This window comes from Carcharodon carcharias, chromosome 13 (genome assembly GCF_017639515.1).
Source record: "Carcharodon carcharias isolate sCarCar2 chromosome 13, sCarCar2.pri, whole genome shotgun sequence".
Lineage (NCBI taxonomy): Eukaryota > Metazoa > Chordata > Chondrichthyes > Lamniformes > Lamnidae > Carcharodon > Carcharodon carcharias.
Window position 1 is genome coordinate 1902539 of NC_054479.1, and position 60948 is coordinate 1963486.

Here is a 60948-nt window from a genome sequence, read left to right on the forward strand (position 1 = left end):
ACTGAAACATAATATGGAGGTGGTAGGTAGAATGGCCATGTTGTTTTGGAGATGTCCTTAGATGTATGTCCCTTTCTGAAGAAATCCTTTGCCTCCATTTGGTACTTTGCATTGATGGACAGGTTTAGATAGGAATAAATATCCTGTTTGACAATGTGATCCTAGAATTTGGCACATTTCTTTAGAACATGTATCCTTTGCCACTGTAATCCATATTTTATTACACCTTTCATTTCTTTAACAGAAAATTTTAACCCATGCTTCTTCACGAGTTGTACTGCGAGTGTTGGAGAGAGCAGCTGAAGCCAAGAAACGCTTCAGTGTTTATATCACAGAATCACAACCTGATTCATCAGGGTAAGTAAAACATGCTGTGTGGAGCGTATGCTTTTTAAAAGAGTCACTCGGAGAAACTCCTGGGTAGTATCTATTTTTCTGTTGTGCTATTCTATCTAAATTTTACAGCTGACCATCATCAGCTCTGCTCACAGTACCTGCCAAGACAGGAGTGTTATTAGGTGCACTGTTAGTTTTGTCTGGTACCCATACAAAGAATCAGTTTGGGACTCCTACATTTTACTAGACAATGATACTAGATACTGGATGCTTGCTGAGCTCCTTGGGCTTGTCAATGCCCTCTGAGTTACACTGTGTTGTACTGTAACCCAATGCACTTGATTGTGACACCTGTCCACCGTGTCACAGAGATCAACTAGCATGTTATTAAAAGTCCACCAGAGTGCGTGTACTTCCTATCTACTTGTCATGACTTTTGGTTTCACTTTTGCATCAAGTTTACAATTTGTGATAGTGACCTAACAAAACCAATGTAATTATAGGGCCTTGGCCGCTACTGGATTCTGTGGAGTGAGTTTATTAAGTTACTGCCAACACTTAACCATTTTGTTTATTAAAAATTTGCATTCATCAGCTTATTGGACAATTTAGTTGTAGAGAAATAATATTTTAGTGTTATGAGTTATATGGAGTGAATCAACTTTCCTATTTGTCTTCCAGACTTAAAAGCGCAGAATGTCTGCGAAAGCTGAACATTCCTGTAACAGTGATACTGGATGCTTCAGTTGGGTATGTTGAGAAACATTGTTCCTACTGGACAAAGTCAAAGAGTCCTGTTTATACCAGATGTGGAAATGTTATTTAGACAAATGAACTATTATAGTTAGTTTGGCTATGCTGATTAAATGATTGTGAGTGTGCTCACATTATTACTAGTGTTTCTCTCTTTTGCAGGTACATTATGGAGAAAGTGGATCTGCTGCTGGTTGGTGCTGAAGGGGTGGTGGAAAGTGGAGGAATCATTAACAAGGTAACAGTTTGTTCTTTTTCTTTCACTTGTTTAGAGTGGGAGTCTAATCATCCAACTCATCAGTGACAGAGAAATGAATGAATCATTGGAACATGAGGCCATTTAGTCCCTTGAGCTTGTACCACTGTTCAGTTAGATCACAGCTGTTCTGTACTTTAACTCCATTTACCTGCCGTGGTTCCAAAATCCTTAATATCCTTACCCAGTAAAAATCTGTTGATCTGTTTTGAAATTTCCAAATGACCCTCCCAAAAAGCTGTTGAGGCTGCAGTGTGAGGGTTGTTCCAGGTTTCAACTTCCCTTTGTGTGAAGAAGTGCTTCCTGACATCACCCTGAATACCTGGTTCTAAATTTAAGGTTATGCTCCTTCAAATGGCATTGCTGGATTTGGCTGAATGGTAGCACGTTTGCCTCTGGTCAGAAAGTCATGGGTTCGAGCCCCACTTCATTGGCTGAAGTGCTTTGGGACATTCTAAGATTATGAAATACAAATTATTTTGCTTTAGTTCAATTCCTTTAAGTTATTTCTCAATATTGTCAGATTTCTTTTGAACCATAAAATCCAATTTAAAAAAAAACAAAAGTCAGTTACATTCTTTGGCTTAGTTAGTGTTATAGGCAACAGAGGTTCTATATGCCTGTGTTTCCTAATAATTATGCAATAGGTACTACTGACCAGTATAGGTAACATTTGCAAATATAACCCCTTCCTATGGACCATTTTAGATGTGGCCACTGTTAGTGCCTCTCCAATCCGATGCAGGGCAAGAATTTTCCATCGTTTAGAATTTGCCTTCCCTTCGTTAATCAGCAGTTGAAACGAGAACTGTTCTTTTAAAAACTGAAGCTGTTTGGCTCACAATTCTGATCTGGATTCTCTGGGGCAGAGCTCAACTGCTCAAGAATAGGTTGGAGGTGAAGTGTGGGGTTGTTGTTCTTTACCTATCTTCATGCTTATCCCTCAGTAGTGTGAAGTGGTGAAAGGATTTTCAGGTTCATTAACAGCGTGACATGCTTTATGCTATCTGATAAGGAGTTTAGACCTGTACAGTGGGAGCAGAGGAGGAGTGGTACATGGGGCAGGGGTCACCAACAACCTCTGGATGATGGTATCTGTGGAGTGTCAACTCAGAATTCTAAGCCAGAGCTCCAGTCTGCACTTGCCCGGACTGTCTGCAACACAGTTTTAACCCAGTACCTCCTGATTCTGAGTCAGGAATGCTAGGAGCCAGGCTGTCTCTCCAATTGTGCAGTTTGTTGTGTTACTGTTAATTCCGTTAAGTGTTTGCTGGAGTTATACTGCTTGAAAGCACAGCATTACCAAAAAGAAAAGTTAAATATCAAATCAAGTATTTTTGAAATCCCGCCAGTCACTGCTTTATAACCACAACAGACTGTGTATCCACAGAGTTAATTTCTCATGGGTTTGATTCCTGCTTGATTCTCATTGCTACCACCTGAATGAATGAATGAACGAATGACATTTTTTTCCCCTTTCCTTGTAGATCGGAACTTACCAAATGGCTGTGTGCGCAAAATCGCACAATAAACCTTTCTACGTGGTGGCAGAGAGTTTCAAATTTGTCCGGCTTTATCCTCTCAATCAGCAAGATGTTCCAGATCGATTTAAGGTGAGAACTAAATTTGAAGTATTTGTATAAATTGAAGTTCGCTTTCTTTCAAGCGATTTAAATCTTGACGTGACTAGAACATGGTTAATTAAGAACCAACAAATCTTACAAATTTTGTGCATCTAGAATCCAATGCGTGTTTATTTTCTGTCATCAGCTGTAGACGAATTAGGGTTTTGATGAAGAGACTGTAGCATCTTTTAAAGGATAAATATTTGAAGCAAAGGAAAATACAGGGCACTGGAGTTTGCTAGAACAATTTAAAGCAGAGCTGAATGGCCTTCTGTGCTCTGTGGCTATGATTATAAAATATTAATTTCCTGTTTTTATTTCAAACAGTACAAAGCAGACACATTGAAATCAGTGAAGAATCTTGCAGACGAGCATCCAACAGTGGACTATACACCTCCGTCGTTCATTACACTTCTGTTTACAGATCTCGGGGTTCTCACTCCATCTGCTGTTAGTGATGAATTAATTAAATTATATTTGTAATAATCAATAATGTGGACTTTTTTTGAAAATGCACAATAATCAGTCACAAAAATCTTAACACTGAGGTAAGACAGCAGATAAAACTAGGTGGACAAATCACAAAGCTTTTAAATATGCTCCACAGATCAATTCTACTAAATAATATTCATACAAGGACATACAAGGACATTTCCAAAGTGTTACAAACAATAAGAGACAGGAAAAGACCCTCTGGTCCCATCCAGTCTCTACCACAACTATAAACATATGATCACAATATGCACTCCCTACCCCACTCACGTACAAAACTCCAGGCCAATTCAAGGGAAATTTTTAAAGTCAGTTACCTGTAACTATGAGATGATTATTTGAATAGAAACAAGGTGCCGGGGCAAGGGGAAAAGGCAGGGCAATGGCACTCGGTCATAATGCTCATTTGGAGAGCTGGTACAGACACGATGGGCCAAATGGCCTCCTTCTGTGCCGTTAAGATTCTGTGATATATTGATAAAGCAAATCAGGAAAACATTACCACCAAAAGTTGGTAAGTCAGTAACTTGGGGTCAGAATCTTAAGATCACCAAAAGAACAATGGTTAAGATGTTTTACCTTCTATACAGATGGAAGGAGCATCCAAATAGAAACAGCACTGGAACACATCCACAGTAATTTTTTTTACAAAAGGGAAGTGGATAAGTATTTGAAAAATAAAAATTCGAAAGGGTGCAATGAGAGGGACTGTTAGATGCCTCAGGCCTGATGGGCCAAATGTACATTCCATGATATTTCAGTTGATTATCTAAAGTGGTCAAACAAGATATATTAATGGAAAAATGAGCCCAGAGCAAGCAGGAGCATTAAATATTTGTATTATGCCCCACACCCCATGAGGTGAAGAGATAGCGGGGGTCCCTGGATTCTCATTACTGTAAAAGCAAACATCACCTTACACAACACAAAATACCTTTTCAGAAATAGTACTAACCAGTGGTTCAGGGAACAGATTCAACACAATTCCACATTGAATAAAACCTTTCCAGAGTCACTCTCAGGATATCAGGGACTGATGCTGCACGTGCACACAGCATTGCTTTGTTTGCTTTCCTTCACTTGGGGATTGACGACTTTTTTGGCTATTGGTTTATGGGGTTACATCAGCTACCACTGCTGTTATGTGCAGCACTGCCTGGCTAATAAATTAATAAAATCAAAATATAGCTAATTGTATAATGGTCACCTTTCCCCACATCTCCATTCCTGGTGTTTGGAAAATTGATGCAGCAAGTTTTACACCACACCCATTGGCACAGCTTTCTATTCTTTCATTGGAATAATTTTTCAAAAGCTGTTCTGGTCAGGTAGAACTTCAGTCAAGAGGCCCTAGATCCTAATGTCTGATCAATTACTCTCAAAGATCAGAGAAATAAAAGCAAAAATGGTGCTGATATGTCTGGACTTCCTGGAACCGCTTGTGGCACCAATGATGAGGCATGAAACATATAGGGTGAAATTTTACGTTCCCGCCGAAGCCAATGAGGTTTCGAATGTCTCGCTGCGTTTTACGGCCCCATCTCCACCAAAACGGTGGTAAAATTCTACCCATAGACGAGAGTTTTGTTAAATCCTTGGTTTGTACCATTAGCTAAATGCAACTGGAGTAACAGACAGGTTACTGAAATTAAAACTTGGATTTATACAGCATCTTTCATGATCTCAGGACATCCTAATGCATTTCACAACCAATTAAGTACTTTTGAAGTGTAGTCATTGTTGTAATGCAAGAAACAGCAGCCAATTTGCACAGAGCAATGTAATAATGACTAGATAATCTGCTTTTGAGAGTCTGGTTGAGGATTAATATTGCCCTGGTCACCAGGGATAACTCCCCCTGCTTTTCCTAGATTAATGTAATGGGATCATGTACATCTACCCAAATGGGTAGATAGAGCCTTGTTTTAATGTCTCATCTGAAAGACAGCACCTCTGACAGTGCAGTACTCCCTCAGTACTTAACTGGGGGTGTCAGGCTAGGTTAAAGGCCCAAGGCTTTCGAGTTACTCACTGAGCCACAGCTGATACTGACAGTGTTTTCTCATTTTCCAGAATAATTCTTTTAATTTTAGTACTTAATTAGCAATGGAGCCACAAATAGACAGATTTTGCTCCCAATCCGACAATACACACAAATACACACACACAAATACACACAGACAAGTACACACAAACAAGTCCGACAATACACACAAAAACACACAAATACAAACAAGTCCGACAATACACACAGACAAATACACACAAACAAGTCCGACAATACACATAGACAAATACACACAAGTCCGACAATACACACAGACAAATACACACAGACAAGTCCGAAAATACACACAGACAAATACATACAAACAAGTCCGAAAATACACACAGACAAATACACACAAACAAGTCCGAAAATACACACAGACAAATACACACAAACAAGTCCGAAAATACACACAGACAAATACACACAAACAAGTCCGAAAATACACACAGACAAATGCTCCCGTTAATAAGAAATTTATTTTACAAATTATTTTTCAAAGTAAAGCCCAGGAATAAAACAAAAGGAATTGCCTTCACAAAGTTACAAAGTCAGACATCTTCTAGTTCATCTGTCCCTTGCGTCCCCATCAGCTGCTTTTCAAATTCCTCCTCGTTGATCTTCCCCCTTTTCAGTTTCTTCAACAATCGGGTATCATTGAGAAGTTCATCGATATTCTCCTCCTCCATGTCAGATCCCTGCAAAATGGGAGCGTTAGTAACTTAGAGAGGAGAAGGCTAAGAGGAGATTTGATAGAGATGTTCAAAATCATGAGGGGGCTGGACAGATCAGATAGGGAGATGCTGTTCCCACTCGTAAAAGGATCAAGAACGAGAGGGCACAGATTTAAAGTGATTTGCAGAAGAAGCAAATGTGATGTGAGAAAAAACTTTTATCTCTCAGAGTGCTTCGGGTCTGGAATGCATATGCCTGGAAGTGGAATGGAGGCAAGTTCGATTGAGTCATTCAAGGGGGCATTAGATGATTATTTGAATAGAAACAATATGCAGGGGTACAGGGAAAAGGCAGGGCAATGGCACTAGGTCATAATGCACATTTGGAAAGCCGGTGCAGACAAGATGGGCCGAATGGTCTTCTGTGAATGTGAGGATTTGCTTTGAAGGTGAGCAAGTCAGAGTTAACCTACTTCTAATCAGCACACAGCACAGGGTGGTTTAAAAACTATATGAGTGGTGAAAAAAATAATAAACAAAACAGACCAAACATTCCATCTTAATCTGTTAAGGATTACGAAACGTTTGTTCAAGGGCGTGTAATACAGGGTAGAGGATGGAGACAAGTGATTTCACCATTAAACCAATCAATAGGGTCTCGTACCCAACATTGAGAGATTGTTTTGAGGGGGGTGGGGCATGTGGAAAAGCGCAGGGCTATCCAGGAATATTACCAAATGCAGGAACCTTGATTATCTGATCCCATCAGGATGGTCTGAGGGCTCTCTGCTTCTTCCTCGAACAGAGTCCTGAACAATCCCCATCCACCACTACTCTCCTCCGTCTGGCTGAAGTTGTTCTCACACTGAACAATTTCTCCTTCAACTCCTCTCACTTCCTCCAAATAAAAGGTGTGACTATGGATACCCGCATGGGCCCCAGCTATGTCTGTCTCTTTATGGGGTATGTGGAACATTCCTTGTTCCAGTCCTACTCCGGCCCCCTCCCACATCTCTTTGTCCGGTACATCGATGATTACTTCGGTGCTGCTTCATGCTCTCGTCGGGACCTGGAAAAATTTATTAATTTTGCTTCCAATCTCCACCCCTCCATCATTTTCACATGGTCCATCTCTGACACTTCCCTTCCCTTCCTTGACCTCTCTGTCTCAATCTCTGGTGACAGACTGTCCACCAATATCCATTACAAGCCTACCAACTCTCACAGCTACCTCAACTACAGCTCCTCACACCCTGCTTCCTGTAAGGCCTCCATCCCATTCTCTCAGTTCCTTCGCCTCCGTCGCATCTGTTCTGATGATGCTACATTCAAAAACAGTTCCTCTGACATGTCCTCCTTCTTCCTTAACTGAGGTTTTCCACCCATGGTGGTTGACAGGGCCCTCAACCGTGTCCGGCCCATCTCCCGTGCATCCCCCCTCATGCCTTCTCCTCCCTCCCAGAAACATGATAGGGTCCCCCTTGTCCTCACTTATCACCCCACCAGCCTCCGCATTCAAAGGATCATCCTCCGCCATTTCCGCCAACTCCAGCATGATGCCACCACCAAACATATCTTCCCTTCACACCCCCCCGGCAGCATTCCATAGGGATTGTTCCCTCCATGACACCCTGGTCCACTCCTCCATCACCCCCTACTCCTCAACCCCCTCCCAAGGCACCTACCTATGCAACCGCAGAAGATGCCCCTTCACTTCCTCTCTCCTCACTGTCAAAGGGCCCAAACACTCCTTTCAAGTGAAGCAGCTTTTCACTTGCACTTGCCTCAACTTAGTCTACTGCATTCGTTGCTCCCAATGCGGTTTACTCTACATTGGAGAGACCAAACGCAGTGACCGCTTTGCAGAACACCTTCGGTCTGTCCGCAAGCATGACCCAGACCTCCCTGTCGCTTGCCATTTTAACACTCCACCCTGCTCTCTTGCCCACATCTATCCTTGGCTTGCTGCATTGTTCCAGTGAAGCTCAACGCAAACTGGAGGAACAACACCTCATCTTCCGACTAGGCACTTTACAGCCTTCCGGACTGAATATTGAGTTCAACAACTTTAGATCTTGAACTGTCTCCTCCATCCCCACCCCCTTTCTGTTTCTTCCCCCTTCCTTTTGTTTTTTCCAATAATTTATATAGATTTTTCTTTTCCCACCTATTTCCATTATTTTTAAATGTATTTCCACCCATTGTTTATTTCTACCTTTTAGTAGCCCCACTAGAGCTATCTGTACCTTATCTGTCCTGCTTTCTACTTTTAATTAGCACATTCCTTTAGATAATATCACCACCTTTAACACCTCTTGGTTCTTTTGTCTGTGACAGCTTTTGGTTATCTCCACCTATCACTGGCTGCTTGTCCCAACAACCACCCCCCCCCCACCCTTAAACCAGCTTATATTTCACTCCTTTCCTATTTTTACTTAGTACTGTTGAAGGGTCATGAGGACTCAAAACGTCAACTGTGCTCTTCTCCGCCGATGCTGCCAGACCTGCTGAGTTTTTCCAGGTATTTCTGTTTCTGTTTTTGTTTTGGATTTCCAACATCCGCAGTTTTTTGCTTTTATCTGACGCTGATATTTTAATAATACATTTAATCTGAACTGGATAGAGATATCTCAGCTAGAGATATCTGGGCTCTAATGTTTAGAAGGCAATCTTTTAGCCACATTTTTCTACAATATTCTGCTACTTCTGACTTTCAGTGGCCAGAATATATCACAGGTTAAAGGAGATTTAGAGAAACCTTTCAGCATCAGGTTAGAAAACCCTTGACACTGTGCTAGCCTTTCAATCATTTGAGTCAAGAGATTAGAACTTAACAACATTTCAGTTACCAGAAGCTCCATCACTTAAAGAAACATGCAAAACGTGAGACACCCCCCCCACTCATTCCCCTCCTCCCCATTTCAGCACACCTCATCGCGCCTCCTTTTGTCTGTTTGTTTTTTCCTCTTGTCTCGCTTTGTTTTCTGCTTTGACCAGGGCTTATTTTTCACAAATGTCCTTTTCCCTTCCTTTTGATGCCCCTCTTGCTGCTGCTGCTCTGTTAACTTCTTCTGTCTCTGTTTCTCTCTGTTTTTGTCTTTGTATCGGATGGAGTTTGTGTCTATGTTCTCGGGAATGAAACCAGGAAAACTTTTCCCTCTCAACTCTGGCATCTTGGGCAGTTTAAGTAGACCAAAGCCCCTAGCAACGGCTGCAAAATCCAGATCTGGAAGATAAATCAATGTGCAAATAATTACTGGAGGCTCCCTTATTATACAGCAAGAGCAGCAAGTTACAAAGTGACAAAGACAAACTAAGTGACTGGGCAAGACTGGCAGATGGAGTTCATTGGGGGCAAGTGTGAGGTCATCCACACTGGATCCAAAGAAAAACAAACTGAAATATTTTCCCAATGATGAAACACCAGGATCTGCAGAAAAACAAAGGGATTTGGGTGACCAAATACAAAAATTACTAAAAACAAGTGCATAGGTATAAAACATAATCAAGATTAATGGGATGTTGGCCATTATCTCCAGAGGGCTGGAATACATAGCAAGTTACGCATCAGTTGTACAGAGCCTGGTTAGATCCAATCTGGAGTAACAGTATTCAGTTCTGGACACCGTGCCTCAGGTAGGACGTATTGGCCTTGTAGGGGGTGCAGTGCAGATTCACCACAATGATACTGGGGCTAAAAGGGTCAAATTAAGTGGATATGTTGCATAGACTCGACTTGTAATCATTTGACTACAGAAGATAAAGGGGGTGTGACAATCGAGGTGTTGCAAATTATGAAAGGATCCTATAGGGTGGATAGAAACTATTTCCTCTGTTGGGGTAAGTCCAGAATAAAAGGGGGAGAACCTTGAAGTTAGAAGCTGACCATTCAGAAGTGAAATCAGGAAGCACATTTTCAGGCAAAGGGTAGTGGAAATTCAGAATTCTCTTCTGCTGGGCAACAGAAATTTTCAAAACTAATATCAGGAAATGGCATAAAACAATACTTTAAAAAAAACACTGAAGTGGCTTCCTCTAACAGAATGTCAGGTTTCTTTGCATTGGCCTGGTCTCATTTATTTTGTAAAAAGTGAGCTGGATATTTCTATCATTTGCACCATGTGCCCGACGAAACTGATCCTGACCTTTCCATCCTTACCTTTTATTCGGAATATCAAACTGCACTCGTGTTTTGCATAGGACTGAATGAAAGACACAAATGCCTTCATCCCTTTTTCAAAGACGGCTCGGTCAGACACAGCCAACTTCTTCAGCTTTGGCAGGACATCAGCAGAATCTTTCAGCAGTTTCATCTCTTCTATTGGACACTGACAGAGGGAAAAACTCAATTAAACAAATTAAAAGAGAGACAGAGGCTTACGACTGTAACAGGAACTCTTTGCTTTACCGCTTAATTGAGGTGCAGCAAGTTGATCACTGCCTTGGCAATAAAACAGCAACTTGCACTTATACACAGTAAAACAACCCAAAACGCTTTACAGGAGACACTAGATGTCTGATTTTGGAATATCAAAGGCTTAGATTATATTAAAACTGGTTTTAATATAGTATCTCAATTTCAAACATTAACTTTTTCTCAGGCACAAATTTCCACCAGTTCCTACTTTTATGAAGGTGTCCCGTTGCCAGAACCACAAACTCAGGTGTTAAGTTTTCACAGAACAAGTCACTGATATAAATATTGGTGATGCTTCCTGAACAAACCTCCAGCAGACAATGTACAGAAGCCTTAGAAATCCCCAGAAGGTCCCTCAAATTGTGCATTAAATGTCAGATCACAGATTAAGAAATGTGAGATCCAAGAGAAGGAAGTCACATGGTTAGGTTTTAAAACACTTGGGGGAAAAACAAACAATCATACTTTCTGATTAATGGAAAGGAAGTTGACATAAGCCATCTCCATAGGAAGCAGGAACACAAGGGCATTGCCATGGTGACCAATGCGAGCTGTCCGCCCACAGCGATGGACAAAGGCACTAAAAATAAACAAAAAAAATCCATCAAGTATCTACTCAACTCCAACACCACCCACTTGAGACCAACAACCCACAAGGTACCAGACGCAGACATCTACAAAAAAATAACAGCTGAAATATCTAACAGTTGAATGAATATCGCCATCTGTGTGTTATTTACAATATAACTACAATCACAACTGTCGTCACTCGCATTCCTGTCCTCTCAAAGCCCCCAAGCCGCACTCCATTCACAAACTCCTTTTAATTCTCGTTTCCGTCAACTAACGTACTGGTTTTAAGACTGCAGAATGGTTTCACTTCTGTGTATAGCTCTGTTTTCCATTCAACAAGATTTATTCTGCCCCTTAGGCCCAATAAAGTGACTGAGTAAAAGTACCTGGCACTGCTGGGAGGGTCATACTGCAGAACCCAGTCAACCTCAGGGATGTCTATACCACGGGCCATAACATCGGTGCAAACCAAAATACCACTGGGACAGAAAAGAAAGATTGTTCAGTGCAACATTTAAGCAATGCATAGCAGGGTGTAAAGCACTCAATAATAGTGCAGTGTCCTACACTGCCAGTAGAGCTGATATTTACAGTGTTCAGCAGGTCATGAATTGATGGATTTAGGATAAGGGGTGAAAACTTTCCTGTCCCATAAATCAGGAGCAGCAATACCTGTCACTGCTCCAACTGAAATGAGCTATCTCAGCACCAGCCATAAACCAAAGCTGGAGGCTTACTGCTCCATGTGCTTCAGGTACTCTCTGGCTGAGCTTTCTGGATGAGCTATGAGTTGTGTCCTTAAATAAAACCCTTACCTTTGAAGCTGCCGAAACTCAGTGAAAATCTTGTTCCGTTTGTGCTTCATTTTTCCATGAATGCACATTATTCGTACATTTTTTACAAAGGCGTCCAGTGCAGTCCCATAATATTCCACACACGCACAGGTACTGAAACAAAGAGGGACTTCAATCAAACTCTGAAATAAGTAACTGAATGAAGAGATGGGAAGCTTTTCTCAACCTATCCAGATTGAGGGAGCCCAGGACTTCAAAGAGAGGTCTGATTAGCAAATAAATAATGAATAACAGACACTATCATTGGGCTTGTGATCTCAATACTTAAAGTCACACACTATAAACGTTAGTTAAATGGTAAGATATCACAGAATCTCAGAAACTTTATAGTGCAGAAAGAGGTTCTGAAAGAGCATCTTCAAGCAGAGTGCATGACCATTTGACTTCCTTGATTACTGAATGGGAGATGTTTCTTCAGTAAATATGTGTGTGTGAAATACCTTCACCTCTATTGTGTGCGAGGTGTTTTCAACGAGATTATTGGAAAGACAGAGGCCATTGTTTCCAGTTTCACCACAAACTCTATTCCCTAGTCATTATATCCCACTCCCTGGCAACTTTTTAAAAAAATTATTAGTCATTCACGGGATGTGGGCTTTGCTGGCTGGGCCAGCATTTATTGCCCATCCTTAGTTACCCTTGAGAAGGTGGTGCTGAGCTGCCTTCTCGAACCGCTGCAGTCCATGTGGTGTAGGTACACCCACAGTGCTGTTAGGGAGGGACTTCCAGGATTTTGACCCAGCAACAGTGAAGGAACAGCAATATATTTCCAAGTCAGGATGGTGAGTGGTTTGGAGGGGAATTTCCAGGTGGTGGTGTTCCCATCTATCTGCTGCCCTTGTACTTCTAGATGGTAGTGGTCGTGGGTTTGGAAGGTGCTGTCTAAGGAGCCTTGGTGAATTCCTGCAGTGCATCTTGTAGATGGTACACACTGCTGCTACTGTGCGTTGGTGGTGGAAGGAGTGAAGTGGGCTGCTTTGCCCTGGATCGTTTCAAGCTCCTTCAGTGTTGTAGGAGCTGGACTCGTCCAGGCAAGTGGGGAGTATTCCATCACACTCCTGACTTGTGACTTGTAGATGGTGGACAGGCTTTGGGGAGTCAGGAGGTGAGTTACTCATTGCAGGATTCCCAGCCTTTGACCTTCTCTTGTAGCCACAGTATTTATATGGCTAGTCCAGTTCAGTTTCTGGTCAATGGTAACCCCAGGATGTTGATAGTGGGGGATTCAGTGATAGTAATACCATTGAACGTCAAGGGGCGATGGTTAGTCTCTTTTTGGAGATGGTCATTACCTAGTATTTGTGTGGTGAGAATGTTACTTGCCACTTGTCATCCCAAGCCTGGATACTGTCCAGGTCTTGCTGCATTTGGACATGGACTGCTTCAGTATCTGTGAGGTCGCCAATGGTGAACATTGTGCAATCATCAGTGAACATCCCCACTTCTGACCTTATGATGGAAGGAAGGTCATTGATGAAGCAGCTGAAGATGGTTGGGCCAAGGACACTACCCTGAGGAACTCCTGCAGTGATGTCCTGGAGCTGAGATGATTGACCTCCAACAACCACAACCATCTTTCTTTGTGCTAGGTATCTCCATCCATCAGTGGGGAGTTTTCCCTGATTCCCACTGAATTCAGTTTTGCTAGGGCTCCTTGATGCCACACTCGGTCAAATGCTGCCTTGATGTCAAGGGCAGTCACTCTCACCTCACCTTGGGAGTTCAGCTCTTTTGTCCATGTTTGAACAAAGGCTGTACTGAGGTCAGGAGCTGAGTGGCCCTGGCGGAACCCAAACTGGGCATCAGTGAGCAGGTTATTGCTAAGCAAGTGCCGCTTGATAGCACTGTTGATGACCTCTTCCATTACTTTACTGATGATCGAGTGTAGACTAATGGGACGGTAATTGGCTGGGATGGATTTGACCTGCTTTTTGAGTACAGGACATACCTGGGCAATTTTCCATATAGCTGGGTAGATGCCAGTGTTGTAGCTGTACTGGAACAGCTCGGCTAGGGACGCGGCAAGTTCTGGTGCACAAGTCTTCAGTACTGTTACCGAATATTGTCAGGACCCATAGCCTTTGCAGTATCCAGTGCCTTCAGGTGTTTCTTGATATCACATGGAGTGAATCGAATTGGCTGAAGACTGGTATCTATGTTGCTGGGGACCTCCGGAGGAGGCCGAGATGGATCATCCACTCGGCACTTATGGCTGAAGATTAAAGCAAATGTTCAGCCTTATCTTTTGCACTGATGTACTGGGCTCCTCCATCATTGAGGATGGGGATATTTGTGGAGCCTCCTCCTCCAGTGAGTTGTTTAATTGTCACCACCATTCACAACTGGGTGTGGCAGGACTGCAGAGCTTAGATCTGATTCCCTGCTTGTGGGATCGCTTAGCTCTGTCTATCACTTGCTGCTTATGCTGTTTGGCACAAGTAGTCCTGTGTTATAGCTTCACCAGATTAACACCTGATTTTTAGGTATGCCTGGTGCTGCTCCTGGCATGCCCTCCTGCACTCTTCATTGAACCAGGTTTGATCCCCTGGTTTGATGGTAATGGTAGAGTGGGGGATATGCTGGGCTATGAGGTTACAGATTGTGTTTGAGTACAATTCTGCTGCTGCTGATGGACCACAGCGCCTCATGGGTGCCCAGTCTCGAGTTGCTAGATCTGATCGAAATCTATCCCATTTAGTATGATGGTAAGTGCTAAACAACACAATGGAGGGTATCCGCAATGTGAAGGTGGGACTTTGTATCCACAAGGACTGTGTGGTGGTCACTCCTACCGGTACTGTCTTGGACAGATGCACTTGCGCAGGCAGGTTGGTGTGGATGAGGTGAAGTTTTTCCCTCACCACCTTCCACAGATCCCAGTCCAGCTGCTACGTCCTTTCGGTCAAATCACTATAACTTTATGATTTTTCTTTCACAACACCATGTTGACTCTGCCTGATTGCCTTGAATTTTTCGAGGTGCCCTGCTATATATAACTTTAATAATAGCTTCTAACATTTTCCTATGACAGATGTCAGGCTAACTGGCTTGTAGCTTCCTGCTTTCTGTCTCCCTCCCTTTCTGAATAAAGGAATTACATTTGCTATTTTCCAACCTAATGGAACCTTCCCCAAATCTAAGGAATTTAAAAAATTAAAACTAATGCATCAACTATCGCACGAGCCACTTCTTTTAAGACCTTAGGGTGAAGTCCATCCAGACCTGGGGATTTGTCAACCCACAGCGCCAAAAATTTGCTCAATTCCACTTCCCTAGTGATTGTAATTTTCCTGAGTTTCTCACTCCCTTGCATTTCCTGAGTTACAGCTATTTCTGGGACATTATTTGTGTCATCTATAGGGAAGACCAAAGCAAATTACCTGTTTAATTCATCCACCATCTCCCTACTTTCCATTATCATTCCCCAGATGCACTTTCTATTGAACCAACGCTCACTTTGTTAACACTTGTCTTATTTATCTATAGGAGCTCTTACTATCCATCTTTACATTGCTAGCTAGCTTTCTCTCGTACTCTAACTTTCCCTCCTTATTAATCTTTATGTCTCTCCTTTAAGATGCTCCTTAAAACCTTTGACCAAGCTTTTGGTCACCTGTACTAACATTTTCTTACATGACTTGACGTCAAATTTTGTCTGTTAATTCTCCTGTGAAGCAACCTGGTACGATTTACCAAATTAAAAGGTGGTACATAAATACAAGTCGTTTTTTTGTAGTAAAGTTAGTGCATGCACTGAAACAGTGCCTCTGCAGCCACGCCTATGGTTAGTCAGTGATTCTAGACTGGTGTAATCAGCATTGATGGTGGTGTGCTCAGCCCAGTAGGAGAACCATCGTGAAAGAATGGGAGCTTCACTTCACTAACATAGCTGTTTCTCACCCAAGTCTGAAGGGCATTGGTTTGAGTCCCAATGCAGAACTTGGACACCTCATCTAGGCTGAACACAAGGGAGTGCTACACCATTGGAGGTGCCACCTTGTTAAGGAGATGCTAAACCTCCACTCATGCTTCCTTCACTTTCTGCCTGACCCAGTAAGTGTGAAAGACCCATGGTGTTATTCAAAAGGAAGGAATTCTCCCAGTGCGCAGGTCAATATTCATCCCTCAAACACCATCAAAATTAGGTTATTTATTACATTGCTATTTGTAGGATCTTGCTGTGTGTAAATGAAGACCACATTTGTCTCCGTAACAGCTGCTATACTCAAAGTAGGCAAAGCTTGGGCGCTCAGGTTGATGGTAAATGTTTGATGAATGAGAGTCTTTGACAGCAGATCGTGGTTTCTCTCTGAAAGACACAGCCTCAGTTGTTGGTGCATCTGAAATCCTTATGTTTAATCATATTTTAACAAACAAGTAAAATCCCCAAACAAAAGATATGAAGCAGGAATACAGGTCAGAAACGATAGATACACAACATGCCACAGAAAGGAAATTTCAAACGGGAAGTTATGAATGTTTCAAAGAATATTGCTTACTCAGTGAGAACAAAATTACCTGAAGAAGACGAGATGTTTCTCTTGTTTATGCCGGCGCAAGAAGGCGACTAACTGGTTAAACTTTTCATCCACTCGACACGTCTGAGAAGCAAACACCAGAAAAATTAAAAATATACACATCACAGGAGCAAGATCAGAGTCAGAGACACGGACAGTAGGAGCATTTTTTGTTCAGAGGGCATTTAAGAGTCAATCACATTGCTGTGGGTCTGGAGTCACATGTAGGCCAGAGCAGGTAAGGACGACAGATTTCCTTCCCTAAAGGACATTAAGTGAATCAGACGGGTTTTTAACGACATGGTTTCATAGTCATCATCAGACTTTTAATTCCGGATTTTAAAAAAATTATTGAATTCAAATTTCACTATCTGCTGTGGTGGGATTCGAACCCAGGTCCCCAGAGCATTACCCTGGGTCTCTGGAATACCAGTCCAGTGACAATACCACAAGGCCACAAACTGCCCAGAGTAGGAGCAGCATCAGAGTCAGAGACACGGACAGAAGGAACAGTATCAGAGACAGAGACACAGACAGAAGGAGCAGTATTAGAATCAGAGACACAGACAGAAGGAGCAGTATCGAGTCAGAGACACACAGACAGAAGGAGCAGCATCAGAGTCAGAGACACACAGACAGAAGGAGCAGCATCAGAGTCAGAGACACACAGACAGAAGGAGCAGTATTAGAATCAGAGACACACAGACAGAAGGAGCAGCATCAGAGTCAGAGACACAGACAGAAGGAGCAGTATCGAGTCAGAGAGACACAGACAGAAGGAGCAGTATCGAGTCAGAGAGACACAGACAGAAGGAACAGTATCAGAGTCAGAGACACAGACAGAAGGAGCAGTATCAGAGTCAGAGACACACAGACAGAAGGAGCAGTATCGAGTCAGAGAGACACAGACAGAAGGAACAGTATCAGAGTCAGAGACACAGACAGAAGGAGCAGTATCAGAGTCAGAGACACACAGACAGAAGGAGCAGCATCAGAGTCAGACACAGACAGAAGGAGCAGTATCAGAGTCAGAGACACACAGACAGAAGGAGCAGCATCACAGTCAGAGACACACAGACAGAAGGAACAATATCAGAGTCAGAGACACACAGACAGAAGGAGCAGCATCAGAGTCAGAGAGACACAGACAGAAGGAGCAGTATCAGAGTCAGAGACATACAGACAGAAGGAGCAGCATCAGAGTCAGGGACACGGACAGAAGGAGCAGCATCAGAGTCAGAGACACACAGACAGAAGGAGCAGTATCAGAGTCAGAGACACAGACAGAAGGAGCAGTATCGAGTCAGAGAGACACAGACAGAAGGAGCAGCATCAGAGTCAGAGACACAGACAGGAGGAGCAGTATCAGAATCAGAGACACACAGACAGAAGGAACAATATCAGAGTCAGAGACACACAGACAGAAGGAGCAGCATCAGAGTCAGAGACACACAGACAGAAGGAGCAGCATCAGATTCAGAGACACACAGACAGAAGGAACAGTATCAGAGTCAGAGACACACAGACAGAAGGAGCAGTATCAGAGACAGAGACACACAGACAGAAGGAGCAGCATCAGAGTCAGAGACACAGACAGGAGGAGCAGCATCAGAGTCAGAGACACACAGACAGAAGGAGCAGCATCAGATTCAGAGACACACAGACAGAAGGAGCAGTATCAGAGTCAGAGACACACAGACAGAAGGAGCAGCATCAGAGTCAGAGACACAGACAGAAGGAGCAGTATCAGAGTCAGAGACACATAGACAGAAGGAGCAGCATCAGAGTCAGAGACACGGCTAGAAGGAGCAGTATCAGAGTCAGACACAGACAGAAGAAGCAGTATCAGAGTCAGACACACATGGATAAAAGGAACAGTATCAGAGTTAGGCACACAGACAGAAGGAGCAGTGTCAGAGTCAGAGAGACACAGACAGAAGGAGCAGTATCAGAGTCAGAGACACATGGATAAAAGAACAGTATCAGAGACACGGACAGAAGGAGCAGCATCAGAGTCAGAGACACATGGATAAAAGGAACAGTATCAGAGTTAGGCACACAGACAGAAGGAGCAGTATCAGAGTCAGAGACACATGGATAAAAGGAACAGTATCAGAGTTAGGCACACAGACAGAAGGAGCAGTATCAGAGTCAGAGACACAGACAGGAGGAGCAGTATCAGAGTCAGAGACACAGACAGAAGGAGCAGCATCAGAGTCAGACACGGACAGAAGGAGTATTATCAGAGTCAGAGACACACAGACAGAAGGAGTATTATCAGAGTCAGAGACACACAGACAGAAGGAGCAGTATCAGAGTCAGACACGGACGGAAGGAGCAGTATCAGAGTCAGAGGCACGGACAGAAGGAGCAGTATCAGAGTCAGAGACACAGACAGAAGGAGCAGTATCGAGTCAGAGACACGGCTAGAAGGAGCAGTATCAGAGTCAGACACGGACGGAAGGAGCAGTATCAGAGTCAGACACGGACGGAAGGAGCAGTATCAGAGTCAGAGGCACGGACAGAAGGAGCAGTATCAGAGTCAGAGACACACAGACAGAAGGAGCAGTATCGAGTCAGAGAGACACAGACAGAAGGAACAGTATCAGAGTCAGAGACACAGACAGAAGGAGCAGTATCAGAGTCAGAGACACACAGACAGAAGGAGCAGCATCAGAGTCAGACACAGACAGAAGGAGCAGTATCAGAGTCAGAGACACACAGACAGAAGGAGCAGCATCACAGTCAGAGACACACAGACAGAAGGAACAATATCAGAGTCAGAGACACACAGACAGAAGGAGCAGCATCAGAGTCAGAGAGACACAGACAGAAGGAGCAGTATCAGAGTCAGAGACATACAGACAGAAGGAGCAGCATCAGAGTCAGGGACACGGACAGAAGGAGCAGCATCAGAGTCAGAGACACACAGACAGAAGGAGCAGTATCAGAGTCAGAGACACAGACAGAAGGAGCAGTATCGAGTCAGAGAGACACAGACAGAAGGAGCATCATCAGAGTCAGAGACACAGACAGGAGGAGCAGTATCAGAATCAGAGACACACAGACAGAAGGAACAATATCAGAGTCAGAGACACACAGACAGAAGGAGCAGCATCAGAGTCAGAGACACACAGACAGAAGGAGCAGCATCAGATTCAGAGACACACAGACAGAAGGAACAGTATCAGAGTCAGAGACACACAGACAGAAGGAGCAGTATCAGAGACAGAGACACACAGACAGAAGGAGCAGCATCAGAGTCAGAGACACAGACAGGAGGAGCAGCATCAGAGTCAGAGACACACAGACAGAAGGAGCAGCATCAGATTCAGAGACACACAGACAGAAGGAGCAGTATCAGAGTCAGAGACACACAGACAGAAGGAGCAGCATCAGAGTCAGAGACACAGACAGAAGGAGCAGTATCAGAGTCAGAGACACATAGACAGAAGGAGCAGCATCAGAGTCAGAGACACGGCTAGAAGGAGCAGTATCAGAGTCAGACACAGACAGAAGAAGCAGTATCAGAGTCAGACACACATGGATAAAAGGAACAGTATCAGAGTTAGGCACACAGACAGAAGGAGCAGTGTCAGAGTCAGAGAGACACAGACAGAAGGAGCAGTATCAGAGTCAGAGACACATGGATAAAAGAACAGTATCAGAGACACGGACAGAAGGAGCAGCATCAGAGTCAGAGACACATGGATAAAAGGAACAGTATCAGAGTTAGGCACACAGACAGAAGGAGCAGTATCAGAGTCAGAGACACATGGATAAAAGGAACAGTATCAGAGTTAGGCACACAGACAGAAGGAGCAGTATCAGAGTCAGAGACACAGACAGGAGGAGCAGTATCAGAGTCAGAGACACAGACAGAAGGAGCAGCATCAGAGTCAGACACGGACAGAAGGAGTATTATCAGAGTCAGAGACACACAGACAGAAGGAGTATTATCAGAGTCAGAGACACACAGACAGAAGGAGCAGTATCAGAGTCAGACACGGACGGAAGGAGCAGTATCAGAGTCAGAGGCACGGACAGAAGGAGCAGTATCAGAGTCAGAGACACAGACAGAAGGAGCAGTATCGAGTCAGAGACACGGCTAGAAGGAGCAGTATCAGAGTCAGACACGGACGGAAGGAGCAGTATCAGAGTCAGACACGGACGGAAGGAGCAGTATCAGAGTCAGAGGCACGGACAGAAGGAGCAGTATCAGAGTCAGACACGGACAGAAGGAGCAGCATCAGAGTCAGAGACACACAGACAGAAGGAGCAGTATCAGAGTCAGAGACACGGCTAGAAGGAGCAGTATCAGAGTCAGAGACACACAGACAGAAGGAGTATTATCAGAGTCAGAGACACACAGACAGAAGGAGCAGTATCAGAGTCAGACACGGACGGAAGGAGCAGTATCGAGTCAGAGGCACGGACAGAAGGAGCAGTATCAGAGTCAGACACGGACAGAAGGAGCAGCATCAGAGTCAGAGACACACAGACAGAAGGAGCAATATCAGAGTCAGAGACACAGACAGAAGGAGCAGTATCAGAGTCAGACACACATGGATAAAAGGAACAGTATCAGAGTCAGACACGGACAGGAGGAGCAGTATCAGAGTCAGAGACACATGGATAAAAGGAACAGTATCAGAGTCAGACACGGACGGAAGGAGCAGTATCAGAGTCAGACACGGACGGAAGGAGCAGTATCAGAGTCAGAGGCACGGACAGAAGGAGCAGTATCAGAGTCAGACACGGACAGAAGGAGCAGCATCAGAGTCAGAGACACATGGATAAAAGGAACAGTATCAGAGTCAGACACGGACAGGAGGAGCAGTATCAGAGTCAGAGACACATAGATAAAAGGAACAGTATCAGAGTCAGACACGGACAGGAGGAGCAGTATCAGAGTCAGAGACACACAGACAGAAGGAGCAGTATCAGAGTCAGAGACACGGCTAGAAGGAGCAGTATCAGAGTCAGACACACATGAATAAAAGGAATAGTATCAGAGTTAGGCACACAGTATATTAAAAATACTCAAATTAAAACAATGAATTGTAACTATTGAAAAGACACAGCATACGAGATGTTTACAGAAAAATAAAACACATAAGTAACATGCTGGTTACCTTGTTTCCAGGGCTCAGGAGAAGTCAGGGGCAGGGAGGCTGCTCAGTGACTGACTCTTGTCAAGCTCCTCCTGACCATTCCGCTATACAAGTGGCAGCTTTCACACTCTGCAATCTTACCATGTAATAGTTGCGTAATTGGACTGGTGTCTTTTGGGTATTGTCTGCCGCCACTCCCTTCTCCTTCACCATAATCCGAACTGGGTTACGCAGACCTGCTCGGACCAGGTTCTCCATTTCTTGCGTCTGTGTGGCTGAGAAGAGACCTGTTCTCCGCTGTTTTGGCAAAAACCCCAGGATAGTGTTCAGACTGCAGCGTTACAACGGAAAAGACACTTAGATTCCACACGAAGGTGGAGCGTTTGTCACAATACAGTCTTAGTGATAGTACTGTACAGACTGTTAATCAGAAATTCATAGATAAATACAGCACAGGAGGCCGCCATTTGGCCCATTGTACCTGTACCAGCTCTTCGAAAGAACTATCCAATTAATCACACTCTCCTGCTCTTTTCCCACTGACCTGTATATTTTTTCCCTTCCAGTATTTATCCAACTCCCTTTTTAAAGTTTCAAATGAATCTGCTTACACAGCCTTCCTCAATCCCATGTCAATGCAAACAGTTTCTAGGTTCATTTTCACAATTTTAATCTGTTACCTGTAAACAAACAGATGCTGGACGATAGCTAATTAAGTCATGGATTTGTGTAATTGTGATGCGTTTAGCTTAACTGTAAATGTTACTGGAGTTTTCAACCTTCAAGATGTTGCTGTTCATATTAGAAGGGAGACAGGAAAGCAGTTTGTAAGACATCCCATCTGGTTTTGAACAGAGGGGTTAACTAATGAACTCAGTAGGTTGGGGCTTTTGATTACCACAGCAACATAAAGGAATGATGTATTCGTGTGTCACGCATTGACCTGCTAATATCTTTCTACATTAGATGTACTTTCTAAACCATAGAATGGAATATTAATGTGTTTACCATAAATGGGCCCAAAGTAACACTGTACTAACACTGAAATTAGAAATGTGCCTGCCCCATTTGACACTTGCTAGTAAAGACAACATAAAGAACTGATTAGACAATTCAGCATCACTAATAGATTTACATGTTCATACAGAATCTCTTTGTTCTATAATTTAAATTTGTTTATTCACTTTACTTTAAAATTGCTGAGAGGTCAGTTAAAAAGGGTTTTAGGTCTATGAACTTTACCTAGAAACTAACCTGTAGATGTCAGCCAAAGCTCCACGTTTGCACCGTTGCCTTGGAGTCAGAAAGTTGGGGGTTCATGCTCCACCCTAGGAGCTGAGCACATGATCTAGCTGGCACTCTGGCTCAGTGCTGAGGGAGTGCTACACTGTCAGATGTGCCATCTTTAAACTGCCCTGATAGATGTATTTCTACATATCCCATAGCACTATTCGAAGAGCAGGGAAGGACAGACATTCTCCCTGTATCTTCATTAACATTTATATCCATAACCAACATCACTAAAACAGTTCTTGGGTCATGTCTATGGAATCTTGTTGTGATCAAGCTGATTACTGCATTTCCAGAATTTACAAAAAGATAACACTTCAAATCAAAATTTACCTTATTGGTTTATGGGAGGCCCTGAGGCCATGAATGACTACAAATTATTTACCTAGCCCATTATCAATGACGTTTACACGAATTGGGGCCAAGATAGGGGCATAACAGAAAACGCGTTTCTTTGATCTAAATGACTCTGTGACATATTATTCCATAATTGGCCTATGAAATAGTATCTAAATTGAATTGAAACATTTAGCCTTTGTAACATGGGCATTGTAAAAGGTTTGGGAAGAGCAGGATTCATTTCCCAGAAGCTGCATTAAAACAAACAGCAATGAAAATCTAAAACAAAAACAGAATTACCTGGAAAAACTCAGCAGGTCTGGCAGCATCGGCGGAGAAGAAAAGAGTTGATGTTTCGAGTCCTCATGACCCTTCAACAGAACTAGGTGAATCCAAGTTGATGCTGCCAGACCTGCTGAGTTTTTCCAGGTAATTCTGTTTTTGTTTTGGATTTCCAGCATCCGCAGTTTTTTGTTTTTATAGCAATGAAAATCTTCTCACCAAGAAATTTTCAAGTGACTCCCAAAATGTAACTGTTTTTCTCTTTTGTTCTTTCCTTACAGAGCAGTTGATTCCTGGCTCATTATCCTGCTTCCTAATACACTGTAACTGTGGTTACCTTGCTTCAAATCCCATCTCCAGAAGCCTGTCAGCCTCATCCAGTACCAAGACTTCCAGGGTCTTCACATAGCTGGGTAAATCCAAACCATCAGATTGTCGTCTGAACATGTCTTCTAAACGGCCAGGAGTGCCCACAATGATGTTCCCTCTGTCAAAAAGACACAGTATCAAACCTTTAATCACTTCTATTCAAATGCAATTACTCCCTTGGGCTTATCAAGACTTTCCATCATTCCATTTTAAAAAAGGCAGCGGTTGGTAAAAGTCTCACCCAAAGCAGAAAGCCCCACTCCAGACAATCTAGGCCAACGCTTCCTGTGCAGTACTGAGAGACTGCTGAAGTGTCAAAGGGGCCTTTTGGCTTTCGGATGAAGCATTAAAACAAAGGCCCGTCTGCTCTCTTAGGAGGACATAAAAGATCCAACTGACTACGCGTTTGGGGTAAATACCAAAAGCAATCCTGGAAACAGGAAACGATGGTTGTTGGGGTGGAACAGCTGTTATTTTCTCACTGCTAATCTCCTTAAATTGTTTGGTTGGTGAGCAGCCTGGCCGGATTCACACACCCAGCTGAGTTGACTGATCTCATTCTGGAGGCTGGGGAGATGAAAACAAATCAGCCATTTCCTTTCCGTTTCTAAAAACAACACGGATACAGGCATGGATCAGAGCAGACTCAGCCATGATGCCTGCAATACCTGACAATCACTGTCTAGTCACACATGAAGAAAAGCTGTTTGATCACAGTCCTGGAGGGTGACTGCAGAATTGTATCTGAACAGGAGATGAATAGAGCAGAACAGAATCAAAAAGATAAAAGCCACTTATTCCAAATCCTGAGTGAACGAGTGCCACAACACGGTGCAACCAGAAGCCCCTTTGGGTGGTTCAGCTGCTCGTCACTGAAGCAAATAATGGATTAACCAACAAATTGGCAGCAAGTTAGAAACGATGATAGGAAAATATCTTCTGGTCCATCCCGCTTGTTAGCGAACCAATAGCAGTGGTGTCGATTCCACACTTACCCTTGTTTCTTAAATTTCTCAACATCTTCTATTGGATTGCTCCCGCCAATTAAGAGAATCTGACTGAACACAAAGTGCAACATTTATATTAAGTCTGTAAAAAGAATCCTTCCACACACAGAATATGCAGGTCACTCACATTCAAATTAACAAGTTGTTTCCAAACTCACCGGAACTGTGGGAAGTGTACTGTGAACAGCTTCAGCACTTCATCAATTTGGATAGCAAGCTCCCGTGTTGGAGTGATAATGAGTGCTCCAACCTAAATACAGCAGGAAACAGGACCATAAGTCATCAGAACTTATGCCAACAAAAGGATGAATGTGCATCTCTTGAATACATTTAAGGCTGGGATAGACAGACTTTTGGATTCTCAGGGAATTAATGGGTATGAGGAACAGGCAGGAAAGTGGAGGTGAAGCCCAAGATCAGCCATGATCACATTGAATGGCGGAGTAGGCTTGACAGGTCACATGGTCTGCTCTTGCTCCTATTTATTATGTTTGAGAGCACTTTTCATGATCTCAAGATGTCCTAAAGTGCTTTATAGTCAATGAGGTACTATTTTCAAGTGTAATCACTGTTGTAGCGTAGGAAATAAATCAGGGCTTTGTGCTGTAGTATGATAGAACACACATCTTTCATATCAATCTTCTCGATCAAAGCTTGGATACATGATCCTGTCTTGTCCCAAATGGTCGTGAATTGCAGTAGTTACTGTGAATTCCCTGGGACTTGGGGAGGGGGTCGTGCGGCAGGCTAATACGTTGTCCTTTCACTTTAAGCAAGTCTGGGTTCAAGTACAGCTCTGTCTTTGCTCCCCATCAGCTGTACATGTTCTGGGCGACAGGGAGTTTAGCTAATCTGATAGGATGCTAATGTGAGAGTTATGTCAAAAACAGCAATGCATGAAATTAAGTGGAAAGCAACCACAGAGAGAGAGAGAGAGAGAAGGGGAAGGTTGAAAGCAATGGGTCTGAGAGAAGTTTTACAGACTGGATGATGTGGAATTGTTGGGGCCAATCATATTTACTAACTGCAGAAATGATCTGGGCTTACAGTGTTAGAGAAAAATAATGAACTTTGCTGATGACACCAAATTGGGGATATGGCAAACTGTGAAAGGCTGCAGGATATGAGGGGGAACTACTAGGTGGGCAGGCAGGGGGAAGATACAGTTCATCATAGAAACCTGTGAAACAAGACATTTCAGAAGCAAAGATAAAGAAAGTAGAAACCCTTTAAATAGTATAGAAAAACAGAGACAAAGGGATAGCATGGCAATGTTACTTGCCTCCTAATCCAGAGAAGTGAGTTCAAATCCCTGCACAGCAGCTGGGAGTTAACATTGAATTAATTAAAATAAAATTTGGAATAAAAAGCTAGATCTATAATGGTGACCATGAAAGTACCAGATTATAATAAAAACCCCATCTGGTTCGCAAAAGTATTTTAGGAAGGAAAATCGACCGTCCTTACCCAATCTGGCCTATAACAACTGCCCTCTAAAATGACCTAGCAAGAAACTCCATTGTATTCAAGAAGGCAGCTCACCAGGGCCTTCTCAAGGGTACGTAGAGATGGGCAATATATGCTGGTCTTACCAGTGATGTCCAAACCCCAAGAAGAAAAAGACACGTCATTAAAAGAGGGCAGCACAAGTCAATAAGCCATCAAAAGCAGCAAATCGGAATCTTGGTTTTACATCCAGAGGAATTAAATAGAAAATATGAAACAAGGCATTAGCTAGATCAGTTTTGTATGCGCATTTAGGCACCTGATTAAAGGAAGGACATAAAAGCAATGGAAAAGATAAATTCACTGGGATAGTACTAGGGGCTTGGAGAACAGGGGTTGAGGGGAGATGGGGAAGGACTGAGAAGTTAGGATTTTCCCCACTCGAGCTCTAATAAAGCGTTGACCTGATGGAGACCTTTAAAATTATGAAGGGTTCTGATCAGGTAACTTGCAAAAAAAACTTTTTACTGGTCAGTGAAATGGGAACAGGAGGCACAACGTTAAGATAGTCACAAAATGAATTAAAGAGGAGACTGGAAAAGTCTTTTACACTGAGGCTGGTTAAAGTGTGAAATTATCTGCAGGAGCTACTGTTAGTGCAATCCACACGTTCCTTTAAAGGGGAATTAGATGGCTGCTTATATAAAAAAAGTGGGATATGACAGGGTTATAGGAATTGAGCAAGAGAATAGGATTATACTGGGTGGAATATGAAAGGGTACAGGAAGTGTAACGCAACATCAGAGCATAAAAACAGCCAATTCATTCATCTAGTTTAGGGAAATTAAGTTAAGATCCCACACGTTTCTAAGCAACAAAGCAGATACAAATCTGTCAAAATATCCACATAAACTCTTAAAAGTGGTCACCTATTTCCACGATTGCTTACCAAACTTCCCCAGCAGAGAGTGAACCATAAAGGCCATAAAAGCCCTGAGTTTGGGATTCAGTCTGTACTGTTAACTGATCACACGGTGGCAGCTCAGATCTCAGCTTTCCTAAACCAGGGAGGGAAAAACCTGATCAGAGTTCAGTCCAACCTGCTGGTCAACAGCAGCCTTGCAGCAGATAGTCTGTGCTCAGATCCCTCTCCAGTGATATCAGGAGGAGCTACAGCAAACATCATCTTAAAAAAAAAATACATGTAGAGATGGAGAGAAAAAAAACATTAAATTTTTCTACAGCATTTTCATGCCCTCAAGACATCCCAAATGCTTTACAGCCAATTCGTTACTTTTGAAAAGTAGTTACTGCAGTAATGTAGGAAACACAGTATTCAATTTGCACACAAGATCCCACAACCAATAATGAGAAGATAACCAGACAATCTGTTTTTGTCATTTTGGTTGCAGAATAAATATTGTTTAACATTCTCTTCTGAAAGACAGCACTTCAGACAGTGCAGCACTCCTTTACTACTATAATGAAGTGCCAGCCAGGAATACACACCCATGTCCCTGGAGTGAGAATTGAACCCATGACGTTCTGATTCAGAGACAAGAGAATTAACAATGAGCAAGAAATGCCTCTCTTACCTCCTGCCTGAGCAACATTTCCCAGAAATAAAATCCAAGTAAAATCTACTTTCCAACCACAAAAACTTTTCCCCATGAAATTCAGAAATGTATTTTAAGCGCACAGAGAATAAATCCCCATTGGGTACAAACCTGCAGCTTCTTTAACTTCTCCTCCCGTTTTAAAAGGATTTCCAAAATTGGAATGACAAAAGCCAAGGTTTTTCCACTGCCAGTTACCTGTATTAAATTAAGAATGTAGTTTATCCCATGCTGACTAGACAATGAACCAATAATGAGAGAGAACGAGGTTATAGAGTAACTTACAGCTTCAGCAACTACATCCTTGTTGCTCAGAAACAGAGGGATTGTTGCAGACTGCAAGAAAACACACAGGCAATGGAGTTACATTCATGTTTCATTTCCCTTCCCCTCTTGACATCACTAACTCAGTCTCAGTTATTTCATCCCAGTGTTTCATCCAGCATCTGGTAAACTCTCCCAATCTCTCTGCCTCTTTCCTCCTTAAGCTTATTAAAACCTCTCTCTTTGATACAGTTGCCCTAATGTCTCCTGTTTGAAACAGCTTGGAATGTTTTATTAAGTAAAAGATACTATTTAACTGCTGCTGTTGCTATTCTCCCAGGTCTGCTCAAATTTGTTTGCCTTAGGCAGGTGAAATTCACCAGTTCTCATTTAGATAACTGAACAATGAACACACACCAATACGTGCGCAGTGAGTTGCCTGAAAGGGTTTCGCTGAATAGCCCTAAGGTATTTTGGTGAATGGCCAGGTCCATGATCAGGGACAGGAGTGTGTGACTGCAGGTGAAGCAGGTATGGGGACCAAGAGGTAATGTTCGAGGAGCCTCGGCCCCTGCAACTGTCCAACAGTTACAAGGTTCTTGCAAGCTATGTGGCCAAGAGTGGAGACTGCAGGGAGGATGAGCGAACTGACCACAGCACCGTGGTATAGGAAGCCATTCAAGTGGGGATGGGAAATAGGAATATAGTAGTGGTAAGGGACAGTATAATTAGGGGAATAGATACTGTTCTCTGCAGCCGTGGGCATGAGCCCAGAAGGCTGTGTTGCCTGCCCGGTGCCAGGATTAAGGACGTCACCTCAGGACTGGAGAGGAACTTGGAGCAGGAGGGGAAGGATCCAGTTGTCGTTATCCATATTGGTACCAACGATATTGACAGGACTAGAAAGGAGGTTCTGCTGCAAGAATTTGAACAGTTAGGAGCTAAATTAAATAGCAGAACCTCCAAGGTAATAATCTCAGGATTACTGCCTGAGCCACGATCAAACTGGCAGAGGTAGCCACAAGTCAGAATTCATAGAGCGTATTCCTAGAGCGTGTTTCCTAGAACAATATAAGACCATAAGACATAGGAGCAGAAATTAGGCCATTCGGCCCATCGAGTCTGCTCTGCCATTCAATCATGACTGATAAGTTTCTCAACCCCATTCTCCCGCCTTCTCCCCATAACCTTTGATCCCCTTACCAATCAAGAACCTATCTATCTCGGGTTTAAATACACTCAATGGCCTGGCCTCCACAGCCTTCTGTGGCAATGAATTCCATAGATTCACCACTCTCTGGCTAAAGAAGTTTCTCCTCATCTCTGTTCTAAAAGGTCTTCCCTTTACTCTGAGGCTGTGCCCTCGGGTCCTAGTCTCTCCTACTAAATAAATACAATAATTATCATTAGAGAAAAAGTGCTAAGGAAACTAATGGGACTAAAGGCTGATAAGTCCCCTGGACCTGATGGGTTGCATCCTCGAATATTAAAGGAAGTAGCTACAGAGATAGCGAATGCACTGGTAGTAATCTTCCAAGAATCCTTAGATTCTGGAAATGTCCTAGAAAATTGGAAAACTGCCAATGTAACACCCTTATTCAAAAAGGGAGGGAGACAAAAAAAAGGTAACTATAGGCCAGTTAGCTTAACATCCAACATTGGGAAAATGTTACAGTCTATTATAGAGGATGTAATAGCAGAGCATTTAGAAATACATAATATAATCAAGCAGAATCAGCATGGCTTCATGAAGGGGAAATCATGCCTGACAAATTTATTAGAATTCTTTGAAGAAGTAACAAGCAGGATAGATAAAGGGGAATCTGTAACTGTAATATATTTGGATTTCCAAAAGGCGTTCGATAAGGTGCCGCACACAAGGCTACTTAATAAGGTAAGAGCCAATGGTGTTGAGGGTAGTATATTAGCATGGATAGAGGATTGGCTAACTAATAGAAGACAGAGTTGGGATAAAGGGGGGCATTTTCAGGAAGGCAACCTATAACTAGTGAAGTGCCACAGGGATCAGTGCTGGGGCCTCAATTATTTACAATATATATTAATGACTTGGATGAGGGAAGTAAATGTACTATCGCCAAGTCTGCAGATGACACAAAAATAGGTAGGAAGGCAAGTGGTGAGGATAACACAGAGAGTCTACAGAGGGATATAGACAGGGTAAGTGAATGGGCGAAAACTTGGCAGATGGAGTATAGTGTGAGAAAATATGTGGTTATACACTTTGGCAGGAAGAATAGAGGAACTGAATATTATTTAAGTCGAGAAAGACCGCAGAAACCTGCAGCACAGAGGGATTTGGGAGTCCTCATGCATGAATCACAAAAAGCTAACATACAAGTTCTGCAGGTAAAAGGGAAGGCAAATGGAATGCAGACCTTTATTTCAAAGGGAATGGAGTATAAAAATAGGGAAGCCATGCTAAAACTATACAAGGCACTAGCACCGAAAATACTGTGAACAATTTTGGTCCCCTTATCTAAGGAAAAATATACTGGCATTGGAGGCAGTCCAGAGAAGGTTCACTAGGTTGATCCCGGGGATGGAGGGATTTTCTCATGAGGAGAGGTTGAGTAGGTTGGGCCTGTACTCACTGGAGTTTAGAAGAATGAGAGGCGACCTTATTGAAACATATAAGATTCTTAGGGAGCTTGACAGGATAGACGTTCAGAGATCGTTTCTCCTTGTGGGACAGTGGAGGACGAGAGGGCATTTAAGACAGAGATGAGGAGGAATTTCTTCTTCCAGAGGGTAGTGAATCTGTGGAATTCTTTACTGCAGAGGGCTGTTGAGGCTGGGTCGTTATGTATATTAAAGGCTGAGATAGACAGATTTTTAACCAGTAAAAGAATCAAGGGTTATGGTGAAAAGGCAGGAAAGTGGGGTTGAGGATTATCAGATCAGCCACAATCTCATTTGAACAGCAGAGCAGACTTTAAGAAATTGGCTGAGTGACAGTAAACAGGGAGTAGTGATAAATAGTTAAAAAACAAAAACAGAATTACCTGGAAAAACTCAGCAGATCTGGCAGCATCGGCGGACAAGAAAAGAGTTGACGTTTCGAGTCCTCATGACCCTTCAACAGAACTGAGTGAATCCAAGGAGAGGGGTGAAATATAAGCTGGTTTAAGGTTGGGGGGTGGGGTTGGTGTGGTTGTAGGGACAAACAAGCAGTGATAGAAGCAGATCATCAAAAGATGTCACAGACAACAGAACAAAAGAACACACAGATGTTAAAGTTGGTGATATTATCTAAACGAATGTGCTAATTAAGAATGGATGGTAGGGCACTCAAGGTATAGCTCTAGTGGGGGTGGGGGAGCATAAAAGATTTAAAAATATTTAAAAATAATGGAAATAGGTGGGAAAAGAAAAATCTATATAATTTGTTGGAAAAAACAAAACAGAAAGGGGGTGGGGATGGAGGAGGGAGCTCAAGACCTAAAGTTTTTGAATTCAATATTCAGTCCGGAAGGCTGTAAAGTGCCTAGTCGGAAGATGAGGTGTTGTTCCTCCAGTTTGCGTTGGGCTTCTCTGGAACAATGCAGCAAGCCAAGGACAGACATGTGGGCAAGAGAGCAGGGTGGAGTGTTAAAATGGCAAGCGACAGGGAGGTTTGGGTCATTCTTGCTGACAGACCGCAGGTGTTCTGTTGAAGGGTCATGAGGACTCTAAATGTCAACTCTTTTCTTCTCCGCCGATGCTGCCAGACCTGCTGAGTTTTTCCAGGTAATTCTGTTTTTGTTTTGGATTTCCAGCATCCGCAGTTTTTTTGTTTTTATCTCAGTGATAAATAGTTGTTTTTCAGATTGGAGGAAGGTTTGCAATGGAGTTCCCCAGGGGTCAGTGCTGGGACCCCTGTTCTTTCTGATAAGGAGTCATGTTGAACTTGTATAAGACACTAGTTAGGCCTCATCTGGAGTACTGCATCCAGTTCTGGGCACCATACTTGAGGAAGGATGGGAAGGCATTGGAGGGAGAACAGACGAGATTCACAAGAATGATTCCCAGGATGAAGAACTGTGGTCATGAGGGTAGATTGCAGAGGTTGGGATTATTTTCCTTGGAGAAAAGAAGGCTGAGAGGAGACTTGATAGAAGTGTTCAAGATCCTGAGGGGTACGGACTGGGTAAATAATGAGAAACTGTTCCCACTCAAGAGAACATCAAGAACTAGAGGGCACAGATTCAAAACAATTGGCAAAAGGAATAGAAGTGAGACAAGGAAGACATTTTTTACCCAGAGGATGGTTGGAGTCTGGAATAAACTTCCTGAAAGGGTGTTGGAGGCAGGTTTGATCGAGGTATTCAAAACGGAACTGGATTGCTAGCTGAAAAGAAAGAATGTGCAAGGTTATGGGGATATGGCAGGGGAGTGGGACTAGGTGCAATGCTCTTCCAGAGAGCCAGTGCAGACTCGATGAGCCGAATGGCCTCCTCCTGCACTGTAAAGATTCTGTGATACTATAATTTAGTGACAGTGGAGGGGTCGAGAGAGGTGGTGCTGAGGTAGAGCTGGGTGTTGTCAGCGTATATGTGCAAACTGACGCTGTATTATTGGATCGTGTCGCCCGGGGGATTTGAGTGGGGACAAGAAGATCCGAAAGGGAAGCGAAGCGACAAAGATGAACCAAAAGTCAACCCCCGGACTCCAGTCTCCCCCCAACCCAGAACCACACGCGCCCAGGCCGCGGCCCCGGCTGTGCTGCTGACCGGCCTCACTCCCAGTCGGTGCCGGCTTACCTGAACCGGGGTCATGTGAGTGAAGCGAAGCTCCCGCAGCGTCTGTAAAACCCGCGTGTGTAGCCCACTCTCCACATTCTCCCACACTCCGGGATCCGCCATCTTCCGCACGCTGGCTTCCGGTCCGTCACGTTCCAGCTCCCAACCGGCTTCCGGTCCGTCACGTTCCAGCTCCCGATCGGCTTCCGGTCCGTCACGTTCCAGCTCCCGACCGGCTTCCGGTCCGTCACGTTCCAGCTCCCGGCCGGCTTCCGGTCCGTCACGTTCCAGCTCCCGGCCGGCTTCCGGTCCGTCACATTCCAACTCCTGGCCCGTCACAGTCCAGCTTCCGGTCCGTCACCGTCCAGCTCCCGGCCGGCTTCCAAGCCGTCACATTGCAGCTTCCGGTCCGTCACCCGGTGCGTCACCGTCCAGCTTCCCAGGGCCGCACTTTGGTTCCAACCTCCTCAATTAAACCTTTGATTAATTAATTAACCTGCTTCATTTCCTTGGACCTCTTCAGGCATCTCCTTTTTGCATCTGACATTCTCTTCCATCCTAACAGCGAAACGGGCAACAGTATAGTGGAGCAACATCTTGTTTTCTGGCTGTACAGATCTGCCTGGATCCATCATAAAATCATCTTCAGCCAATAAATCAAATCATCTAAACTCACCCCGAGCTGGTCAGTGTGTTTGGTGGGTGGGTGTGTGGGTGAAGAGATTGTGCACTCATTCATGAAAAACAGCCCAAAGTGTCTCTCCCTGGCAGGACACAGACTCTGTGCATTGGCGAGTTCGAACAGAGCGTGACTGCTACCAAAAGCTTTGTGTGACTAGCACCTCCTTTCAGAACAAACCGTGCCACAAGGTGTCCTGGAAACATCCAAGATCAGGACATTAGTGCCAGCTGGATCTGACCATCACCAGATGTGACTCTCTGAGCTGCATTCTCAACACACACACACCGCTGACTATGATACAGATCACTCCCTGCTATGCATCAGGGTTAGGATGTAACAGTTGAAGTTTCTCATCCAAAGTAGAAATGCCATCCTTGTATCAATGCTACCTACCCAGATAAAACCAACAGTTCCTCGACTCGATTATGTGAGAATACCAGAGAGTGGCCTGTTCAGAGTGGAGAAGTGAAATGGAACAAACTTCAAGACACCATCTACAAGGCCATACTCTCAACACATAGGAAGGAAGACAGGAAAAATGCTGACTGTTTTGAGGCTAATATCACTGCGATGGAACCTGTTACTGAAACCATGCTCATTAATTACGAGAGATCCAAGCAAAAACATTCTGAATCCAAGAGCCATTCAAAATAGAATCCAACAGACTGCTAGGTAGTGCGCCAATGACTACTGTTTACAACATGGACAGAATATTCAGTTATCCTTCGACACGGGATGCTAGGTGTATGTAGGAGGAGTAAAAAAGGCAACACGGCCATCAGCAAAGAAAATGACAGTTGAAAACAAAGGCGGGAGGAGGGGTCATCACTGACTGCTGGAAACAAAGAAATTTGGAATGGGCAATAAATGCTGGCTGGTCCAGCAATGCCCACATCCCAAAAGAAAACACTGGAGATGGGTGGAAAACTACCTTGAGTTGTACTCCAGGGAGAACACAGTCACCAAGGAAGCTCGAGACACCATAGTAAGCCGGCCTATCAGGGCAGAGCTGGATATCAAACTCACAGTGGAGGAGTTTAGCAAAAGCCATTGACTCGCTTACCCATGGACAAAGCTCCAGGTGCTGACACTACACCACCTGAACTCATTGAGCATAGGAAACTGGCACTCCTGCAGCAACTGCACAAACTTCTGTCTCTGCTGGAGGGAAGGGTCAGTGCCTCAGGAAATGCAAGATGTGAAGATCGTGACTCAGTACAAGAACAAGGGCACCCGCAGCGATTGCAACAGCCAGCGAGGCATCTCCCTGCTGAGCATCACGAGAAATGTTTTCGCCCATTGCCCTGGTCAGAGTGCAGATCCTGGCTGAACGGATCTACCCGGAATCCCAGTGTGGTTTCAGAACTGGAAGGCCTACAATTGACATGATCTTCTCAGTCTGGTAGAGAAATGCCAGGAACAAAGAAGACCACTCTAAACTGCCCTCAACAATCTCTAAGACTTCAACCATGTGAGCAGAGGTGGTCTATTTAAGCTGCTGGAGAAAACTGGCTGCTCACCAAAGCTGCTCAATGTGATCTCCTCTTTCCAAGACAACATGCTGGGTAAGGTCAGCTATGACAGGGCAACATCGGAACCCTCGGAGATCCACAGTGGGTCAAACAAGGTTGTGTTCTGGCACCAACACTCTTTGGCCTATTCTTCTCTTTGCTGCTGTCATATTCCTTCAGATCACCTACAGAGGGAGTCTACTTACATACCAGAACTGACTGAAAGCTGTTCAGCCTCACTCACCTGACATTCACTGTCCTAATTAGAGAATTGCTTCAAGCTGAAGATGCCACACCAAACGGATTCCATACCAAGGAACACCAACAGCACTAAATAGCCAGACCATCTCACGCCCATGAAGAGTTTGATTTGACCACCAGCATTAGGGAGACAAATCAACATGGACAACAGCATTTGGAAGATAAATTGATGTGTGCATGAAGTGTCGCCAGCTGCAGCTGTTTGAAATCCGCATTTTGGAGCTGGAGTTGTGGCTGGAGTCACTATGGAGCATCCATAAGGATGAGATCTTCATGTTTAGCATGTATAGTGAGGTGGTCACACCACAGGTAAAGAGTGCACAGGCAGAAAGGGAATGGCTGACCGCCAGACAGAGTAAAGGCACCAGACAAATGTAAGAGTCCCCCGGGTCTATCTCTCTCTCCAACAGATTTTCTGTTTTGGATACTGCTGAGGGAGATCGTTTCTCAGGGGACTGCAGCAAGAGCCAAGTCCATGGCACAAGTGGCTCAGCTCACGGCGGGGGGGGGTTTGAAAAAAAAGTGCGAGAGCAATAGTAATAGAATCCCCCATCAGGAGGGGAACAAATAGACATTTCTGTGGCCACAGACGTGACTCCAGGATGGTATGTTGCCTCCATGGTGCCAGGGTCAAGGAGGTTACTGAGAGGAGGCAGGACATTCTGAAGTAGGAAGGTGAACAGCTAGAGGTCATGGTCTATATTGGTAACAACGACATAGGTAAAAGAGGGAGAGGTCCTGCAAGCAGAATATATGGAGATAGGAAATAAATTAAGAAGCAGGAGCTCAAAGGTAGTAATCTCAGGATTACTCCCAGTACCACGTGTTAGTGAGATCAGGAATAGGAGAATAGACAAGATGAATGCATGCTTGGAGGGATGGTGTAGGAGGGAGGGATTTAGACTCCTGAGGCATTGGGACAGATTCTGGGGAAGATGTGACCTGTACAAGCTGGGCGGGTTGCACCCCAGCAGGACCGGGACCAATATCCTCACAGAGGTATTCACTAGCACTATGGGGGAGGGTTTAAACTAGAGTGGCAGAGGGATGGGAACCTGAGCGGGGAGACACAAGAGAGAGAAACAAAGATAGAAATAAAAGACAGAAAATTAAAAAGCAAAAGTGGAAAGCAGAGGAAATACAGTAGTACCAAAAATGTTAGAAAGACAAGTCTAAAGGCACTGCATCTGAATGAACAGTGCAGTCGCAACAAGGTAGACAAATTAACAGTGGAAATAGATGTAAACGGGTCTGATATTGTGATTCCAGAGACATGGCTGAAGATGACCAAGGCTGGGAACTGAATATCCAAGGGTATTTGATATTTAGGAAGGACAGGAAAAAAGAAAAAGGAGGTAACCTGGGGTTGACATTGTTAGTTAAGGATGAAATCAGTGCGATAGTGAGAGAGGATATTGGCTCAGAAAATCTAGGTGTAAAATCAGTCTGGGTGGAGCTAAGAAGGAACAATGGACAGAAAACATTAATGGGAGTTATCTGTAGGCCTCTAATCACTAGTGGTAAGGTAGGGGACGGCATTTAACAAGGGTACTACAGTAATCATGGGTGACTTTAATCCACATATAGACTGGACAAACCAAATTAGCAATAATACTGTGGTGGATGAATTGCTGGAGTGTGTACGAGATGGTTTTTTAGACCAGTCGTTGAGGCACCAACTCAGGAATAGGCTATCCTAGATTTGGTATTGTGCAATGAGGTGGTGTTAATTAATGACCTTGTTGTGTGGGATCCTTTAGGAAAGAGTGACCATAATATGACAGAATTCTTCATTAGGATGGAAAGTGAAGTAGTCCGATCCGATACTAGGGTCCTAAATCTAAACAAAGGAAACTACGAAGGTATGAAGCATGAGTTGGCTAAGATAGATTGGGGAACTTCATTAAAAGGCATGCTGGTGGATAGGCAATGGCTAATATTTAAGGAATGAATGTATGCATTGCAACGGTTATCTATTCCTTCCTGGCTCAAAAATACAACAGGAAAATCGGCCCAACCGATGGGGCTAGCAAAAAAAATTAAGGGTAGTATTAGATCCAAGGAGGAGTCATATAAAGTTGCTAGAAAAAGTAGCAAGTCTGAGGATTGGGAGCAGTTTGGAATTCAGCAAAGAAGGACTAAGAGATTGACTAAGAGTGGAAAAATAGAGTATGAGAGTAAACTTGTAAGGCACATAAAGCAGACTATAAAAACTTCTACATGTAAAAAGAAAAAGATTAGTGAAGACAAACGTAGGTCCCCTACAGTCCAAAAGAGGAGAATTCATAATAGAGAACAAGAAAAAAGGAATCTGTTGAGGTGGAAGGCTGCCATCATCAGTGACTCACTATGACCATTAGAATGGACAAACATCACTTTGGTTCTCAAATGGGAACTATGATTATTGCTGTCTGTCTTATAACATTAGTTGCAATGAATTTGAAACCTATGTCATAATTGACAATTGTCACTCCTAATCTCTCTGCCAAGTTGAAAATTCTGATCAACTAAATTTCACAACTTATATAACTAGAAAATTTTACAGCAGAAAACTGAAGTTATTCAGCCAGTTCTTTGAAACAGTTATCCATTTAGTTCTATTTGTCTGTCTTTTTTTCCTCAAATATTTACCCACGTCCCTTAGATTCTGGTTCCACAACTGTTCCAGGTAGAGGATTCCATGTCTTTGCAGCCTGAGTGAAAAGAAAATCTTCTTTGTTCTTTCGATTATATATTCATGTCCTCGATGACTCACTAAACTCCTTTACCAGAAAACCCCATATATAAAGAATATCAGCCGCAACTTTCAAGAAACCAAGATGGAGACACAAGGATCCGAGGTTGAAAAGAGGAAATGTTAAGATGACCCCTGAACTTGTAGCAGAAAGCATAAACCAGGATAGCAGCAACTTTCAGATCAAGCAAATGATGAATTAAGAGCAGGAACAACAAAGTCTTGATTTCAAATCAGCAAGATGCAAAGAGGTAGCCCGGCTAGGAGGACAGCATATTAGACATAAATGAGGAAATTTCAAAGGAACACCAGCCAGTATTACATTAAAATAGAAAGTGACCATAAAAATGGAGCGAGGGGGTTTAACCTATCAAAACAAATAAGCTTTTTTGTTTTATCCTGTCTAGAGTGCAGTAAAAGAGGGTGCAGTAAAAGAGTCTCCCTGGCTGCAGGAGCAGCAAAGTCTGAGAAATAATTGGGCTACATAAAAACAAACAGTATATAAGACGGGATAGGTCAAGAATATCAACAGGTGAATTATGGGTGGAACATTGGTTAAGCTTCACAAATAATTACTTCCCTGAAAAATTGAAAGAACAAAGATATGAGGGAAGCTTCAGATTCAGTAATTCAGTCAACCCATGGAGGTGATGGCATAGTGGTATTGTCACTGGAATAAGAATCCAGAGACTCGGGCCGGTGGGGGGACCCGGTTTGATCCTGCTACGGCAGATGGTGGAATTTGAATGCAATAAAAACCTGGAATTAAAGGTCTAATGATGACCATGAAACCATTGTCAATTGTCATTAAAAACCCATTTGGTTAACTAATGTCCTGTGACTGTGGCAGCCCAGTCAGGAGGTAGTTGCCCTGTGAGTCTGCAACATCTACTCCAGACCGCATGAAGTCAGTCAAACATGGGCAAGGAAACCTCCTGTTAATTGCCACGTACCACCCTCCCTCAGCTGATGAATGAACACCACTTGGAGGAAGCACTGAGGGTGGCAAGGGTGCAGAATGTACTTGTCGCTAGTCTTTGCACTATCCACCGAGGGTGGCTCAGCAGCACCACCACTGGCCAAGTCCTGAATGACATGGGCTGCTAGACTGGGTCTGCAGCAGGTGGTAAGGGAACCAAGAGGGAAAAACATCCTCATCCTCACCAACCTCCCTGTCACAGATGCATCTGTCCATGACAGTATTAGTAGGAGTGACCACTGCACAGTCCTTGTGGAAACAAAGTCTCATCTTCACATTGAAGATACCCTCCATCGTGTTGTATGCCACTACCACCGTGCTAAATGGGCATCCATGAGGCGCTGTGGGCCATCAGCAGCAGCAGCATTGTACTCAAATATAATCTGTAACTCATAGCCCTGCATGACCCCCATTCTACCATTACTATCAAGCTAGGGGATCAGCCCTAGTTCAATGAAGAGTGCAGGAGGGCATGCCAGGAGCAGCACCAGGCATTCCCAAAAATGAGCCTTCAACCTGGTGAAGCTAAAACACAGGACTACTTGTGTGCCAAACAGCATAAGCAGCAAGTGATAGAGAGAGCAGAGCAATCCCATAACCAATGGATCAGATCTAAGATCTACTGTCCTGCCACATCCAGTCGTGAATGGTGGTAGACAACTAAACAACTCACTGGAGGAGAAGGCTCCACAAACAGCCCCATCCACATGATGGGGGAGCCTAGCACATCAGTGCAAAAGATAAGGCTAAAGCATTTGCTACAATCTTCAGCTAGGCATGCCAAGTGGATGATCCATATTGGCTTCCTCTGGAGGTGCCAGTCTTCAGCCAATTCAATTCACTCCACGTGATATCAAGAAATAGCTGAAGGCACTGGATACTGCAAAGGCTATGGGTCCTGATAATATTTCAGCAATAGTACTGAAGACTTGTGCTCCACAACTTGCCGCACCCCTAGTCAGGCTGTTCCAGTACAACCCAGCTATGTGCAAAATTGCCCAGGTATGTCCTGGACACAAAAAGCAGGACAAATCAAACCCGGCCAATTACTACCCCATCAGTCTACTCTTGATCATCAATAAAAGGTGTCAACAACAGTGCTATCAAGCAGCACTCGCTTAACAATAACCTGCTCATTAACGTCCAGTTTGGGTTCCGCCAGGGTCACTCAGCTCCTGACCTCATGGTTCAAACATGGACAGAAGAGCTGAACTTCCAAGGTGAGGTGAGAGTGACAACCCTTGACATCATGGCAGCATTTGACTGAGTGTGGCATAAAGGAGCCCTAGCAAAACTGGAGTCAATGGGAATCAAGAGGAAAACTCTCCACTGGCTGGAGTCATACCTAGCACAAAGGAAGATGGTTGTGATTGTTGGAGGTCAATCATCTCAGCTCCAGGACATCACTGCAGGAGTTCCTCAGGGTAGTGTCCTGGGCACAGCCATCTTCAGCTGCTTCATCAATAACCTTCCTTCCATAAAGCCAGAAGTGGGGATATTCGCTAGTGACGCTCAGCAACATTTGCTACTCCTCAGATACTGAAGCAGTCCACATTCAAATGCAGCAAGACCTGGACAATATCCAGGCTTGGAATGACAAATGGCAAGTAACATTCGCCAGACAATGACCATCTCCAAAAAGAGAGAATCTAACCATCACCCCTTGACTTTCAATGGCGTTACCATCACTGAATCCCCTGGTAACAACATCCTGGGGGGTTACCATTGACCAGAAATTGAACTGGACTAGCCATATAAATACTGTGGCTACAAGAGCAGGTCAGAGGCTAGGAATCCTGCAGCAAGTAATGCACCTCCTGAATACCCAAAGTCTGTCCACCATCTACAAGGGACAAACCAGGAGTGATAGAATATTCTCCATTTGCCTGGATGAGTGCAGTTCCCACATCACTCATGAAGCTTGACACCGTCCAGGACAAAGCAGCACGATTGATTGGCACCACATCCACAAATATTCACTCCCTCCACCACTGAAGCATAGTAGCAGCAGTGTGTACTATCTATAAGATGCACTGCAGAAATTCACCAAGGCTCCTTAGATAGAACCTTCCAAACCCAAGACCGCTACTATTTAGGACAAGGGCAGCAAATAGCTGTGAACACCAGCACCTGAAAGTTCCCCTCCAAGTTACTCACCATCCTGACTTGGAAATATATCGCCGTTCCTTCACTGTCGCTGGGTCAAAATCCTGGAATTCCCTCCCTAACAGCACTGTGGGTGTACCTACACTGCATGGACTGCAGCGGTTCAAGAAGGCAGCTCACCACCACCTTCTCAAGGGCAATTAGGGATGGACAATAAATGCTGGTCCAGCCAGTGGAGCTCACACCCCATGAATAAATAAAAAATCAGTGCACTGTTGACAAAACAATGAAAGCTAGATGTAAAATTTATGCACGAGTTGAAAAACATCGATGGGCGCAAGTCAGTAAACAAATGAATTGGGTTGTGATGAGTGGAAAAGGTCAGTGATAGGAATATCAATTACAGGGGAAATAGAACTTGAGGGAACTACACACCAAGTGATGAAATTACTTACCGAAATGATATTTCCATGCATAATTCAATTATGGTGATAATCTGTTTATTGAGAAATAATAAGAGGTCTTCAAGTTTCTATTTTATGTGTTTCAGCACTGCAACAAGGACGAGTTCCCAGCAAAATTCTGAAGTGGAAGGTAGAACTTGTATAAAATATATATTTTTAAAAATACATTTGCATGTACCTTTTCAACTTTTAGAATAATAAATTTTTATCCCCACACTAATAATGGAAATTGCTCCCTTTATCATCTTTGGGTATGTCCTGTTCCACCAGCACACACAACCACCAGAGGTGCTGGCAAGGTGCATAGAATCAGGAGGGAGTGGCCCTGGGAGCCCTCAACTTTGACTCCAGAACCCATGATATGTCTCTTGGGATCAAGTCAAACATGAACAAGGAAACCTCATTCTGATTATCACCTACTGCCCTCCCTCAGCCTATGAAGCAGTGGTTCTATCATGTTGAGCATCACTTGGAAGAGGTACTGAGGGTAGCAATGGCACTGAACATACTCTGGTTGAGAGTGGGGAAGAGAAACAGGCATCACCACTGACCAAGCTGCTCAAGTGCTGAAAGTTCGAGCTGCCAGACTGGGCCTGTGACAGGATGAGAAACACATGAAGGAGAAACCAGCTTAACATCACCCTTACAATTCCACTAGTCACAGATGCTTCAATCCATGATTGGCGATCATCGCATAGTCCTTGTGAAGACTAAGTCCCATCTTCACGATGAGGATGCACTCCGTCGTGTTGTCATACCATCACTGTTCTAAAGGAGATAGATTGAGAACAGATCTAACAACTGAGAACTGGGCATCCATGCAGGGACTGAGAGTCATCATCAGCAGCAGAATTGCATTACAGCACGATCTGCAATCTTATGGCCCCACATATCCCTCACTCTACCATTAAACCAGGCAACCAAATCTGGTTCAATGAGGAGCGTAAGAGAGCATACCAAGAGCAGCACCAGACATACCAAAAAAATGAGGTGACAACCTGGTGAAGTTACAATTCATACATGATACTCTAAACAGCAGCAGCAGGTGATAGAAAAAGTTAAGCTATCCCACAACCAACAGAGCTCAAAGCTCTGCTCCAGTTGTAAATGCTGCTGGTCAATTAAACTAATGGGAGGAGGTGGCTCCACAAACCTGCCCACTCTGGTGGCAGAGACAAACACACATGCAAAACACATGCAAAGCACACATGCAATAGACAAGGCTGAAGCATTCTAACAGTATCAAAATATAGCTGAAGGCACTGGATACTGCAATATCTATGCAACCTGACAACATCCCAGCTGCAGTGAAGACTTGTGCTCCAGAACTAGCCACAACTCTAGCTAAGCTGTTTCAGTGCATCCTTGAACTGAACCTGGATAAAGGAGTTGAATGAGAGGCAAGATGCGAGTGATTGCCCTTGACATCAAGGAGCCCTAGTGAAATTGAAGTCAATGGGAATCAAGGGAAAATCTATCCACTGGTTGGAATCAAACGTAGCACATGGGAAGATAGCTGTGGTTATTGTAACCTAATCATCTCAGCCCCAGGCCTTCACTGCAGGAGCTCCTCGGGTTAAGAGTACTCTGCCAAACCATTTTCAGCTATTTCATCAATGTCCTTTCCTCCCTAAGGTCAGAGGTGGGGACATTTACCGATGACCACAGTATTCAGAACCACTGGCAACTCCTCAGATACTGAGTCTATCACCACATGCAAGACAACATTCAGGCTTTGGCTGATGTGACAAATAATATTCGGGCCACAAGTGCCAAGCAATGGCCATCTCCAAGTAACGAGCAACCACCTCCCTGGATATTCCCCCAATCACATTACCTTTGTCAAATATCTCTCCATCAACATTTTAGGGGTCACCATTGATCAGAAACTTTCCTGGACTAGCCACAATGCTGTGGTTGCAGGAGCAGGCCAGAGGCAGAATATTCTGCAGCGAATGATTTAGCAAAGCCCATCCTCCATCTACAAGGCACAAGTCAGGAGTGTGATGGAAGTTTCCTGAATACTTGGCTGGATGAATGCAGTTCCAACAACACTCAATAATCACCCCGTTCACTGGTGGGACACCAAGGTTGTAGCATGTATACAATCTACAATGTGCACCGCAACAATTTGCCAACTCTTCTTCAACAGCAACTTCCAGATCCACTTCTATCAACAAGGGCAGCAGGAATATGGGAACACCACCTACAAATCCCCTCCATGTCACACACTATCCTGACTGGAAATATATTGTCCCTCATTCATCATTGTTGTGTCAAAATTCTGGAACTTTCTCCCTAATAGCACTGTGGGTATACCTATACCACAGACTGCAGCAGTTCAAAGCAGTGACTTACCACTGCCTTCTCAAGGGCGATACAGGTGGACAGTAAATGCTGGCCTTGCTAGTGACACACATCCCATGGATCAATAACAAGTAATTACACAGTTCCATCAGTGCAGGCACTACAACCCACCAGCCTTCAGTTAACACTAACCTCCCAATGTTGTTCAGCTAAGAGCAGAGCTCATGTCTGTCATTAATTGTAGAACTTCACAGCCCAATGGAATCCAATGGGCAAAGAAATGGCTGCTACATCCTGCCCTGATAAATACTGGACAGAGCACTAACAAAATATCACATTGCATAGTTGTGTTTAAAGAGTGGGCAGGGACTGGGAGAAAACAAGGAGAGAAGAGAGATAGAATCGTGGAGCAGAATGAAAGGGTAGGCAACAGAATAGATGCAAAAAACAATTACAAACTGAAAAAGTAAATCAAGTTATCCAGATATTTTCTTTATTCAATATTTCAATATTTTATTAAAAAGAGCAGCTGTTCAGGACTGTTTCATTTCAGCTCCCACACTAAACTGTACAAAACCCAATCAGTAAAAAAGGATTCCACTTTGATAATGGAATCAGAATTTTGAATAAAGCAAGCCAAGACACATTGATAAGTCAGCTGAATGCATCCAATCACGTAAACTGCAATGAGCAACTTTATTACAAGGTTTTGTTTTAAAAGTTACAGGAATTAACTTCTAGTACTCATGCTCCCCACTTGTGAGTATACGAAGGGAGGCTGCACTAAAGCAGGTGTAAGGGCAGTTACATGACAGAGGTTCAAGTTACAGGACCAAACAGCATGAGCTGTTCGCCTCAAATTCTGAAGTATATTGGCTCAGTAATCAAGCGAAAGTCTTCTTGCAACACCACAAGAGCCCAATTGTGCATTTCATTGAGGCAGGGGAGCTCTCCCTGATGTCCTGGGTTCAACGTTTATCCTCCAAACAGTATTGTTAAACAGAATATCTGCTCATTGTCATATTGATGATTTGTGGGAACTTGCTGTATGCAATTTGGCTCTGCGTTTCCAACATTTCAAAAGTGACTGCACTTCAAAAAAGCATTTAATCAACTGTGAAGTGCTTTAGGATGCTCTGAGCCATTTTATAAATCCAAGTTCTTTCTTTCTTTAAAGCTGTATTTCCCGCCAATGAATGAGTGTAATTTCAAGACACAGAGAAACAACCTACGGTCTGAATGCTCACACTCCAAGGTGATGCACAGTTGCCGGACTCCACAGGCTTGTGGGAAACAAATCGCAGTAGCCAATAATCACAAGACTTCACAGGGTCAGTAATTGAGAAAAGGGCATATTCTACAAGTGTGAAGTCATCCTATTGGTTCCTATTTCGAGTCTCCCAGTTTACTCCCCATCTTTCCCAAAAGTAGTAACCTGAAGCTGAGGTACAACCTCATCATGTCCATCAATATCTTGTTACAGTGATCATTCACAAAAGGTGAGCCACAGTAGGTTCTAGGAGCAGAGGAAGAATCATCACAACCAAGCTGTCCTCGCTCAATGTGCGTTCCAACATAATCAGGGAACTGGAGCTTGGACTGATTTTTCCCATGAGCACAGAGGGCAATTACAGTGGTCCCATTACTGTCCCCTAATATCAGCTAATGTAACAGGCCAAAGTTCAAATGGCTTTTGAACTGTGTGGCATGCACTACACCACATACCAGAGAATCCTCCTAATATTAAATGTAATGATTTTGCAATTTTGTTAATTTCATTTTTACTTCAAGGTCAATGAAACAGCAGTTAAGTTTCACAATCCATATTAAAACAATGAATGAGAGAAAAATCAGTGCTATAGTCCAGACCCATTGCACTCAAACAAGGCAACTGGAGGGTGGAATAAGGAAAATCAGCAAAGCATTTCAAAATCTTAGGTGACAGACTAAAAAAATCTCATTGCAGTGAAATCTGCAGCAAAACCAAAAATCAGATAAGGACGGCTAAATCCACAACCACACGCAATTTGGACATCTCCCATTCCTCATTGTTTGGCTTAGGAAATTCAACAGGATTGTCCTGATTTACTGTAAATTCCTTTAATGCATATATTTCTCATTTGCAAGTACACTTTTGTGGAAAATACAAATAGGATTGGAATTCAATTTTATCAACTGAGTGGTTACCACAAGCTAGATACCTGTCGCTGCACTGAAGCTTTCAAAGTTGGAAGACCAGGTGTCTTTGTGGTGGTGACTGTACAAGAATAGTTGAAAAAAGTTATTAAGTAGACAAAGCTCTGGTTAATAACCACAATTACATAAACCAGCTCATTTGCAGAACTAATCGTAGTATCTGTAAGGAGGAGCGATGATGAGCATTTCAGTGTTTTGCCCTGCATCAGGATTGTACCCCCCTCCCCCCAACATTGACTTGTTTGTCCTTACAGTGTTTCCAGAATTTTTGTTTCAGATTCCCAGGTTTTGCAAATTACCCTTTTTAATCAGAACTAATTTGGCCAACTTCATTATGAGATGGAGTAAAACTGCACCTGCAGCACAAAATAAAAACATTGTGTGTCTACCTTTAGTGATTCTTGTTGTGCCAGGTCACTAAACTAATACTCAGCACTGACATATCACAGACTTTCAGCAACCATGTTAATACTGACTCAAAATCATTCACAAATTACACTCTCATCAGGAGGGTGGAGGGGGATGGGCACGTTGCGAAGAGCAGAGCAGCTGGGGCAATGTACTGTTGGTTATACAGCACTGGCTGGCTCTTGCTTTTGAATGTACAGCAGTTTGAGCCTATTGGATCATATGATTTAAATTCCTACCAACAAAGCAGCACATTACAAAGTACATCTGAAATTATCAAATAAAGAATGGATTCACAAGATTTGGCAAGTTTTTACATATATACTGCTTCCCTTTGAGTTAAAAAAAATCAATTGGAATTTTGTTTTCCATAATGTTTACCTGTACGCATACAGAAACCAACATAGGCCCACAAAGGACAGAATACAAACACAGATAAGGACCACTGCTTCTCCACACCTTGTAGAACTTTTAAAGAGAATGCTACATTAATTACTCATTGGCTTGGGGTCATTTTATTGGAGACACACTTTTGACTTTAATTTACATCATATCACATCCGATCCACTCAAGATGTGATGTTACATAAACATTTTGAAAAGAATTGGCAGACAGCGGTTTCTGTTTAAATGGTGAAGTTTTATAAACCTGTTCTTTTGAAAGTCTCACAATCCCCACAAGTTTTTAATGCATCAAAAGTCTTTGCAGGCAGTGTCCACCAGCCAAATTCCAAATTGTTGCAAATGTCCCCGGTACAAAATAACAAGAGCATTTATTTATACAATGACATTTCCAGCCACTGAAGACCTGCAACCTTCTAAAAACAATCGTGATGATAATCTGGTTTAGACTGTGGTGATAATCAGTTTGAACTGGCAAATTAAGTATTAATTTTCCATCACAAACAAATTCCGGGAGATTTTAACATATAAACGTACCACTGTTCTGGGTTTTATATCAGTTGGAACTTTGTTTTTATATGAAAATGTCACCTACCCGCCCACAAAATATCTTCACTTTTCCGAGGAGCTTTACCTTGAGGGGTTTTAAAATGAGAAATGTTTCAGTTAATGCGGAGATTCCTGTCAATAATTTCACAAACACGCTGACGATTAGAAACCAAAGGTGGTATCAGAAACAAGTCATCTCTCATCACAGCCAAAGATTAGACACTCTGTCCGCTAGGAAGGTTACAGGTCGTCGGTGGAGTTAACAAACCAAGTGTTATTGGGCCACTGCATTGTCCACAGCAGAGAGGATTATTTTAAATTGCTGTGTTTCCAGAATCGAGTAGCATTCTCTTTATCTTTAATAGAAATAAAAGTACCTTTGATAGTGTAAAGTTGTGGGATTGTAGAGTTTCATCTGCTGTACCCACCATTTGCTGCCCTAAAGTAATACAAGTTGACCTCTAAACATGAAGGGAAACTATAACTGTAAATTGTACAAAATTGTTGAGTGAAAGATTTTCAAAAGACCCAGTACAAGTAACTCATTCACACCAGTCACGTCTTAATCAGCAACCCACACACCTAATGCTTTTCCTCTTTGTTTGCAGTTTAAGCCCATCATCAATGTTACCAACTAATTACAGCAAAGCAAATAAAAATCATATCCATATGGATTTTTATAAAAACATCCACATCCATAACCGATCACCAAACCCCCAGAGGCCAATTTGGTTCCAGTGGTGAAAACAGATAATGAAAGGGGAAAGAAAATCAGATGCAACAACATTAAAGTGGCTGGACAGAGTTACAGCAAATCTATATTGTAGGTGCTAAACTAACAATAAATTTTCAGAAATCATCCACAGAAATGCACAGCCACTTTAAAAAACATAGCTGTAGGGAACCACTAATGTTCCAAAAAGCAAGGGCGATCTATGTACAGCACTGCAAACAAATTAAACTGCTTACACACTGTAACAGAGATGCTTTAAAAACATTAGCTGGGTTTGTGTATTAGTCAGATCCCTTTTTTGATCAGAGCTGTTTTGGAGCATTAAAAATCCCCTACATTACAACCCTAGGCCTTTGCAAATTATTCTTTAAAACCCACGGACTCCCAATATTGTACTACAAAGGGTTTTAAATAAACAGCAGTAAATGAAGACCATTAACACAGTGCGTGAAAGGTTTTCAGTCACGTGACAAAGTATTGAAAGCTGTTGTGACCAGATACTTTTCAGATTGTGGTTCCGATGCTGAGCTTCTACAAAGGGATGCTAGACAACCCTTCGGACTTCAAAAAACCTCTTCAGGTAGTAGATCTGTCCGAGAGTCATGGCAACTAGTACCAGAGCTTCAAAGAAAGACCAGAGGACCACTCTGCTGTTCGTGTTGTCGTTGACTGCAGAGAAAACATGATAGAATAAATAGGACTGACCCAGTCACACGATTAACAATGCTACAAAAAAAATACACAAGAAAAAATACAGATCAAATTCATATCAGCCTCATTGACAGTTGTGCTTTGCAATCAAGAGATTATACCGATTCACTCAGTTCCAATTCACAAATTATTGATATCCACCTCTTCTTCAAACTATTCATTGCTTGTTCTTCTACCTCACGTCCTCCTACAGGTAGCGCTTCAACCGCATGTTTTCAGATTTCTGTCATTTCATAATGAGCTCTTAAGATGGACACAAGGGCAGACTATCCTCCGTCCCTTTCCAATAGGAATTATCTCCGAACAATGATGGTCTCATCGGAATGATGTGATAGCCTAGTGGTTATGGCACTGGACTAGTAATCCAGTGGTTTAGAGCTCAAATATCAACATAGCAAGTTAGAAAATTGCATTTATTCAATTTGGTGTTCTGTGGCTGGGCACCAGAAAAGTTACTGTAAAACCTGCTGCTTTGTAGTAAAGGCCTAGCTAGCTCACTCATAGCCGCCGGGGAACAAAACCTGCCACACCTACCAGTAATATGTGAACATAGGAATAGAAGACCATTTAGCCTTTCAAGCCTATTCTGCCATTCATTGAGATCATGCCTGATCTGTGGCCTAACTCAATATACTTGCCTCTGCCCCATATCCCTTCATACATTTGGTTAATAAAAAATTCTCAGATTTAAAGTTAACAATCTAGCATCAATTGCCATTTGCAAAAGTGTGTTTCAAATTTCTGCCACTCTTTATAGAAGTGTTTCCAAATTCACTCCCAAAAGATATGGTTCTAATTTTTAAACTATGCCCTCTAGTCTTGGCTCCCTCATCAGTTCCCCTTAATATCTTGAAAGCATGGATCAAAACATCCCTTATCCATCTAAATTCCAGGGGATATAACCCTAATTTGTGTAGTTTCTCCTCTCAATTTAACCCTTGGAATCCAGGATATCATTCTGGTAAATCTACACTGCATTCCCTCCAAGGCCAATATATCTTTCCTAATGTTTGGTGCCCAGAACAGCTCACAGTACAACAGATATTATCCGCTGGGGCTTTGTAGAACTGAAGCAAGACTTCTGGCCCATGTATTCTAGCTCTCGAGATATAAAGGCCAGCATTCTATTTTTTTGATTATTTTCTGTACCCGTTCATGACATTTTAATAATCTACGTACTTCGACCCTCAAGTCTCTTTGGACCTCCACTGTTTCTAGCTTTTGACCATTTAGGAAGTACCTTGTTCTATCTTTCGTAGACCCAAAGCGAATAACCTCACATTTGCCTACATTGAAATCCATATACCACAGGTCTACTTGGTGTGCCCCAAACTGCAAGATTGACTCTCAATACCCTCAAGCTAAGTAGGAATGGCACTTGCCAGTATCATCCACGTCCTGAAAATGAATAACAAAGCTAAGGAGTACATGGTGTCAACTCGAGTCCACCACACAGTAAGACATGAAACAAACTGGAGGGCAGCGAGCATCTCAGCCGTACAGGTCAACAGCCACGCGCTTTGATCCTCAAGCTGTGCCATTAACTGATCTCGAACGAGGCGGAAACTGGCCTCAGCACCCAAAGTGCCCACATGGCCAGAGTTAAGTTTGATTGCAGTGCCGACATAAAACACACTGCCCACCCAAGGCCTGGCACCAGGCGACAACGGGAGAGGTCGCAATCCCCACAGTGGGAGACAAAAGAAAGCAAAACAATGCACAAAAAACAACGGGGGGGGGGGGTGTACATACTTGCTCTGTGTATCCTCTCGCGTACTTCCATGTACTCCTGCTCATGCTTCACTGCTGTCATTGCCACAGCCAGCTCAGTGATCATTTCTTCTAACTTGTTCTGATGAGCTTTATGAACAAACAGCAAAATCAGCGTGCAACCTCAATTGTGCACAATACGTTCAGTCATTAGAAAAGCCATTGCTCATAGCAAACAGCCAATTTTCTGAAGCTCCAAGTCTTGCAAGTGCTGTCTCAAAAATGGCTAGCAAGACAGGTCGCAAATTAGTCTTGAAACTTTTGTAAAATGAAAAAAGTTAAAAGGGACAATTTTGGAAGGTAGAATATCACATTTTTAAAATCTGCTGTAAAATATTTTAACAGCTCAAAAAGACAGACGTAGCTGCAATGCATCGTACCTGATCAAAGTTACGGTGACATTCCCCCTGTGCTGTTAAAGGCTCAAAACGAATTGCGTGCTTTGGGAGCATTTTAATAAGATAGTAAGGTCAATGAGCAGCAAAAGGACATTCACTAATCTGAGCGATCAAAATAATGCAGTAAACATTGTATTGCATTAGAGTACAAAGATGGTCACGAGTGAAAATAAGCGTTCAGCAAGTGACCCAAGATTCACTGTCACACTCAATAGTGGTTTTAGCAGTTTTAAAGTGAAGGTTGAGGCAGATTATACAGCTGTGTAGTTTCACTGTAAACACTTCCAAAATGTCAGCAGCAACTGCCCATTTTCAAACTCTGCCGACATCCCTGGGTTAGTAATCGTTAGCACAAACGGCCATTACACAACACTGGAAACATCGACACTATGATCCCTACAATGGAGAGGCAAAGAATTCATTCACAAATACAAAAAGTTCCAAAAGCCTATTTATGCATTCGCCAGGAGTTTAAGGAAATTACAAAATAAAGATAGAGAGACAGCTGAAAGACACATTAAAAATGTTTACTGGTTGACGTACCATCCCATGTATCCCCACCACCTGAAGGAAAAGGGTAAACAGAAGGACATGGGATAAATAAAAGTTCAAAGTAAAGACACAGTAAGTAAAAGGGGACAAAGTGAAAAACAAGATGCTTTACATTGCACCGGTGCCTCTGGGCTCCAGAAGTGTGGGTCATGTGCCGCTGTAAGGCCTGCTGTGACAGGCAGAGACCAGTCACCCTAGGACCACTAACAGGTCCTCCGACCTTAATTGCTTTGACAATTTTTCATCTGCCGGCCAGTCAAGACCCATATTCCAGGTCCCAGATACACATACACAGGTGTTGTGCACTATTAAAGCTCTGACAATCTAATCACAAATGATTACATAGAGCAGAATATTGTAATGTGCAGCCTCAAACTATAAAGAAACAGAAGATTAAGATACCAAACAAAAGAAGCAAAGCTGCTAACTACGATAAAACAGCTTCTCAAGTGAAATCAGAGAATTTTACATGCAGTAAGAAGTATTTAAATGTGCTCTGTACTTAGTCCAAATCCACAGAAGGGAAATCTTGGAGATGATGAATTCTCTGAAGCATTAGTCAGAGCAGTTACATTTAACCAGTTCATTCTACCACTCCTTTCACACGGACACTTTCAAGCATGAGATCTCTGTATATATATTTGACGCAGTGTTAAACCAGAAGAAATAGACTTAATGCAAATAAATTTGAATATACCTGCAGAATTTCACACTGCTATTTTCAAATGTTACCCCCATAATGTTTGAACCCTTCACATCTCATTGAACAAATCTCACTGTACAACATAGATTAATCCTTCATCACATTAATAATATGACATCTGCACATATAGAAATCTACCAGGCACATAGGCATTTTTGGTCAGTTCAATTAAAACAATCTGGAAATCAAACACTGGCACCAGCAATAGTCATCATGAAGCTATTTGTTGTTGTAAAGACCCAACTTGTTCACTAATGCTCTTCAGGGACATCACCGGACCTTACACAGTCTGGCCCTATGTGCAATTCCAGTCCCACAACAACGTGGTTGACTCTTAAGCTGAGCTTAGCAAGCTTTGCAGTGGTTAAAGGAGAAGTCCCAGCACCTCAGTCTCAGGACAATAAACTTATGAATGAATTTAAAGTATTGTTTTATAATTCTTAGGAAGCTTCTGTGCTTTGCTTTCACTGTTCTTGTATAGCAATGAAAATCACACAGACAGAAATGAGAAACTGCCTACAAAGAAAACGAAACAGAATAACACAGATCAAAGACAATGGTCAGTGTAAGATAGTGAAATCTAACGACAAATCCATATATCGTTAGCACAATGCCTGAAGCAGGTAATACATGCTGGAGTGCAAAAAAAGAGCAAGACCACCAATTCCACGTGAAGGCGAGAATCTGTGGGGCAAGATTCGAGGAGTTGAGAGTGTAGTCTGGAGAGAAAGTGTTAAAAGGACAGGAACCATATCACAGAATACAAGCTATTAAATGGACGTTCTTTTTCATTCATTCACGGCCAGTATTTATTGCCTATCCCTAGTTGCCCTTGAGGTGGTGGTGAGCTGCCTTCTTGAGCCGCTGCAGTCCATGTGGTGTAGGTACACCCACAGTGCTGTTAAGGAGGGAGTTCCAGGATTTTGACCCAGCAACAGTGAAGGAATGGTGATATATTTCCAAGTCAGGATGGTGAGTGACTTGGAGGGGAACTTCCAGGTGGTGGTGTTCCCATCTATCTGCTGCCCTTGTCCTTCTAGGTGGTCGTGGGTTTGGAAGTTGCTGTTGAAGGAGCCTTTTAAGGCAAACCCAGAATATTACTTCAAATTAAATCAACAAAGTAGCACAAAGGAATTGAATTTACATCAGCTGAAAACTGAAATTAAAACAGATCAGGAAGAAGTTCCTCAGTGAAATATCTGTTGGCGAGGGTGGTGACAGTCTAGAATGTGCTACCTGGGAGTTTGGTGGAGGTGGGTTGCCTCACATCCTTTAAAAAGTACCTGGATGAGCACTTGGCACATCATAACATTCAAGGCTATGGGCCAAGTGCTGGTAAATGGGATTAGGTAGGTAGGTCAGGTGTTTCTCAAGTGTCGGTGCAGACTCGATGGGCCAAAGGGCCTCTTCTGCACTGTGATTCTGTAACAGCTAAGGACATTAGATCAACATGCAGGGTGGTAAAAGCAAGTGTGTCACAGTGCAGGAGGGAGACAGTGAGTGTCACAGTGCTGCTGGGGAATGAGGGGTGAACTTCAACAGACTAAGCCCTTTTCTTTTTGACTTTCCCTGCTACACGAGAATGTTCAACTGCTGCAAAATTTGTCTTATAGTTTAGGCAGAAGAAAAAATGGTTATTCTCAAAGCTTAGGTAAACCCCAAATGTGGTAAAAACGGTTCACTGTGTGCTGCTCTAATTGTCAATATCCCCATTTAATCAAAAACGCAAGTAATCAACACCCGCCTCTCATTGGGGCTATGAATCCCAGTCCCCTCCCACCATGTGTAAAATCTCACCTTCTGTCTCCATATCATGTCCTTTCGGTGCCTCTCCAATGTCAATAGTGAACATCACAATCTTGGGGGTCATTGTGGACATTCTGTTGCTGAAACAGAATTTATAAGTTCCGTCCATGTGTGCAGCAAATGTGTATTTTCCACTGGACTCCCGGTCCCCCTTATAAATATTTTTACCATCTGGTCCTGTTATCTGTAGGAAACAAAAAATAAATATCACTGAATGTGACACAGGTTCTAGCAACTGTGAAAGTACATGGGAAGAAGTTTTACTTTCTCTTCACCACCACACATTAAAGACTGATAATAAAAGATGTACAACTTTTACACCAGCAATATGATACAAAGTTTTGTCACCAACCCAACTAGTCATCTATAGATTTAAGGTAAGGGACAGGATGTTTAGAGAGGGGATGTGAGGAAGAATTTTTCCACCCAGAGGGTAGTGGGAATCTGGAACTCTCTGCCTGTAAGGTTGGTAGAGGCAGAAACCCTCACAACATTTAAGAAGCATTTGGTTGTGCAGTTGCAATGCCATGGCATAGAAGGCTATAGGCCTAGTGCTGGAAAATGGGATTAGAACAGTTAGGTACTTGTTTGGCTGGCGCAGACTCGATGGGATGAAGCGCCTTTTTCTGTGCTGTAGACCTCTGTGACTGTAAACAGTGATAGAAATTACCAAATTGTAATACAAGGTTTAATTAACAGTCATTCTGCCAGAAGTGGGAACCCAGCTTTAGCATCATAATGCTAACTTGGCTGAAATCAGCAGAGACCAGGATCAAAGCCAACAGCTCATTGAGCTGTGTGGACTATATCTAACCCCTTACCATTAGGTCAATGGGCAGGGGAGTGTCTGGAAGCAAGGAAGTGGTTAGAAGTACAACCCAAATCATACGAATATATGATAAACCTCCTGCTGCTTGTCCAGTTAATCAGTTTGGACACCGGTTTACAGAATTATCTATCACTGACAAGGAAGAATCCCAACCCCCAGTGACAAGTCTAACTTTGCAGGCTCCTTTCATGAGCAAAGCTGGTTGTTCAATCACCAGCATCTTGTAGTGCTGTGCAACCGCCCTTCAAGTATTGGATTTTCAAGTCTGCAAGAAAACCACTTTACTGCCAAGAGTGTCATCTTGGGCCACTTCAACCCCAAAGAGCCCCAAGGAAAAGTTACAAAGTTATATATATCGACATATTTTAAAAACCTTCCATTGCATGCACTCTCAACTTCTCGCATTAAAAATCCCATTTCCACAATTATAATGGAAACTGCCTGAGTAACCTTGTCACACTTATTCCACTGTCCTATCAGCACAGGTGTTGCAGTGCCACTGTCAGGAGGGTGGAACTACAGTGTGACAACTTAAAGAAACATGGTGGATTTTGGAATTTAGTGTAACCAGAGAGAAGACAGAATTGTCTTATTTTATTTTAGGTGGAAAGTTGTTGTCATCTGGAATGTGCTTTCTGACACAGCGGTGGAAGCATCTTGAATGTTATCTTTTGAAAGGGAATTGGATAAATACTTGAAAAAGGAAAATGTGAGGTAGGAGCAGTGGAGTAGAACTAATTCAAAGAGGTGGCACAAAGTGATAGATTTCATCCTATGCAGCACAATGCTAAAACATCATCTAAATTCAAGGTCAGAATGCATAACTTTAAATCTGCATGCACTGATCCAACTATCCTCACTTCACCTGAAAACTACATTTGGGCTTCACTCCTTCTGCAATGTAAATACCAGTGACTTCCCTGAGCAAAGGTCCTTTTCTGGAGCACTAAATTTTCAGAGGTCACCTCAAAAAAAAACACTCATCACTGCTCATGTGCCAGGATGTTGGACCCATGTTTTAACCCTGAGCGTCAACCTTTAGAATTAAAATAGGGGTAAAGCAACACAAGATTACATCGGGCATGGAGGTTTGTGCTTGATGTGCGTCTAAATTTTAAAAAGTTGAAAGCAATGTGGTTTGAGAGAAGCGACAACAGCAGAACACCATTTCTCAGACTCTATGTTCATGCAAATTAGCTAACTATTTGGCATGAACTAAAGTTTTCATACAACACTGCAGTATCAAAAAGGTCTTGGGACAGGAGGAGTAGTTGTACTGCAGCTGCCATTTTAAATGGTGACAAAATCAGTTTGTGAACAGCAACTATGACTACACTTTGCCCACTGTTCAAGAGGAGAGGGATTTTCAAACTCCAAAGAGCTCTGATTCAGAATACACATCCTGTTCACAAATTCACAAAAAGCACTTCTGCAGCACTTAAAATGGTTTTGTCAATACTTTATAAATCGAATCAATTTAAAAAGGAGCATTTTGCATTTGCACACAATCAGACCGAAACTTTATTGCATAATTTAAGTATTTATAGGGCCTGCATTAAGGTACAATTACATAAACAGATAAACCGACTAGACCTGTTTTCACTGGAGTTTAGAAGAATGAGGTCTCATTGAAACATAAAATTCTGACATGGCTGGACAGACTGGATGCAGGGATGATGTTTCCTCTGGCTGGGGGGTTCTAGAACAAAGGGTCACAGTGTCAGCATACGGGGCAGGCCATTTAGGACTGAGATGAGCAGAAACTTCTTCATTCAGAGGGTGGTGGACCTATGGAATTCTCTACCACAGAGACTGTGGAGGCCAAGTCACTGAATATATTTAGGAAGGAAACAGATAGATTTCTGGACTCTAAAGGTGTCAAGGGTTATGGGAAGAATATGGGACTATGGCATTGAGATAGAGGATCAGCCATGATTATACTGAATGGTGGAGCAGGCTCGAAAAATTCCTATTTTCTATGAAGCTAGAAACATTTTTAATGCAGATTAATTGAACATGAGCTGCCCTATCAGAAACAATTGCGCAAGAAGACTCCACAACTGCTATTAAAAGGGAAGTTGGTGGCATGGGGGTGAAATGTAAAGGGTATGGGGAGGGCAGTGGGTCTCTGAATAGTACTTTAAAAGTCAATGCTGCAGGGATGATCAGCTGAATGGTTTCTTCTGCTCTGTAAGATTCTGACTATGAAATAGTTCTGAGTCTCCACCCCAAACTTTGAACCATCTTCTCTTTTCAGATAGTGATGTGCCTGCTGTTCATTTCCAGCCGTTCCTGTAACCACACAAACATTGATAGTGATCAAACTTTCCATTGTTCATGATTAATAGTGTGGCAGTTATTTTAAAGTGATTTATCATACTGTGTTTCTACAAAAACAAAACATAAAATGAGGGAGCAACTTAATTAACACATCTCCCCATTGTCCCGTGGATTGATTCAAATTTATTCTGCAAACAGCCTCAGACAAATGCTTTGCAAAGTCGACCAAGTTTAGGCAGCCTGAAAGCCATTATCAGCAATGTACTCACTAATCTGAATTGCAGGGTCTCAACAGAATAGTCATTTTTGTTGAAGGAACGTGTTAACTCTACCAAAAATTTCAACCTGGCCCTATTCAACCAGATAGCTAAACAACAATGAGCTAGTTCACCTCCACACTATCAACAATCATACTGATTACGTGTCATATTCATGATTACAATTTAAGTGAAATATTAATAGAAAACATTGCCAATACCACAGCGGAATCATCTGAAAAAATAACAGAGCAACAGACTGGATGGAGTTAAATTGTCCATATGGTATCAGCTACTTGACAAAACTTTAGCGTTAGATTTGCAAAACTAATTGCTGTACAATTTTTAAAAAGTTATTTTTCCATTTTATTTCAAATGGAGATGTTAAGTCAAGCACGGGGTATGTTAGCAGTGCCTCGGACACAGCACTTGTGGAAAATCATCTTACCGTAGCAGATAAGGTCAGCAGAATTCAGTTCTTCAAGATTAAATGTTTGAGTACACTAACTCTACAAATTAACTTGACAGAATCGACACAACTACACAACCAACAAAAAGAACATTGAGGTCCAAAAACTACCTCTTCCAATGCGACATGCAGATTTTAAACAGTTGGATACTCCACACATTTCATTATTGATGAAGCTTACAGCACAGGAGGTCATTTAGTCTATCATGCCTCTTTCATGGTGAAAAGACATGCTAGAACAGATAACTTGTCATAATTCGTATGCTTTAGTGTACTGTATCGCCAAAGTACACTCAAAGCTACTTTTCACATCAGATAAGCATTTTGATTGTGGGTCATATGAATGAAGTAATAACACAAAAAGCAGCTGCTCTCAGAAACTTATTATTGAATACCTTACAGGAAAGCCACCCGTCAGTGCCAGCGTATGTCCCGCACATTCTTTCCTCCACGACAAACATTAAGGCGCTCATTATGTGTAAAATGCATGGTAAACGTTTCACAACTTTTAACGACATCAGTTGCACAGGCGGCTACCTGGCGATCTGAGCCCCTGCGACGGGTTTTTATCCCAGACCCAGGGCTGTGGAGATAAGAACAGAAAAATGCTGGGAGAACTCAGCCAGTCCGGCAGCATGTGTGTGTGTGTGTGTGTGTGGAGGGGGAAACCGGGCTGACGCTGCGAGTCCGACATGACTCTTCTCCCAGAGCAGGAGAGTGAGGCCTCCTCCCCGGCTGCTCCATATCACTGACCCTCCCCCGGGTGAGGGTGGCCCTCAGCCTGAGGATGGGGGCAGGTTAATTAAAAACCACCCCGGGTTCCCCATGGCCTGAGGTGGGGGGGTGGGGGAGGGCAGCTGAGCGCCGCTGTGAGCTGGTCCCTCTGTCCGCCTGAGGCCTACAGGGCGCCGGGCGCCCGCTTACCTCCACATCGATGTCCAGGAAGCCGCCCTCGGCCACCTCGAAGATCAGCCCCATCTTGGTGCCGGACGTGACCTTCTCGAAGAAGCACTCCTCAGCGTGCGCATCGATGCTGACGAAGTAGGCCGAGGCGCCGCACAGGTAGGAGAGGAGGCCGAGCAGCACCGAGCACTCGCCGAGCGTCAACATCTTCAGAACCGCGGCCTGTCCACGCCGCTCCGAGCCCGCCTTACCGACTGCCACGTCACAGCAGCCAGCCCGGTGCGGGGTGGGGGGGGGGGGGGGGGGGGGGGGGAGTGTGTGAGGGGGCACTGCGCCTGCGCGCCCGCCCAGCCACCGCCCCCCCCCCCGGCACTGCGTCTGCGCGTCCGACTGCCCTGTTCGCCTGTGAGGGGGTCACTGCGCCTGCGCGCCATCCCGCTCCCGCCCCGTGCACTGCGCCTGCGCGCCTGCATTGTCAACGCTGCATTTTGCGCGAGCGTGACCACGGGATGCGCCATTCTGGGTGCGCGCGGTGGAATCTCCGCCCCTGCTCTTTTCGGGCTGATTTGCTGCCACGTTGTCGCTCTGATCATCCATTGACTAACACCTCATCTCATCTTCCTTCCTAGACCGTTTAGTATCCCAGCAAGCCTAACACCCCCACTAGTTGCAATGCAGTATTGACACTTGCTTAATTCTGAGATAGAAGGTCATGGGTTCAAGTCCCACTCCAGAAATTGAGCCCAAAATCTAGGCTGACACTCTCCGGGCAATACCAAGGGAGTGCCGCACTGTCGGGAGGGTCAGTACTGAGGGAGTGCCGCACTGTCGGGAGGGTCAGTACTGAGGGAGTGCCGCACTGTCGGAGGGTCAGTACTGAGGGAGTGCTGCACTGTCAGAGGGTCAGTACTGAGGGAGTGCCGCGCTGTCAGAGGGTCAGTACTGAGGGAGTGCCGCACTGTCAGAGGGTCAGTACTGAGGGAGTGCCGCACTGTCGGGAGGGTCAGTACTGAGGGAGTGCCGCACTGTCGGGAGGGTCAGTACTGAGGGAGTGCCGCACTGTCGGGAGGGTCAGTACTGAGGGAGTGCCGCACTGTCGGAGGTTCAGTACTGAGGGAGTGCTGCACTGTCAGAGGGTCAGTACTGAGGGAGTGCCGCGCTGTCAGAGGGTCAGTACTGAGGGAGTGCCGCACTGTCAGAGGGTCAGTACTGAGGGAGTGCCGCACTGTCGGAGGGTCAGTACTGAGGGAGTGCCGCACTGTCGGAGGGTCAGTACTGAGGGAGTGCCGCACTGTCGGAGGGTCAGTACTGAGGGAGTGCCGCACTGTCGGGAGGGTCAGTACTGAGGGAGTGCCGCACTGTCGGAGGGTCAGTACTGAGGGAGTGCCGCACTGTCGGGAGGGTCAGTACTGAGGGAGTGCTGCACTGTCAGAGGGTCAGCGATGAGGGAGTGCTGCACTGTCGGAGGGTCAGTACTGAGGGAGTGCCGCACTGTCGGGAGGGTCAGTACTGAGGGAGTGCCGCACTGTCGGGAGGGTCAGTACTGAGGGAGTGCCGCACTGTCGGGAGGGTCAGTACTGAGGGAGTGCCGCACTGTCGGGAGGGTCAGTACTGAGGGAGTGCCGCACTGTCGGAGGGTCAGTACTGAGGGAGTGCCGCACTGTCGGGAGGGTCAGTACTGAGGGAGTGCCGCACTGTCGGAGGGTCAGTACTGAGGGAGTGCCGCACTGTCGGGAGGGTCAGTACTGAGGGAGTGCCGCACTGTCGGAGGGTCAGTACTGAGGGAGTGCCGCACTGTCGGGAGGGTCAGTACTGAGGGAGTGCTGCACTGTCAGAGGGTCAGTACTGAGGGAGCGCCGCACTGTCGGGAGGGTCAGTACTGAGGGAGTGCCGCACTGTCGGGAGGGTCAGTACTGAGGGAGTGCC

General features: G+C 43.7%; 3 protein-coding genes across 6 annotated transcripts in view; 1 reads left to right on the top strand and 2 right to left on the bottom strand.

Moving 5' to 3' along the window:
* Positions 1-3460, top strand: part of eif2b1 (eukaryotic translation initiation factor 2B, subunit 1 alpha) — an 11256-nt gene extending 7796 nt beyond the window's left edge. For all 3 annotated transcript variants that reach the window (XM_041203395.1, XM_041203396.1, XM_041203397.1), the window contains exons 5-9: positions 245-357; positions 1018-1086; positions 1252-1327; positions 2833-2958; positions 3298-3460. In XM_041203395.1, coding sequence (XP_041059329.1) covers positions 245-357; positions 1018-1086; positions 1252-1327; positions 2833-2958; positions 3298-3453 — 540 coding nt within the window. In that variant the 3' untranslated portion in view covers positions 3454-3460. The remainder of the gene's footprint in view (positions 1-244; positions 358-1017; positions 1087-1251; positions 1328-2832; positions 2959-3297) is intronic.
* A 2512-nt stretch (positions 3461-5972) lies between these two features.
* Positions 5973-33184, bottom strand: ddx55 (DEAD (Asp-Glu-Ala-Asp) box polypeptide 55). Of its 2 annotated transcripts, none has more exons than XM_041203617.1 (14): positions 33035-33184; positions 28296-28346; positions 28122-28208; positions 25107-25198; positions 24937-24999; positions 23910-24059; positions 21803-21992; positions 16549-16631; positions 11992-12123; positions 11563-11655; positions 11069-11183; positions 10346-10514; positions 9117-9412; positions 5973-6210 (listed from the first exon to the last, which is right to left on the bottom strand). In XM_041203617.1, exons 1-14 carry the CDS (start codon positions 33134-33136, stop codon positions 6064-6066), a joined length of 1770 nt encoding a protein of 589 aa, XP_041059551.1. In that variant the 5' UTR covers positions 33137-33184; the 3' UTR covers positions 5973-6063. The 2 variants fall into 2 exon arrangements, with proteins under 2 accessions (XP_041059551.1, XP_041059552.1); XM_041203618.1 differs by lacking the exon at positions 5973-6210 and having other exon boundaries at positions 9140-9315; positions 9357-9412.
* A 12957-nt stretch (positions 33185-46141) lies between these two features.
* tmed2 (transmembrane p24 trafficking protein 2) lies at positions 46142-59307 on the bottom strand. Its single transcript, XM_041202492.1, has 4 exons — positions 59044-59307; positions 54276-54468; positions 50808-50915; positions 46142-49013 (listed from the first exon to the last, which is right to left on the bottom strand). The coding sequence occupies exons 1-4, from the start codon at positions 59227-59229 to the stop codon at positions 48889-48891; spliced, it is 612 nt and encodes a 203-aa protein (XP_041058426.1). The 5' UTR covers positions 59230-59307; the 3' UTR covers positions 46142-48888.
* Between the last annotated feature and the right edge of the window lie 1641 nt (positions 59308-60948).

Excerpts from the sequence above, each read along its gene's own strand:
- ddx55 (XM_041203617.1), bottom strand. The coding sequence starts at position 33,136 with ATGGCGGATCCCGGAGTGTGGGAGAATGTGGAGAGTGGGCTACACACG. Across the intron at positions 28,347-33,034 it reads CTCACATGACCCCGGTTCAG|TCTGCAACAATCCCTCTGTT; the intron begins GTAAGCCGGCAC and ends GTTTTCTTGCAG. Across the intron at positions 25,000-25,106 it reads GTACACTTCCCACAGTTCCG|TCAGATTCTCTTAATTGGCG; the intron begins GTGAGTTTGGAA and ends CTTTGTGTTCAG.
- tmed2 (XM_041202492.1), bottom strand. The coding sequence starts at position 59,229 with ATGTTGACGCTCGGCGAGTGCTCGGTGCTGCTCGGCCTCCTCTCCTAC. Across the intron at positions 50,916-54,275 it reads ACATGATATGGAGACAGAAG|CTCATCAGAACAAGTTAGAA; the intron begins GTGAGATTTTAC and ends TTGTTCATAAAG. Across the intron at positions 49,014-50,807 it reads CGAGAGGATACACAGAGCAA|TCAACGACAACACGAACAGC; the intron begins GTATGTACACCC and ends TTTTCTCTGCAG.